At 39.7% G+C, this 72,089-nt stretch overlaps 3 protein-coding genes across 5 annotated transcripts; 1 reads left to right on the top strand and 2 right to left on the bottom strand.

Moving 5' to 3' along the window:
- Positions 1-37,661: 37,661 nt before the first annotated feature.
- On the bottom strand, positions 37,662-40,071 carry LOC145057836 (plant UBX domain-containing protein 10-like). The gene is made up of 4 exons (XM_079005747.1): positions 39,056-40,071; positions 38,593-38,763; positions 38,309-38,512; positions 37,662-38,053 (listed from the first exon to the last, which is right to left on the bottom strand). Exons 1-4 carry the CDS (start codon positions 39,845-39,847, stop codon positions 37,823-37,825), a joined length of 1,398 nt encoding a protein of 465 aa, XP_078861873.1. The 5' UTR covers positions 39,848-40,071; the 3' UTR covers positions 37,662-37,822.
- Positions 40,072-41,677: 1,606 nt separating this feature from the next.
- LOC145058521 (HIT-type Zinc finger family protein) lies at positions 41,678-44,376 on the bottom strand. 3 transcript variants are annotated; one of them, XM_079006413.1, is made up of 6 exons: positions 44,117-44,376; positions 43,338-43,428; positions 43,171-43,243; positions 42,839-42,992; positions 42,702-42,752; positions 41,678-42,631 (listed from the first exon to the last, which is right to left on the bottom strand). In XM_079006413.1, the coding sequence occupies exons 2-6, from the start codon at positions 43,415-43,417 to the stop codon at positions 41,799-41,801; spliced, it is 1,191 nt and encodes a 396-aa protein (XP_078862539.1). In that variant the 5' UTR covers positions 43,418-43,428; positions 44,117-44,376; the 3' UTR covers positions 41,678-41,798. The 3 variants fall into 3 exon arrangements, with proteins under 3 accessions (XP_078862539.1, XP_078862540.1, XP_078862538.1); XM_079006414.1 differs by lacking the exon at positions 44,117-44,376 and having other exon boundaries at positions 42,839-42,984; positions 43,338-43,743; XM_079006412.1 differs by lacking the exon at positions 44,117-44,376 and having other exon boundaries at positions 43,338-43,742.
- Positions 44,377-67,326: 22,950 nt separating this feature from the next.
- LOC145058033 (uncharacterized) lies at positions 67,327-69,758 on the top strand. Its single transcript, XM_079005952.1, has 3 exons — positions 67,327-67,729; positions 68,506-68,654; positions 69,316-69,758. The coding sequence occupies exons 1-3, from the start codon at positions 67,544-67,546 to the stop codon at positions 69,452-69,454; spliced, it is 474 nt and encodes a 157-aa protein (XP_078862078.1). The 5' UTR covers positions 67,327-67,543; the 3' UTR covers positions 69,455-69,758.
- The last annotated feature ends 2,331 nt before the right edge of the window (positions 69,759-72,089 follow it).

Below are 72,089 nucleotides of genomic sequence, written 5' to 3'. Positions count from 1 at the left end.
GGAGCCCCTGCATGGCTTGGAAAGCCTTTGTATGGTTTCAGATCTAGGAGTACTCGGCGAGTTACTTGAAGATAGGCTGGAACTCGACGAGTTGTAAGAACAACTCGGCGAGTTGGATGAAGATAGGCAGGTACTCGACGAGTTGGAGGAACAACTCGGCGAGTCTGTTGAAGATAGCCTTGGACTCGACGAGTTTGGTCGTGAGGTTCTAACCTTTCTTCTGGTTGAGCCATGAATCAGTGAGTCAAGGGATGACTCGGTGAGTTGAATGTGAAAGGACTCAGAGTTGTGGGACTCGGCAAGTCTCGGGGTGACTCGGCGAGTTGAGTCGCGAATTGGGAAAGTTCTGTGCATGGGGACTCCGCGAGTCATCGGGTTGACTCGGCGAGTAGAGTCAGTCATGGGATGACTTTGACTTTGACTTTGACCAAGGGTTGACCAGTTAACTTCCAGGGGCATTTTGGTAACTGTTGGCATTTGTTTTGAATTCAGTGTTTGGTGTTGGCTAGTGGTGGAGATCGTATCAGCGGTCGGAGCAGCTTGGGTTATCTGTTCAGTCGGCAGTTGCGAGGTGAGTTATCCTCACTATATCGACAAGGTCTACGGCACCAAGGCCGGCCCTTTATCGGAATGTGATCCAGGTATCGTTGTTATGTTATTGTTTTGATATGTTTGCATCTGGTAGTTTGGATGATGTTATGTTAGAGACATGGTTAAGGTCGGTATCCTGGTATATAGGATGATGCTATGTTTGAGACCTGGTTAAGGTTGGTATCCTGGTATATAGGATGATGCTATGCTAGTGACCGGTTAGGTCGGTATCCTGGTTAGGATGAATTATGCTATGAGTTGCATGTTTTGTTTGCGCTACATATGTGATATGTATGCTATGTATGATATGGGCTGGAAGGCATTATGACGTGGGCCGGAAGGCATTGCATGTTTTGTTTGCGTTATGTATGTGATATGTATGCTATGTATGATATGGGCCGGAAGGCATTATAACGTGGGCCGGAAGGCATTATGACGTGGACCGGAAGGTCAGGGAGTCATGGACCGGAAGGTCGATACGAGTAGGACCGGAAGGTCTACTCGGATTGGGACGGAAGTCCCCTGATATACATGGACCGGAAGGTCGTGCAGAGTATGGCCTAGAAAGGCGTATATGTGGTTGGTATTTTAGGGATATCTTACTAAGCTTTCGGGCTTACAGTTGTGGTTTAATGTTTTTCAAGTTCTTCTGGAGACCGTGGCAAGGCAAAGGCGTGATCGTACCGCTCTTCATGATTATGTTTTATGATGTGGTTCTGGGAAGACTCTGATAATAATTGTATTGAAAACCTTTTTGTAATAACTTAATGAAATGGGGTTGTTTTTGAAAAGTTTAAATTGTTTGAAATTTTTAGAGCGTTACAAGTTGGTATCAGAGCCTTGGTTTGAGTGAATTGGAGGAACATTCGTGCGAATTCAGTCTCAAATCAGGGAGAGTTTTCAAAAGAGAATTTAAAATGGTTTTCAAAATGAGTAAAGGAGGATGCGGGGGTACGATCAGCCGGAGCCAGTAAGTAACCCCAAAATACCATACATGATATTTGTGTTGAGCTATGATAGAACAGCATGCTAGTACTAGGCTAGGGATCTTCAGGATTTCATGATAATGTTGCCTGATTTATGATGTCTGTTAGCCTAGGGTTTCCTATGTGAGAAGCTTCCAGTGTTCCTCTAGGAGTGAGGGTTGAGTGCTTGTTATGTATGTTCTTCACTAGGGTGTTGTAGTATATTTGATACAAACATGGGTAGGTGTGGAAGGTAGTATGGGCCCGTACTACTGAAAGCACAGGACCCATACGCGTATCAAAGAAACCATAACCTCTAGGGATGGGTTGGGGGTTGGTTCCCGGGTTAGTGGGAAGTATCTGAGATCTTACGGTGTTTTCAGTATGGTGGTTACGAGGCATGCTGGGAGTGGATCCGGATCGAGATCGGGAGCAGGAGAGGGCGGTCAGGGTGGGTCAGTATCGCCCGAGGTTATTGGTCAGATGAGCACAGGCAAGTTGGATGCTAGGATTCGTGAGATCCTGCATGATGAGGTTGCTGCGTTGTTCCGGACCGAGTTGCCGGAACTGTTTGGGTCGATTAAGACCGCCATGGTTGAGTATTTTGATGAGCGCTATGCGGCTACAGCAGCTATAGCAGCGGCAGGGGGAGGAGTCGGTCGAGGTTTTCAGTATCGGGACTTCAATAATACGAAGCCCCCTACCTTCGATGGAGTTCAGGACCCGATTGTTACTATGAGATGGTTGTCGAACGTGGAGGGGTGTTTTTTCACGTGTTCATGCCCTGCTGATCAGAGGGTGAGGTGTGCTCTGAACCTGTTAAGGCTCGGGGCAAGGGATTGGTGGAGGTTGACCACGGGGTCGTATTCGTATGCGCAGAGGGCTGCAGTTTCATGGGATCAGTTCCGAGAAATGTTTAGCACTCGTTATGTGTCGCGGGTTGAGAGAGATAGGTTGGCTCAGGAGCTCCTGGAACTGAAGCAGGATTCGGAGTCGGTGACAGAGATCACCAGGATGTTCACTGAGAGGGCGATGTTTTGCCCCGAGTTTGCTTCGGAGCAGGCTCAGATGTCCCAATATCTGAGTATGCTTAAGAGGGATATCAGGCAGTTTGTGTCTATGCAGAGATGCGAGACCTTGTTAGAGTTGCAGGAGGCCGCCAGGCAACGCGAGTTGGAGATTGAGTTGCAGTTGAGAGAGCAGAGGCAGGCCCCGGTACAATCGCAGCAGGCGCCGAAACGGTCCAAGACCGTTGATTCTAGATTGGGAGATCAGAGCAGTCGCACTTATGGGAAGTGTGGGAGGGGTCACACCAGAGTCGGTAGGTCTGGTGGTGCATGCCGTGAGTGCGGAAAGGAGGGGCACTATGCGAGGGATTGTCGACAGACAACCCTGGTTTGAAATTTGAGGATTTGTTATCATTGTCATCAGGTTGGACACTTGAGGGTCAACTGTCCACAGCTTGCTGCAGGACCGGTGCAAGCTCCAGCACCGGCCACTTTGAGGATTGCAAGTGGAGGTCAGGGTGGAGCGGAGCCCCCAAGGGCTCAGGATCGTGCTTTTCAGCTTACATCAGAGGAGGTCAGGGCAGTGCCGGATGCAGCTGCGGGTATGTCTCTTCTTGATGTCTTGTTATCTTGTGGTTATTGTGGAGTATCGTTTATCTGCTAGTCTCGTTGTGTGATTTTTGGCATTGTATTCGTTTCTCCTTGAGGATTATGGTATGTTTATGGGTTTGGTGTTGGGAACTTCGTTATTTATCATTCGTGAGGTTTATTAGTGAAAACCTGGCTTTTGGTTTGAATGTCGGGTAGCATCTACAGTCTGAGGAGTGGCTGCTGAAGGTCGGGTTTCTTTCGAGCCAAGATGATCAGTGTTGTTATGTAATTTTGTGAGGGTTGCTCGTTCTAGTGGGAATCAGTTTGCGTGTAAGGGTTTGTGTTGTGTAGCGTTGTCGAGGAAGGTTGGTGATGGCGACCGGTGGTTGATAGTCAGTGCTCTAAGTGGGGGAGAATTGGAGAATTCTCCGGAAGATCGATAAGCATGAGAGGTTGTTTAGCTGTTGGGATTCAACGGTGGTTCTGTCAGCCGAGCGTAGGCTGGTATGAGTAAGTGGCAGGCATGCGGGGCGGGATACAGACCAAGGGTGATTGATTATGGAAGGCCTGGGATCGGGCCGGGATTGAGTATGTAGGGTGGAGATAGAGTTTGGAGCCCCTAGAGGGCTAGAACAATATACATGGGAGAGTTTCCCATGGAGGATAGTTCATGATGATGTATGATAGTTTGAGCGGTCCGAATAGACTGAAGGCCGGAAGGCGTATCAGTTAGGCTGAAGGCCCTGGAGGGCAGTTCAGCCATATTGAGAGTTCTGAGAATGTTTCAGGGTGGCTGCCGCCCTGGAAAGGCGTTTCAGTCATGCTGAAAATTCTGAATATGTTGTTTGATCTATATGAGGAGATGGATTGAGTATGTCGCGATGTGTTGGCATCAGAAGGTCTGGCCCCGGGTATTGATAGTGGTAAGTAAAAGGTAGAGCATGGACTTGAGAGTCCTTGTGAGCGGATCCAGAGCATGTGCGGTACAAGGGATAGCGGTTTTGCTATAAGGGAATGGTGTAGTTTTGGGTGAGCACCGTGGCACTTGTTGTAGTGACAAGGCGGCCAAGTGGATTTCCTTGGTTAGGAAAGGGAAAGGAATGTAGCACCGAGAGGGAGTGTAAGTTCACAGAAGTGAAAGCAGTAGCGAGAATGAGGGATTGTGAGTATGTCTATATGGTATTCGGGCATTGTGATTGTGCCAGTGGTATGGTAGTACATCTGAGATGGATGTCTACTGAGGCCAGAAGGCAAGTCATGGTAAGGCCGGAAGGTTTACCAGAGCTAAGGGACCGGAGGGTCCAGCTGAGACACAATTATCGGAAGGATTTCTGGTAATGTAGCCAGGGGAGTTCGGAAGGGACGTAAGGATAGAATCTTGGATTCTCAGGGTCGTTGTGAGTAGGAGCTTATGTACGAAGTGGTAATTAATCCCAGGGGATGTCTGAGGGTGTCTTTAGTATGTTGGGTGTAACGTCCCAAAATTCAAGACTAAAAATTTCATTTAATAAAACATTACGTTAAGCAAATTCATCATTTTCAAACATAAACTAAGTATTAGTTTCCAAAATACATATTCATTATCAGAGTAAACATTCCCAGGCTGTCTAAGCTATGGTGTGTGTCATGCGATCATCCCGAGCTCCATCATCCGCTACTGGAAGTACCTGAAACCAAAACTGAAAACCGTAAGCACGAAGCTTAGTGAGTTCCCCACCTTACCACATACCATGCATAACCACATACTGTGCCACGCCCGCTATCCTGGGCCTCACCCCCTACCTCGGGCCTCGCCCGCTACAACAGCCCCGCCGCTCCAGGCCCCGCCTGGCTTCGAGCCCCGCTCGGATACAGATATGTTTCACGTAGGCCTCACCTGTCATAGGGCCTCGCCCACTAACATATAATAGCACATAAACATCTCACATAAGCTAAACACATACTAACGGATCTTGTCCTAAGGTCTCGCCTATCTCTGGGCCCCGCCCCTGACCTGCTACTGATGAGTCACGGAACCCCGTCCATGCTCCTACTGGTAGTGAGATACGGGCCCAGCCCACGCTCACTTCCTTCCTGACTGGGGCCTCGCCCCTGCTCTGCTGGTGAGATACGGGACCTCGCCCACACTTTGCTATTGGTGAGATACGGGACCTCGCCCACACTCACCTCCCTACCAGGCACATACAAGTATCACACAAACAAAAAGTATAAACTATCATTTAAACCATTCCTTGGGCACCCGCCCTCTATCATTGGACCACGTCTCGAGTATCATACTAGCATACTGTGCCTAGGGCTAACCCCCGGGTCTTCTACTCATAACTACATGGTCCGACATTGTGGCCGTAGACCCATTCATACAAAGGGAAACTCACCTGATACTGTTGAACTGTTGCTGCTAATTCCTTTGACCGCTACCTGACCACTAACTCCAGACTGCTGCTCCTTTAGCTCCCCGGGCTACCAATATCAACATAACCCTTAGTCTAACTGACCTTCAAAGGTCACTAAGTCAACTCTTGTCAAAGTCAAAGTCCTGGTCAAAGTCAACTTTCCAGGTCAACCCTACTCGCCGATTCCACTTACTGACTCGCCGAGTTCTTATGCTCAAAGCCCTTCCAATCGCGACTTGACTCGCCGAGTCAGCCCCTGACTCGCCGAGTCTATAGATTCCCGAATCCTGTCCTGACCAACTCACTGAGTCCTTGCTCGACTCGCCGACTTGAATCTTAACTCGAAGGGTTTGGGACTACGCGACCTGACTCGCCGAGTCTAAGAACAGACTCGTCGAGCACACGGCAATCTTCATCCAACTCGCCGAGTCCATGCCCATCTTCATCCGACTCGACTAGCTGTTCATCCCACTCGTCGAGTTCCTCCTCATCTTCAAGCTACTCGCCGAGTCCACTCGAAGGACTCGCCGAGTCCATTCAGATCTACATACATGCAAAGGACTTTTGAGTCATGCATGGACTCCAAACTGTAGATCTACCCTTCCCAAGCCTATCCCCCACGTAAAGTTGCAAACTTTACGTGTAGAGAGGGAGATCTAGGCAAAAAGCACCATAAACTAGGGTTTAAGGCCAAGGGGCTTCAAAATCGACTCAAGGCTGATACTTTATGCTTCTCCAGTCCATAACACACTTGGATCTGAAGTAGCAACTCCAGATCCGGCTCCTAACTCAAAATAATATCATTATGGCTTAAGAGCCCCAACAAACACACATAAATCTAGATGCAAAAGGGTCCAGGAACTAGTTTATACCTCCAATAGCTCAGAAATGTCTTCCCAATCCCAGATCTACAGCCCCCTTCTTGCACTCTCAAGATTCTTCTTCTTTCTCCAAGCTTAATGCACTCTTGAAGAAATAGAGGATATGGCGGCTAGGGTTTGATATCTATGGCTTAAGAGGCAGTAAGGAACCCTAGGAAGAAGATTAAGACGTCTATATAGGCTCCAAGTCCCAAATTTAGGGTTTTCCACGCACAGACCAGACTCGCCGAGTCACCTTGGCCGACTCGCCGAGTCGGTCACTTACTCATCGACCCGGATCCCGCTCGGACTCGCCGAGTTCCTCCTTGGACTCGCCAAGTCGCCCCTTAACATTAAGGTTTTCTTTCCTTTCTTGGCCTTCAAAACTTTGGGTGTTACAACTCTCCCCCACTTAAACTAAACTTCATCCTCGAAGTTTGCTATGGCCCACCGCCTGCGATCTGCCTGCAATACCCAACCAATTATTCCAACACTAGCTGCCTTCCTTTACTGGCCTACCGCCCGATCATTCTGACTAGCATCAAACCTTGCGGATATTCATCTCGGGTCAACCTTGACCCTGAACATTCTGGAAACACGACTTACTCAACCGATAATCCGCCTGGTACTCACCGAGTACTGCACTGAACCTATAGGGGTTCACCCCCCTTCTTTCCTTGCACAATTCCTTGCCTCCCCAAGGCAAAACCCCATAACCAAATATTCCTTCTATCACTGTGAAGGACCTATCCTTCACCAACTACATCATCCCCGCTTACCAGTACGGGTCATTATCGCCAGTATCCACTGGGTATTTCTTTCTACTATGGTTTGGTGCAGAGCACCCCACGATCAACTAACTGAATTCCAACATGCGCTGCATGCTCGCACTGCCACTGCCTGACAAATATGTTGTTCCTTTTCTGACTTCCGGATGAACTGAGACCACCCTGGTCCCTACCAACCTATCAATGACTGGATTACCGGCTCCCACCGGTAGCTAGTCCCAACACCACCACTAGTCGCTCCCAGCGACTTCCAAAGAACTTCGATCACCTATAACTGCTCAATCTACTCTGCCATTCAGGAACTACCAACCTGGGATTCTCGATCCCCTAACCTGACACTAAGGTCCCTACCAGGTCCCACCTGTGCTGCTAAAATTCATGGACCTCGCCCACGGGTCCCACCCGCATCTATCCTTCTATTCCCACTAGCCTAAACACTCTCGCTCGGGCCTCGCCCACGGGTCTCACCCAACCATACTACTGAGCAACCCTGCTCCCAGGTCTCATCTACACTACTAATCTCATACGGGCCTCGCCCACGGGTCTCACCCAACTATATCCCGGAGCGGCCTCTCCCAAGGTCTCACCTCTCTAGGGCTATACAGGCAAACTCCATATCATTCTCGTTCACTACCCATTCCTGATCCCTATCTGATCACTAGGAGATAAGGGCCTCGCCCCAACTCTGCTAACAAAACTACTAAGGAATGCTACGGCTTACCCGTAGTCTTACATCACCATCCATTGTTGACTGCTAGGACGAAGGCACCCACGTGCCATTAGCTCTCAAGATCCTCATTCCGACTCCCCCGAGTCCTACGGGCGATCCACAACCTGAATTCTCAACCATAACTAACCATTACCGACACACGCACTAGCTGATGGGGAGTTTCTCAAACTCCCAACCCTGAAATCCTCAATCCATGAAACGCTGAACTACTTCTCTTCCTTCTCGGAGGTCACGTACTCATCATGGGTCTGCGTGCTCCTCTCTGGGCACAGCCGGAGGATTCTCCCCCACTTCAATCATGCTTACCCCTTGCTGCTCAATACTCAAAAGAGATCCCGATCTTTGCTACCATTCCATAACCCATCTACTGAGGAACCCATGCCCGCCTTAGCTAGGGATTTAGCCAATCCATCACAATCGTTGTACCACTCCGAACTTAGCGAGACGTACCTAATCTCTCCCAAGCATGCTACAGTTACTGCATCCTTCGAAACTTTCTTCAATAGAGCACATCCCCTAACTACCATACAATATCCAAGGTATGCAGATGGCATATAACTCGATCACAATCAACCACTCAAAATAAAATACTTTTACCGATAATGATGCAGAACCATAACAATAAAATCATGCACAAATAAAAGAACTGAAAATGGGAAATTGCATACCTGCAACGTCCGACTTTGCTCGCGTCTCCAAGGTCGTCATCTGAAAAGCCCTGCTGCTCCCTGCCGCAGGTGCCACTACCCGGCCCTGACGGCCATCTGTGATCCTCAAAGTTGCAGGGGCGGGTGCCATCACCCGTCCTGCTGAAAACAAACTGGGACACTGGGCCTTCTTGTGGCCCCGCTGGTTGCAGTGAAAACATATCAAGTCTGATCCCTGTGCGGCGGTAACAGTACAATCCTTGCTGAAATGACCAGTCCGACCGCACTTGAAACAGCCAGACTCACCACCGCCACCACTCCTGCACGCGCCCCCATGCGCCCTGCCACACTTTCCGCACCGACTGCGGTCCTGATGATCCCTCGATCTTGAATCCGATCCCTTGGGCCTTTTGCCCGAACCCGCAGCTACCTGAACCTCATCCGGCTTCCTCTTCCGGATTTGCTCCAAATCAATTTCCCTTTCTCTAGCCCGAGAAATCATATCTTCCAGCGTCTTACAACTGGATCTGCTCACGAACTCCCTGATGTCATCCCTCAACATCTCATGGTATCGAGCCTTCTTCATCTCCTCATCCGCGACATATTGTGGTACAAGAAGAGCCCTCTCCCTGAACTTGGCGGTGATCTCCGCCACAGTCTCAGTGGTCTGCGTCAAATCCTGAAACTCCCGTGCCAACTGTTGCACCTCAATAATTGGCGAAACTCCGCCCTGAACCTGGCCGAGAAATCACTCCAAGTCATCGCGTCCAACGCGGCATCATCCCCCAGAGCATGACCAATCTCATCCCACCAGTCCCTCGCTCTGTCCTTCAGAAGACAGGAGGCGAGTCTAACCTTGTCCCCCTCGGGACACTTGCTCGTACGAAAAGCGTTGACAACATCAGCCAACCATCTGCTGCTAGCAATGGGGTCCCTAGCCCCATGATAATCTGGCGCCCCGCAGGCCCTGAACTCTCGAAATGTCAAGGTACGCGCTCCCAGCAAAGCCATCATCTCGGTACGGAAGGCTCCCAGCCTCTCATCCAAAATCTCCAGTATGCCCTCCTTGACCGTGCCAAAGATCACAGGAGTCTAATCTAGCATACTGCGCAACCTCGACAGATATCAACTCTCTCATTCACTCCTCGAGCTGCTCGGCCCCTGAACCCGAGCCTGATCCCTCTCCAGCGCCTGATCCGCCTGTTGGTCTCTCTCGCAACGTCACCATGCTGAAACATATAACACAACCACTATCAGAAAACTCATCACTGCTGCGAGACCAAACACACCCCCTACTAGGTTCCCGGTCTTGTCTTAGCCCTTCCCGAATCAAGTACGGATCCTCTGCTTTCAGTAGTACGGGCCCATACTACCTTCCACATCTATCCGTACTTTCCTCAGGAATTGCTTTGGCTCCACTAGGTCCCTTATCCACTACTACTGCTCCCAGCACTATCTCATCCTAGGCTTACCCTAGAGAAACCTCTGACTCAACTCAACCAATCCTCAGCTGCTGAAGGTCTCTTTGTGATGCCAATTAGCCATCACCTGGATACCATCACATGTGACGAGGCTTAGATAATCCTTCAAGTAAAAGACTTGTCCCTACAATGGTTGGACTCAAACAAGAGCTACGCAATAGGGCCAAATCCAGCACTCTGAGATTATTCAACCCTGATCACATGTGACATGACGTATCCACCTAATGGCTAACTCCCATCACTCAAAATCCCACAATGCACAAAGCAAGCAACATTCAGACGAGGGGAAAATCTAACCACAACATACTCAAGCAATCATATCCAAACAACAAGAATCTGAACTAGCATGCAACACAAACTCATAAACTCAGGCATAACCTAAACAGGCTATCCTACTACTGTCTAATCAGCACTATCATGCAGCTCAAACACATATAATAGGCACATAAGGCATCATTCCTAGATCCTTAGTCCTAATATAGCATACTGTTCTATCAACTATTAATCGTAACATAAACTTGTATGGGTATCTTGGGGTACTTACTTGAGCTTGGTTGATTGCATGCACCACACCTCTTTTCTCTTTTCAAAGTTCTTTTTCTTTCTGAATTCTTTTGTTTTTCTAAAACTGTTTTTAGTTCTCAAAAATCTTTTTACGAAACAGTCTTTTCATTTTTTTGAAAACTTTTCATCCGACCCCTCGGTTTGAGTTCAGGTACACCCGAGAGCATGCCCGAATCCCTCAAACCAAGGCTCTGATACCAACTTGTAACGTCCCAAAATTCAAGACTAAAAATTTCATTTAATAAAACATTACGTTAAGCAAATTCATCGTTTTCAAACATAAACAAAGTATTAGTTTCCAAAATACATATTCATTATCAGAGTAAACATTCCCAGACTGTCTAAGCTATGGTGTGTGCCATGCGATCATCCCGAGCTCCATCATCCGCTACCGGAAGTACCTGAAACCAAAACTGAAAACCGTAAGCATGAAGCTTAGTGAGTTCCCCACCCTACCACATACCATGCATAACCACATACTGCACATACTAGGCCGCGCCCGCTATCCTGGGCCTCGCCCGCTACAACGGCCACGCCACTCCAGGCCCCGCCTGGCTTCGAGCCCCGCTCGGATACAGATCTGTTTCACGTAGGCCTCGCCTGTCACAGGGCCTCGCCCACTAACATATAATAGCACATAAACATCTCACATAAGCTAAACACATACTAACGGATCTTGTCCTAAGGCCTCGCCTATCTCTGGGCCCCGCCCCTGACCTGCTACTGATGAGTCACGGAACCCCGTCCATGCTCATACTGGTAGTGAGATACAGGCCCAGCCCACGCTCACTCCCTTCCTGATTGGGGCCTCGCCCCTGCTCTGCTGCTACTGAGATGTGGAACACCATCCACACTCTGCTATTGGTGAGATACGGGACCTCGCCCACACTCACCTCCCTACCAGGCACACACAAGTATCACACAGACAACAAGTATAAACTATCATTTAAACCATTCCTTGGGCACCCGCCCTCTATCATTGGACCTCGTCCCGAGTATCATACTAGCATACTGTTCCTAGGGATAACCCCCGGGTCTTCTACTCATAACTACATGGGCCGGCATTATGGCCGTAGACCCATTCATACAAAGGGAAACTCACCTGATACTGCTGAACTGCTGCTGCTAATTCCTTTGACCGCTACCTGACCACTAACTCCGAACTGCAGCTCCTCTAGCTCCCCGAGCTACCAATATCAGCATAACCCTTAGTCTAACTGACCTTCAAAGGTCACTAAGTCTACTCTTGTCAAAGTCAAAGTCCTGGTCAAAGTCAACCTTCCAGGTCAACCCTACTCGCCGAGTCCACTTACTGACTCGCCGAGTTCTTATGCTCAAAGCCCTTCCAATCGCGACTTGACTTGCCGAGTCAGCCCCTGACTCGCCGAGTCTACAGATTCCCGAATCCTGTCCTGACCAACTCACTGAGTCCTTGCTCAATTCGCTAACTCAAGTCTTAACTCGAAGGGTTTGGGACTACGCGACCTGACTCGCCGAGTCTAAGAACAGACTCGCCGAGCACACGGCAATCTTCATCCAACTCGCCGAGTTGTTCATCCAACTCGCCGAGTCCATGACCATCTTCATCCGACTCGACGAGCTGTTCATCCCACTCGTAGAGTTCCTCCTCATCTTCAAGCTACTCGCCGAGTCCACTCGAAGGACTCGCCGAGTCCATTCAGATCTACATACATGCAGAGTACTTTTGAGTCATGCATGGACTCCAAACTGTAGATCTACCCTTCCCAAGCCTATCCCCCACGTAAAGTTGCAAACTTTACGTGTAGAGAGGGAGATCTAGGCAAAAAGCACCATAAACTAGGGTTTAAGGCCAAGGGGCTTCAAAATCGACTCAAGGCTGATACTTTATGCTTCTCCAGTCCATAACACACTTGGATCTGAAGTAGCAACTCCAGATCCGGCTCCTAACTCAAAATAATATCATTATGGCTTAAGAGCCCCAACAAACACACATAAATCTAGATGCAAAAGGGTCCAGGAACTAGTTTATACCTCTAATAGCTCAGAAATGTCTTCCCAATCTCGGATCTATAGCCCCCTTCTTGCACTCTCAAGATTCTTCTTCTTTCTCCAAGCTTAATGCACTCTTGAAGGCAATAAATGGCTCAAATAGAGGATATGGCGGCTAGGGTTTGATATCCAGGGCTTAAGAGGCAGTAAGGAACCCTAGGAAGAAGATTAAGACGTCTATATAGGCTCCAAGTCCCGAATTTAGGGTTTTCCACACACAGACCAGACTCGCCGAGTCACCTTGGCCGACTCGCCGAGTCGGTCACTTACTCCTCGACCCGGATCCCGCTCGGACTCGCCGAGTTCCTCCTTGGACTCGCCAAGTCGCCCCTTAACATTAAGGTTTTCTTTCCTTTCTTGGCCTTCAAAACTTTGGGTGTTACAACTCTCCCCCACTTAAACTAAACTTCGTCCTCGAAGTTTGCTATGGCCCACCGTCTGCGATCTGCCTGCAATACCCAACCAATTATTCCAACACTAGCTGCCTTCCTTCACTGGCCTACCGCCCGATCATTCTGACTAGCATCAAACCTTGCGGATATTCATCTCGGGTCAACCTTGACCCTGAACATTCTGGAAACACGACTTACTCAACCGATAATCCGCCTGGTACTCACCGAGTACTGCACTGAACCTATAGGGGTTCACCCCCCTTCTTTCCTTGCACAATTCCTTGCCTCCCCAAGGCAAAACCCCATAACTAACTATTCCTTCTATCACTGTGAAGGCCCTATCCTTCACCAACTCCATCACCCCCGCTTACCAGTACGGGTCATTATCGCCAGTATCCACTGGGTATTTCTTTCTACTATGGTTTGGTGCAGAGCACCCCACGATCAACTAAATGAATTCCAACATGCGTTGCATGCTCGCACTGCCACTGCCTGATAATTCTGTTGTTCCTTTTCTGACTTCCGGATGAACTGAGACCACCCTGGTCCCTACCAACCTATCAATGACTGGATTACCGGCTCCCACCGGTAGCTAGTCCCAACACCACCACTAGTCGCTCCCAGCGACTTCCAAAGAACTTCGATCACCTATAACTGCTCAATCTACTCTGCCATTCAGGCACTACAAACCTGGGATTCTCGATCCCCTAACTTGACACTAAGGTGCCTACCAGGTCCCACCTGTGCTGCTAAAATTCACGGGCCTCGCCCACGGGTCCTACCCGCATCTATCCTTCTATTCCCACTAGCCTAAACACTCTCGCTCGGGCCTCGCCCACGGGTCTCACCCAACCATACTACTGAGCAACCCTGCTCCCAGGTCTCATCTACACTACTAATCTCATACGGGCCTCGCCCACGGGTCTCACCCAACTATATCCTGGAGCGGCCTCTCCCAAGGTCTCACCTCTCTAGGGCTATACAGGCAAACTCCATATCATTCTCGTTCACTACCCATTCCTGATCCCTATCTGATCACTAGGAGATAAGGGCCTCGCCCCAACTCTGCTAACAAAACTACTAAGGAATGCTACGGCTTACCCGTAGTCTTACATCACCATCCATTGCTGACTGCTAGGACGAAGGCACCCACGTGCCATTAGCTCTCAAGATCCTCATTCCGACTCCCCCGAGTCCTACGGGCGATCCACAACCTGAATTCTCAACCATAACTAACCATTACCGACACACGCACTAGCTGATGGGGAGTTTCTCAAACTCCCAACCCTGAAATCCTCAATCCATGAAACGCTGAACTACTTCTCTTCCTTCTCGGAGGTCACGTACTCATCATGGGTCTGCGTGCTCCTCTCTGGGCACAGCCGGAGGATTCTCCCCCACTTCAATCATGCTTACCCCTTGCTGCTCAATACTCAAAAGAGATCCCGATCTTTGCTACCATTCCATAATCCATCTACTGAGGAACCCATGCCCGCCTTAGCTAGGGATTTAGCCAATCCATCACAATCGTTGTACCACTCCGAACTTAGCGAGACGTACCTAATCTCTCCCAAGCATGCTACAGTTACTGCATCCTTCGAAACCTTCTTCAATAGAGCACATCCCCTAACTACCATACAATATCCAAGGTATGCAGATGACATATAACTCGATCACAATCAACCACTCAAAATAAAATACTTTTACCGATAATGATGCAGAACCATAACAATAAAATCATGCACAAATAAAAGAACTGAAAATGGGAAACTGCATACCTGCAACGTCCGGCGTTGCTCGCGTCTCCAAGGTTGTCATCTGAAAACCCTGCTCCCTGCCGCAGGTGCCTCTACCCGGCCCTGACGGCCATCCGTGATCCTCAAAGTTGCAGGGGCGGGTGCCATCACCAGTCCTGCTGAAAACAAACTGGGACACTGGGCCTTCTTGTGAGTTTGAATTTGCTTGGTGCTTGTGAGTTTGACCAGATTGCTCAAATGGTCCTAACCAAATTCAATTTCTTCAATTTAATTTCAACTATTTTTCCACCAACTATCTAAATTTATATAAAAAAAAGTTTATATATATATATATATATATATATATATATATATATAATATTCAACTACTATAAATCAAACCACACTCTCAACAATTTACACACACAAAGTATCATTATCTCTTTCACAAACTTTCATAGTTTACCAAAGAAAAATATCTTCATCTCAAACAAAGAAAACCCCAAGAACCAACAAAAATAAAGCTTCAAACCTTCCATCACTAAATCTTCTGTCTCCAAACACTCAATCATCAAACCTTCAATCATCACCATGTTATCGACCATCATTTGATCAACCTATTCATTCTCCTGCTAGCTACTACTTTCCTATAATGACTCCGCAAATGTTTCCATTCAATCTGTTCTCTTCTCAAACAATGGCATTTTACCACAACCAATATCAACCAACACATCGTCCTAATGTCGATCTTGATCCATTTGAAACGGTTCAAGAAACCGAATTCTTTTCTTAACCTCAACTGCAAAGTAATTTTCAATCCCAACCACGCTACCTACTCGACGAGTCAACCGATTCTTCCGATGAAGGCCCCGTTGAAGATCTCGTTCAAGAGTCATTTCAAGAGCCCGATGTCGAACCATAAGTACAAAAAAGGAAAATGAGGGCTCATGTAGAGGGTGGACGTATGATGAAGAGAGGGCACTAGCGTAATCATGGCTAGATGTGTCGGAGGACCCGATCCACGACAACGACCAAGACTCAACAACCTTCAAAGCAAAAGTTTGGATTCATTTTTGTCAATGCATGAAAAGGAAGTACCATAATCCCAATTCACTTTACTCGAAATGGAGGACCACCAACCGAGCCATATTGAAGTTCAACAAAATCTACCTGAACGCGGTCTGCAACCCCCAAAGTGGTACAACAGAGGTGGATGTCAAGGATAAAGTTCGTCAGATTTACAAGGCAAAAGTCAGAAGAGATTTTGTCAATGAGTCGTTTTGGGGAGTTGTGAAGGGCAATCGAAAATGGCTAGATCTAAAAAGTATTGATGATAACGCAGGGATGTCCAAACGAAGCAAAACTTTGGAGTCAAACCACATTCAATATTCTGATAAACGTATCGAAGGGATTGACCTCAATAATGATAAGCCATATGAATTTCCAACTCGTCCTATCTCCTATGGGACAAGACAAAGCAAAAAAGAAAGCTCAAAGGTCCTCAAATATCATCGACTGAAGTTGAGGAGATTAGGGACGATATCCGAAGGTTGGAAAATAAGCTTGATGCTTTCTTGGAATTGCGAAAGGAAAAAAGAATGAAATCGTGCATTGAAGCTTTGGTTAAAACCGGGGAAAAACTTGTCCATGGATGATCGTCGGGTGTTCAATAATGTAAGAAAGGACATTGCAAAATAATATAACTCTGAGTAAATCATGTTTTATGTCTTATGTAAGTTTTAGGTGGTTTAGGTAGTATTAAATTGTCATTTTAAATTATGTTTTAGGTAGTACTAAATCGTGGTTAAAGTCTTAAGTAGTATTGAATCGTGCTTTATGTGCAGTGTTCTAAAAGGCGTGCCATGGCGTAAGGCGCGGCGTCGCCATTACGAAAAGCTTCATAACGTTGCTGTTAGGCGTGGCGTGTGGCAAGGCGTGATATGGTGTGCCATGACGCGTTATGACGTGTTATGACGCGTGTTTTTTCGTTTGAGACACGTTTTTTTGCTCTTTTTTATACCTTTTCTAATCGGACATACAAGTATTGTGTTTTCTATTAACTTTCTATTTATTAGTTGTTGATATAACACTTCTAAAAACTAGGTATATTTGACATAAATTTATATTTATGCGGTAATATAATTATAAATTAATACAAAATCGCCGCCTTACATCACGCCTTGAAAAACGCCATAACTCGTTAAGCTTGAGGCTTGGCCTTGCTGCCACGCCACGCCTCACGCCTTTTAGAACCTTGTTTATGTGACATCCCCAAATTCACGGCTAAAAAGACCGATTTGTTTATGCTTTAATTTTAAATCAGAGTATCATTTTGATGAAATATGTTGCAGAATTTATTCCCAAAAATATGATAAGTAATTATCAAAGCATTTATGAAGAAATGGGTTTTCATTATATTAAAAACGTTGGGATGTCATTATCAATACAGTACATAAGCATAAATAGAAATAATACTAGCCTTACAACATCTATTATTCTAATGGTCTACAATCCATGATCTCTCATCAGATCAACACTCCCATGCTCTTTTGCCACTACATGTAATACAAGAAACTGAGTGGGTCAGGCTTGGGAGATTGGTGAACACATAGGGTTTTAACCCACAATAATTAAGTTTTATTAACTTCATCAAATTATTCAACCCGATTACTTGTTCCCGTTATCCTTATTTTTTGTCCCTAAAAGCATCTAATTCAAGGGACCTAGCCTAAGGTTCATCATCAGGAAGACACTATTGTTTAGGGGATTCCTCATCAATATATGTCAGTAAGGTAACCATGAGGGGGATAGAGTACACCGGTGAACACATCGTTTCACAAACACCTACAGGTTGCGAGCCTGCTAGTGTTCCACTAAACTGTCTAGAATAGTTTGTGGTCGTCATCTATACTCCGCTAGATGACTAAATCAGCTTAAACATCAAGGCATCTCATCATTTATTTCATCATCTATATCATCCACCCATCATAATTATAGGTATAAAATACATATACAATTTAAATCAAATAAAACATGTATATTTTGTTCATCTAGCATAGATATCAAGAACACATATAATATGCACACATAACATGTAATTTATATTAAATATTTCATATCTATGTCTAAGATGAAAGTAACTATGCACTCACCTATTAAAGTGACAACTCGCAATTCGGGCAACACTTCGCTTCTAACAATTTTATTTTCCTTCAACGAAACCTAGTATCATTATTACTAGATTTTAGTCTAATATTTATTGCGATTAATTATTAGTGTAGATTCATCATTAACTCAAGGTCTACGTCATGATCTATCGAGTAAGGAACAATTAGGTAGGATCATATAGGAGGTAGGGTCCGTTTGGTATACGCAAGGTTCTAAATGGCGTGAGGCATGGCGTGGCGTGGCAGCAAGGTCAAACCTCAAGCTTAACAAGCCATGGCGAGCCATGACGTTTTTCAAGGCGTGATGTAAGGTGGCGATTTTGTATTAATTTAAAATTATATTACCATATAAATATAAATTTATATTAAATATAACTACTTTTTAGAAGTGTTAGATCAATAACTAGTAACAAAAATTTAACGAAAACCACAATACATGTATCTCCGATTAGAAAAGACATAACAAAGAGCAAAAAATCGTGTCTCAAACGAAAAAACACGCGTCATAACACGCCATAACGCGCCACAACGTTATGAGACTTTTCGTAACGGCGGAGCCACGCCTCATGCCATGGTACGCCTTTTAGAACACTGGGTATACATGGTATACTGTTTGGAAATCCCACTTTAAACACCTCACTAAATCACAGTGATAAGTTAAGAAAAACTAACTTGAAGATCGATTAGATCTTAAACAGGTAAAATAAAGAGCAAACAGCAAGAACACGAAAACAGTAAACAACTCAAGAATGGATCGAACAATGTCGAATGATTATAAACAATCCTCAGAAGAGCTCGATGAAGAACTACAATTGTAGAGGATTAAAGGTTTACAAGAACGATAAAGAAATCTGCAAAGCTATCGTAATTCTGTAAATCGTATTATAGATCGTTTTTAATATGCATGCAAGCACATTATTATATAGTAAACCCTACAAGCTCACGGTTGGACAGGCCCAAACCGGAGTGCAAAACATTGGACTATAAACCGAGCCCAATGACGCAATACAAAATAATTCCTACGCTACCCAACAATCTTCCCCTTTGCGTCAATTGGAGCGAGATCATTACTTCTTGCTTGGGCCAGCAGCAGCAGGAACCTTCTTCTTTACAGTCTGAAACAGACGAGAGATAAGAGCAAGTATCGTCTGTCTGAATCGGATGTACCATTGAATCATATCGTTAAAGTATTTGATATCATCCGCTGTATTCTCTTTACATCGATGGATTATCTCCAACACATGCTCTAGATAAGCAGTGGTATAAAGATGTTTATCCGCTAAGGCAAAGAGACATTTCTGTCCTTCAACCCTAGTGAACATGACCGAATTTCGCCTTGGGTCAATCTTTCCCATCTTCATCTGGTTCAGATCACTGGCCGAGCCAACAGGAGAGATCTTCGGTTTCTTCTTGAAGACAGTAGCAATCTCCTGATCCATCAGTGCTACCTCCATGATATAGCACACCAACATCCTTTTGAGATGGTCTATGATCGGACCATATTCAGCTTCATTCATCAAGCGGATGTTGTGCAGAACGATCCAGTCATGGGGGTTGAGGTTCGGTAGATCTGCTAAAGATATGAGATGTTCGGTTCTTGCAGACCCTCGGATCACCCTGAACCGAACGTTGATGAATCTACCTTCGGTATATGGCTTCAAAACCCGAACGTTAACGATCTTCTGAGCGCTCCATGTTTGATACTGTGGTTGAGCGGCCTTCAGATAGAACTCGATCAATTCCCGATCAACCTCCGGATGAGGATGAGGGACTTCAAAAACGTTGGATAAGGCGTGGAAGATAAACGCCTTTCGGGTTAAGGGCATGTCGAACTGCGAGTCGACAGAATTGTAGCAGTCGAAGGAGATCACCGGTTCGAGCCATAGGATGCTCGGAGTATCGATAGCCTCCTTAATCATTCTCTCTCGAGTCCAAGCAGGGAAAAGAGTCTTCCTGCTCTCGAGGAGATCGTGGACTTCTTTCTTCTTGCGTTCAGCTTCTTCAACTTCTCGCGCCACACGAATGTTGTCATTATCAACATTATAACTATTTTTGCGTTTCAGCAAGTCAGCAATGGTTTCTTGATCATCTTCATCTTCTTCCTCAGCTATCTTCTTTCCTTTATCCTTCACACCCGAACTCGAAGTTTGACCAGTAGGAGGAGGTTCGGTTGTGTGAGCAGCTTTTGAGGAAGGAGGTGGCTTCAATCCGGACTTCACTTCTCCCCCTTGTTTCGGAGTGGACACGAAACTAGGTAACCCTTCTATTTTGCTGAGGAGATCCAGGGCAGGAGCAAGTTTTTCAGCAAGGGTTCGCCTCACCGAATGATTGAGAATCGGATCGTGTGCTTCCAAGATGTTGGATAGGGCAGAGTGTACATCCGAAACACATGTCTTGATAACCTCCCGTTCGGATCGAAGAGCTTCAATTTGTTGCTGAGAGTTGGTAAGCTGAGCGCTCTTGATCTTAAGGGCGGTGGTTTTGCTTGCAAGAACGTCCATCAACGAGTTTTCTGCAGCGAGATCCTCTTGGAGTTTAGAGAGGCGCTCGTCAATGGAGGCACAAAGGGCCGAGTTGTCGTCACTGATTGATTGGCGAAGGGTAGCAAACGACTTCAACTCCGTGGAGACGAACGTGGCCAATTGTTGAACGATTGGTTCCAACTTTGACTTTGTGGCATCAGCGCTCTCCTGTAAGGACTTTAACAGGGAAGAGGTGTCAGAGAATAGTTTATCGACTTTTTCGGTCGCAGCCTCACATGCTTTCGTCGAGGCGTCAATGACGGCAGTGGCTGAAGCGACGGAATCATGCTGAGCCCGGGAAAAGGCATCAACGATCTTCTGAAGAGCAGCTTCAGAGAGAGAGGATTGAGAATTGGAGGATGAAGCAATAAGCAGGTCAACCTTCTCATGCAGCTCCTTAAGATGTTTCTTCGTTACTGGAGCTTCCTCATCATCGTCGCTTTGGACCTGAAACGGACTGTAGTAGACCGAGTCAAAGGTCATATTTTCCCCTCCAAGGAAAGGGTTATCTCCGTCAGAGGCATGACCAGGAGATGGGGGTGGTGGTGAAGCTGGTGGTGTTGTGGTATGGGTGGGTTCAGGTTGAGTTCGAGTGTGGGTAGGTTCGGGTGGTTGTTGAGTTTCGGTTGTGTTTCTGGTTTCGGTTACTGGTGGTGGTTCGGTTGCATCGGTATGAACCCCCGTATCAGATACGTTGGTTGTTACCTTTGCAGTGGCTGTTGTTGTTGTATAAGTGAAAATGGGTGGTGGTATAGGGAAAGAGGTTGGAGGAATGGTGGTAGTGGGGGTTATGGTGGGAATGGAAGTGGGAATTGTTTGAGTAGGAGAGGGAATTGGTGAGTTATGGATTTCCATGTCAGGGGTAGGTGATCTGGGTGGGGTATTGCCTCTTGGAGGGGTTTCGCCTCTTTGAGAGCCGTCCGAATCCAAACTCTCACCCTCCGATTCACTGGAAGAGGAGGCGATTATCAGTTTTCGCTTCGGTTGAGTTTTACGCCTCTTCTGCTGAGGGGACTGAGCAGGTTTAGTAGCATTCCTCTTTTTGGGAGAAGGGCCTTTAGCCCCTTTCGCCACGTGCTTTCCTTTTTCTGTCTTTTTGCCTCTTGAAACAGGCTTATCGGCATCATGTATAGATTTGAGCATCTCCTGTGTAAGTTCCCTCGATCCAGATTGCTTGAACTCCTTGATAGTCCGGATGATCCTGCTGTCAGATGGAACATCGCCGTACATGGTCTCCGGGATGGAACCAATGAAAGAGAACCTCGATGCATCTGAGACGATATTCTTCGTGGTATGGAATGTACCAATCGAAGACATCGATGCACCGGCAGCAGTTGGAACATCGTGCTTATCCATCGCCGATTTAGTAACGATGGTCCAGAACCTGGCAAACGACACCTCAGAATGTCGTGAAGAGGAGGATAAACTCTGGATGAGTTGTTGCCAGAGAACCAACCCATAATCAAGATTGACTCCGTTGTAAACTCCGTACATGATGGAGAGGAAGAGTCGACTGGAGCCGTTTGAACCTGAGCTCCATTCTGAAAGACCCTTGAAGAGGACAGTGAACATACCGTTCCACTGTGGCGGCAAACATGACTTTTTAAACTTCGCGACGGAGGTGAGCACCTCCGTGTACCCCATATTGTAGAACATATTGTAGAGGTGCCCAATCGGAATCGTCTTCGGATTAACCCTAGAAGGGTCAACAGCAAACCCAAGCAATGAGCCAAATCGTTGCCTGGAAATCGAGGCTTTGTGATCAGCAACCTCGAAGAAGATTCTATCGACTGCTTTGTCATAATGTGCAGTCGCATAGATCTGCGATAATATCTCCATGGGCACTGTTTCCACCCGTGAAAGTGCAGGAGCGATAGGGGAATACTTCAGGCACTCGATAATCGGGAACATGTAGGAATCGTACGCCTGAGGGGTTAAATCGATCACCAAACACTGTTGAGGGCGAATGGGAAGGATGTGGGAAGTAGCGTGAACTGACGATGATTCTGCCATTGTTGAAGTGGAGAAGAAGATGATGAACAGTTAGGTTTTCAGGGAATTTTTGCTCTCTTGGAAATTTGGATGCGGTAAAGAGGTAAAAAGGAGATGAGGTCGCCTTTTATAGTGGTTTGCAGGAGAGAGAAAAATCTGTTCAAATCTTCTATCGAAATACAAAAGGTTTTCTCTGGAATGTGACTGATGCGTGACAGTTAAGGAATGCGTTGATCACACATGAGAGAGAATGTCAGATTCCTTGTAACACGCTGCCCAACAAGCGCCGTTTCTGAAGAAACCGTTTCAAATCCACACGCGCCTTTATGTGCCATAGTGGAATCGCTTCAAATTCGCACACGCGTCCACAGTGTCAGTTAAAGAATGGATATTTCAATTTCGCATGCGTCCCCGATTTACCGTCGTTTGAAATTCAATCCATTAGACTCCCGCCTGAGTCAGCAATCCTTCATCGTAATGGCATCTTTTGAATGATACACCCACGTGGATTAATTTTGACCATGTCTTTATAATTAAGCACCGATCCAAAGAAAAAGCCTGTAATTATTAGTACCAGAATTTTGGAAAATCAAAGATTTTCGTGCTAAGGGTGTAAAAAGAAAAGAAATAAAGCAAATCTTTTTAGGAATAAATGTGATGTCAATAATGACACGAAACAAATGATCCCGGGCACGAATCTCTTCCTTCAAATCCAAGAGAGACCTTAAAGTGTTAGTGTGGTTTCCCGTTGAATAACGATCAAACACTTATTAAGAAATGTTGAAAGGATTCTTTTAATTCGGCTCCTTAAGGTGGCTTTAGCTTTGATTCAACAGTTCTAATCTTGAAATAAGATACAAAGTGAACAAAGTACTTGTGAGACCGGTGTAGTCTATTGAACAAGTAGGCATCAAATAATGTTAAAGTAACTGGTAAGTATAAAATCTCAACAAAAAAGTAAAACTGGATCCCAAGGGAAGAAATGTTATGGTGTGTAACAATTTCATAGGAATCACTCAAAAGAAAAGCTTGAGATTTCAGGAGGATACGTCCGTTAATTCATTAGTGAAAACTTGATCAAATTGATTGTTCACCGTCAATTCAGATTTGGTATTGAATTTTGGGTTTCACTCAGCTCGTAGTGGCATGAAACTAAGATCATAAACATAGATTTTGAGTAACCATAAACCTCAGTGGTAATTTCTGAGAGTCTCAAGGGTTACATTGATGAAACGAATGTCATGGAGAAAGTAATGGAGATGGTGTGAGAAATCAAATTACCTCTGCCATAAACGAAGGACCAAGCAGAAAACTCTTATCTCATGTGAGAAGAGAGTTAGGTAGCTCTGGATTAGAATAAATGTGATAGCCTAATTGGGAAGACAAGGTTTGTGTATACCAAGTCATTAAGGCTATTATTCAGAATCTGATGAGGCTTTGGGCACATACAGCAGCATGCTTCTAGGGACACTTAACTAATCCATTAAAAATTTCCCCATAATCGAACGAACACTCATATAAAATGAAAGACTAAAAAGTAAATAAGGAACAAAATATTTTTGGAATTTTGGATATATAAAAAAAATTAAAAATAGGAAAGTAAAAAAAATAAGACTCAGAAAGAAATTAAAAAGAGTAAAAAAAACTTTGGAAAAGTTTGGAACCGAACCCGAGCGCTCGGTTGGTTTCGGTTGAGAAAAATTTTGAAAAACCGAACCCGAACCTTCGGTTGGTTTCGGTTTTGAAAAATTTTGGAAAACTGAACCCGATCCTTCGGTCGGTTTCGGTTTTGAAAATTTTTGGAAAAACCGAACCCGAACCTTCGGTTGAATTTTGGAAAACCGAACCCGAACCTTCGGTTGGTTTCGGTTTTGAAAAATTTTGGAAAACCGAACCCGAGCGTTCGGTCGGTTTCGGTTTTGAAAATTTTTGGAAACCAAGGAATTTTGACATTCAAATAGGAAATACTTTAGACGAATAGATAAACAACTTTGTACAAGAAATTGACAACCAAGAAAACTACTTTTGAAATGATGAGCGAGTGCAGATGATGCAACCGAATCCGAACGTTCGGTCAATTTCGCTTCTTACGTTTGAGATCGAGAGGTAGTTTGTGGTACTGAGTCTGATTCCATCATACCTAGCCCTTGTAGAATTTTGTTGAATGAGGCTTCAGGAAGAGCTTTGGTAAAGACATCAACCAGATGATCAGTGGTTCTAACAAAGTGTACTTTAACGTTTCCATCTTCCACATGATCTTTGATGAAGTGATACCTCAGTGCTATGTGTTTGGTTTTGGAATGTTGCACTGGGTTATGACAGATCCTAATTGCACTTTCAGAGTCACAATATAGTGGGATCTTTTTCATATTGAGTCCATAGTCTCTGAGTTGACTCTGGATCCAAATCACTTGAGAGGTGCAGGATGCTGCTGCAATATATTCTGCTTCAGTTGTAGACAAAGACACACACGTTTGTTTCTTCGATTGCCAGCTAACCAACTTCCCGTCAAGGAATTGGCAGCCTCCAGTGGTGCTTTTCCTGTCTAATCCACATCCTCCAAGGTCTGCATCTGAGTAGGCTTGAACAAAGAAGCCTGAATTGGATGGATACCATAGACCTAGAGAGGTGGTTCGCTTGAGATAGCGTAGAATGTTCTTCACTGCAAGCATGTGAGGTTCGCGTGGGTTTTCCTGAAATCTAGCACAATAACAAACTGAAAACATTATGTCAGGCCTGCTAGCAGTGAGATACATCAGTGAGCCTATCATCTGTCGATAAAGCGTAATATCAACAGTCGGTTTGTCCAGGGATGGGGTGAGCTTGGTGCCGAACGCCATTGGAACTTTGACTTTGGAATCTCCCATCATGTCAAACCTTGTTAGGAGAGTCTTCGTGTAAGCTTCCTGATTGATAAAGATGCCTTCGGGTCCCTGTCTAATATTTAAACCAAGGAAAAAGTTAATAGGACCCATTGAGCTCATTTCAAATTTAGTCTCCATCAGCTTTCTGAATTCAGCTGTTAGGCTAGGATTCGTTGAGCCAAAGATGATATCATCGACATAAATTTGAACGATCATAAGGTGGTTACCTTCCTTCTTGCGAAAGAAGGTTGGGTCAACCGAACCTTGTTTGAATTTGGACATCTTTAAGAATTTAGTCAGCGTTTCATACCAGGCTCTCGGAGCTTGTTTCAGTCCATACACGGCTTTATCCAAAATATAACAATGATTAGGATACCTTTCATTTACAAAGCCAGGAGGTTGCTCCACATACACAGTTTCTTCGAGTTCACCATTGAGGAATGCACACTTGACGTCCATTTGGTCAACCTCAAAGTTTTTGTGAGCAACACAGGCTAGAAATATTCTTACAAATTCCAGCCTAGCTACGGGAGCGAACGTTTCTTCATAATCAATCCCTTCCTCCTGACAGTAGCCTTTCACGACCAGACGAGCTTTGTTACGAATTACGTTTCCTTCCTTGTCCATTTTGTTCCTAAAGACCCATTTAAGACCAACAACCGAGGCATTTGGAGGAGTTGGAATAAGACGCCAGACTTTGTTCCTCTCGAATTCGTTCAGTTCATCTTGCATGGATTGAACCCAATCGGAGTGATCAAGAGCAGTATTGACTGTCTTTGGTTCAACTTTTGATATGAATGAGTTAAACATGCAGAATTCGACTTTTGAAAATAAAGAAGTCTGTTTTGCCTTGAGTTGCGATCGAGTCAGAACCTTTTCAGATACATCACCAACAACTTGAGAGACAGGATGATCTCTTGTCCATTTGGTGAGAGGTGGGTAGTTTGGATCAAAGGTTGGATCTAATTCTGCATTTATCATTTCTTCTGGTTCGGACTGGCTTTCATAGTCATAAGACATATCAGCATGCTCCCCCTCGATAGATGAGTTTTCAGGAATGTTTTGAGCTTCAGAGGTTTCTTGAGGTGTGGAGCTTTCGGGCGTTGATGCACCTTCGGATGGAGTGGCACTTTCGGTTGGTGAAGTGCTTTCGATTGGCAAAGTTCTTGGCTCCCTCTCAACTTGTGAGGTCGGCTGAGTTGACAATGGTTGATGCTCCCCCTCAACTGAAGTATTATGTGGTGGAGTTTCATCAGAAGTTGATCCTCCTTCATTCATTCTTCTTGCAGCGTCTTTAACAACTTGCTTCATATGATCTACCTTGTTGTCTGCTGCGCCTGCTTCTGATAGAGTGGCTTTCTCTGGTTCATCAAAGAGCTCCATGAACTTCTCGAATAGATTAGCGATCGAGACCGTGACTTGGCTAATTTGAGGAAAGATTTCCCCAGCTGTGTCTTCATTGGCCTTTAGCTTTTTGACATAGCTATCATCAAAAGTCACGTAGTAAGTCTCTTCGATTTTCCTCGAACGCTTGTTTAATACCCTGTACGCCTTAGAAGTGAGAGAATAGCCCAGAAATATCCCTTCGTCGGCTTTGACATCAAACTTGTTTCGGTGTTCTTTGGAATTGAAAATGAAACACCTTGAACCGAACACATGGAAAAAATTCACATTGGGCTTCCTGTTGTTGAGAATCTCATAAGGAGTGAGCGAGAATCGCTTGTTGAGATATGACCTGTTCTGTGTAAAACAAGCAGCAGAAATAGCATCAGCCCAAAAATAAAGAGGTAAGGAAGCGAAACTTAGCATGGTTCGGGCGGCTTCACACAAAGATCGGTTTCGTCTTTCGACAATCCCGTTTTGTTGAGGTGTGTAGGGAGCTGAGAAGTTGTGACTAATTCCCTTTTCAACAAGGAATTCTTCGAATTCTCTATTTTTGAATTCCAGACCATTGTCGCTCCTGATGTTGCGAACGACCTTTTTCAGCTGTACCTCAATCTGCTTGATGAATACCTTTAACTTATGAGTCGCTTCAGATTTAAGCTTCAGAAAGAATACCCATGTAAAACGCGAAAAGTCATCAACAATAACAAGAATATACTTGCTACCACCGATGCTTTCGATAGATGATGGACCACACAAATCAATATGAAGTAATTCTAGTGGTTCAACAACTTTAGTGTTTATTATAGATGGATGACTTTGACGACTTTGCTTCCCCATTTCACATGCAGCACACAGATGGTCTCTATCGAACTTGAGCAGTGGAAGACCTCGAACATGACCTCCAGTGACAAGTTTATAGATGTCCTTAAAGTTGAGATGAGAGAGCCTTCGGTGCCATAACCAGCTTTCGTCAGATTGCGCTTTTGATAACAAGCAGATAGCTGGGTTTCCTTTGATGGGTTTGAGGTTTAGAGGAAACATTTCACCTTTACGTTCGGATTTGAGAATAACTCTTTTCGTCTTCTTCTCAATTATTTCAAAACCCTCATCGTCGAATGAGACTTTGAGACCGGTACCTCCAACAAGCTGAGATACATTGATGAGGTTATGTTGTAGCCCTTCCACGTATGCAACCTTCCTTATCGTGAAATCACCGTTAGTAATCATTCCATAGCCTTTTATGGTGCCAAAGGAGTTGTTTCTAAACTTGACGTTTCCACCATTTGAAAGAGACCTGTATTCCCTTAGCTCTTCTTTCCTCCCTGTCATGTGACGTGAGCAGCCACTATCAATGTACCATTCTTCGTCAAACTGCTCGTCACTTATAACCTGCAAAAATTAAGCAGATTTAGGAACCCAAAGTTTCTTGGGTCCTCGTGAGCCTTTCACAGGAACAGGAATAGTAAGAGAGATGTCAACAAGATATGTTCGTTTAATTAGAGTTGTTTCATCTTTCTTTTTGATGGTAAAAACTTTAATTTTATTAGGATTTGGTGCTTTCGTTTTTTACTCTGGTTCAGACGCTGAAACCTTCTGTTTTCCCTTCTGTTCTGCTGATGATTGAGATTTTTGAGAAGGAGCAGAATGGAATTTAGAACGAGGTGAAGAAGAGTTGGAAGAATTAGCAGAATTAGATGACTTCTTGGCTGGAGACTCTAGGTGGTCCTTTTGCTTTTGATCATTGGTGGGACTGACCTTAGAGCTTTGATCTCTTTTGATTTCCGAACCGAACCTTTGCTTTCGGTTGGTGTAGTTCTCTGAACCGAACTTCTGCTTTCGGTTGAAATCATTTTTTGAACCGAACCTTTGCTTTCGGTTGATGTTTTTCTCCGAACCGAACCTCTGCTTTCGGTTGTAGTTGCTCTCTTGTGATTCAACTGGATTTTTCTCAGACTTTAGGTTCTTGTCTTGATGTGAGAAATAAGCATTCTGGGATTGCCAAAACTGTTTTCTTTCAGAGAGATTCTTCCTGTATCTCTGATTCCTTTGACGTTTCTGATTTCTCATCTGCTTCGGTTGATGATGGATATTAGCTTTCGGTTTCGGTTTTTCTAAGGCTGGTTCACTCTGAACTGAGGAAGTATCACTTGAAGTTGTGACTTCTTTTGCTGGAATTTCTTTTTCTTGAGGAATGTCTTTCGTACCGCTTGTGCTTGGCATATCGAAGTTATCATGTTTATTCAAGGGTTCTGGTACGTATCTCCTTTTGCTTTTCCATGAGGTCCTTTCAGACAAACCTACTGTTTCATCAGCATTATCGATTGGAGCTGACCAGAAGAACTCATCGCAGCCATCAGCATTGTCTTCATTTACAATAGCTGCGAGTTCAGCAGTCTGATGTTCGGTTACGCCTGTGACCTTGTATACCTGATTTGGAGTGGTTCTAACCTTTTGATATACTACGGCCTTTTCTGCAAGAATCGGGGACTTTTATTGGGACAAACGAGCGAACTCTACTGAATTTTCTGAAATTAGATTCTTGTGGTTTTCGGGTTCGCTTTTTACAAATTCTGAGCAGTCAACCGTGTCCTCTACAGAAATTTCACTCATATTATCGTACTCATTAAGCTCAGATGCATTTTCAACATCAATTTTATTTTCTGAGCTCAAGTTGGCGTTTAAAGAATCAAATTTTTGTATGGTTTCGGTTCTCAGTTTCAGTTTATCATTTTCATCCAAAAGGTTTTTAAGCATGTCCTTATGGTCCTTGGATTTAATGAAAGATTCTATTTTGTCCAGTCCATACATGTACGTCGGATTAACGTCCTCAGATGAAATAACACTCTCACAATTATACGCTTCAGCATCAATTTCATCCTCCTTAAATTCAAGGAAGGGTAAAATCATGCGATGAATCTTTTGTCCTATTTCACAATCCAAATGAAGCTGAGTAATATTAGTGTAAAGACGTTTGGCAATTAAACAAAAAACATTTCGCTGTTTCAACAACTTTAAATTGTCTCTCTGTAAATAAATGTTTTCATCTTTTGTTTTGATTAATTCCGACTCCTTTAGTTCGATCCACATGCGTCGTTCCTCACTCTTCGAAGACACCCTGCTTAATTGGTCAGTTAGCTTAGAATTGGTGACTCGAATTTGAGTTAAACTACTATCTAGATGAGAGATTCTTGAATTAACACTTTTTAGTTCTTTTTCATATGAGCTTTGTGGGACTTTAAATGAGACAAAGATGGATTGTACCTTCTTGATCAGTTCGCCGAGCTCGTTGAACTGCACGCTGAGCGGCTTAGCTGTAAAGCACATATCCTGTTGCTCCTTTGGTTCATTACTCCCACCATCAGTGTTGTATCCCCTCATCTGAGATACGTCGGACACCATCAAACACCTTCCTCCACTGCTTTCTTCTTTAGCCACACAGGCCTTTCCATGAGAAGGCTTCCTCACTTCATCGTCTTCAGAGTCGGTTGACCAAACTTCCACCCCACCGAACTCATCATCAGCAACCGAACCCTGCACAATTAGAGCGTTCATAGAAGGGTTAGCGGTAGATTTCTTCTTCCTTATCTCATCAAGCTTTTTATGCAGCAAAGCTTCCTCATCCTTTTCAACCATCTTTTTAAGGACACAATCCTTTGCATAGTGGTTCTTTCCACCACAATAGTAATAGCTTACTCCAGAATCACCTTCTGCCTTCGGTTCCTTTTTAGACTCTTCAACCTTCGGTTCATTATTAACTTTTTCAGAACTATAAATCCCCTGCCAGTTTCGGTTTTTGTTGGAGTGAAATCTCTTTTTGATGAACCTCTTGGGGTTGGACACCATCATAGCATAATCCTCAGACATGAGGTCATAATCTTCCAAGTTGAGGTCTTCGTCCTCCATCACAGCTTTACTTTTGGACAGGAGGGCTAACGAACCTAGGCTTGAAACTACATTCTTCTCCTGCAACACAATCTTCTCCTGAGATTTGAGAATGCCCACCAGTTTCGCCAAGGAATATGATTTAAATTGCTCGTGGGCTTTAACTGTGGACACGACTGCTCTCCACTCTGATCTTAGACCATTTAAGAACGTAACCTTCTGCTCAATAAGCTTCCTTTCGATGTCATGTTTGATCATCTTGCTAAGAAGATGATTGAAGCGATCAAACGTTTGGGTCACAGTTTCTTCGTTTCCTTGCCTGAATTCACCAAACTCAGACAGGAGTAATGTTTGGATGGAATGTTCTAGATCTTCGTCTGTAGAGTACAGTTCATGTAATCTGTCCCATATTTCTTTTTCCGTCGTGCATGAACTTACCAGCCTGAAAGTGTCGGACTGAAGGGCGAATCTGATCAATCTTAACGCCTTGATATTGCACTGAAATTTATCTTTTTCATCTTGCACAATATCTTTAACATCTTTCAGAAGATCATTATACTCCTTTTGAGTTTTAATAATCCTTGACGTTGCAGAATGAGAAAACGGTCCATTAATGATTGCTTCCCAGATGAGGTATCCATTATCCTCAGATCCTATAACATAGTCTTCAAAGTGATGCGCCCAGACTTCATAATCATGGGTGTACAGGATGGGAATCTTTGTTGTTGATCCAATGTTGTTCGAAATATTGATGGGATTCGATTGCGACTCGTCCATAATGATCGAATAACCTGTTCAAAGATCAGACTTGTAATAAATCAAATTAGAGCAAAACAATAAATATCGAGATACGTCAATAATGAGATGACGGCTCAATAAATATCAGTAATTGCGGAATAACCCTAATCGAAACCTTTTTCACAGAAGAGAAGTGTATCAATTACTCAGCCTCCTACTCTGATACCAATTGATAAGTTAAGAAAAACTAACTTGAAGATCGATTAGATCTTAAACAGGTAAAATAAAGAGCAAACAGCAAGAACACGAAAACAGTAAACAACTCAAGAATGGATCGAACAATGTCGAATGATTATAAACAATCCTCAGAAGAGCTCGATGAAGAACTACAACTGTAGAGGATTAAAGGTTTACAAGAACGATAAAGAAATCTGCAAAGCTATCGTAATTCTGTAAATCGTATTCTAGATCGTTTTTTTAATATGCATGCAAGCACATTATTATATAGTAAACCCTACAAGCTCACGGTTGGACAGGCCCAAACCGGAGTGCAAAACATTGGACTATAAACCGAGCCCAATGACGCAATACAAAATAATTCCTACGCTACCCAACACACAGCCTAGACATCATCCCCGTAAGTAGATCATTCGGTATAACGACTTTGAATCACTAATAAATATTTTTTATAGGTTCATAATAACGATAATGAACTTAAACATAAGTTATAGTTAAAGTATGTGTTAGGAGTGTCAAACCCAACAAATAATAGGGTACAATAGACTCCAAATACACTGCTTTAATGCACAAAAAGTAGTACAAGGCAAGCAGGGTCGAACCACAGAGACACGGGACAAAAGTCTATACCTTTTTTGTACAAGGTACTTTGGTCACAAATGGGAGTTTTGTTTGCAAAAGTCAAATAAAAAAAATAACAATCAACTTTGAAACATGCAGAAAATGAAATAGATTTGTAAACAAGTTGTAAAAGTGCTTCCAGTTCTAGTTCTCAATGTTGTCATTTAACCTGATTATGACTTGATGTAATTTGTGATTGCTATTCTAAGTTGGTACTGAAAGATATTAACACGCTCTAATACCTCTCGCTTGCCAAATTATCTAACCAAAACACGCTCTTTGACTAGACCTAGCTTTACTAATTCAACCTAAACACGCTCTTAGATTGTATTGGAAAACTGCATTAAGTTTTGTACAAGCTTCCCAACAATATTCGTTTCTTCTCATACGCTCGGAAGTGTGAAAACATGTGATATATGTTTTACAATAAGAAAACTTATTGCTTGTTACCTATTATTAACTTAATAGAACGATTAGGTGTCCTAAAAGTTAATTAATTGCACAAAAATTCAATTCATGAAAGTGGCCAATCAAACACAAATCAAATTTAAGGGTTCTAGTTTAAACAAAAACATAATCACTAAAATAGAATCACAAATCAAACATCAAATCATATGCTTCAAGTCAAGCAATCAACATGTTTTGAACAAGAACTAGAAACTAGGGTTTCTTAGCCACACATGGCTAAGAACAAATCAAACAAGAAAAATGATGGAATTGAAATGTTTAATGCTTACTAAAATGAAATAAAAATTGTTTGCAATGATTTGGTCTTCTTAAAAGCTCTAAGAATTCTCCTAGAATCGCCCAAACTGCTCCCAAATACTGTTCTGTCCTTCAAAATGACGTCTCTTCCTGTTTTAATTAATGTTCACGTGCATGCCATGAGGCCATGCTTTTTTGGCATGGCCATGCCTTTTGCCCATGTGTTTTTGGCATGGCCATTTGTATTAACCATGTGTTTTTGGCATGGCCCATGCTTTTTGCTAAAATTCCAAAAAGTCTTCACTTTTGGCTCCATCTTCAATCTAGCTTCACCACGAGTCATGTTGCTCAACACGACCCATGTCGGTGTGACAAGAATCGCGTTTCAAACATAGTCCTTTGCTATGATAATAATGCACAATGACTCGGGTTCCATCTTCATATTTTCTGCCATGGAATGACCGGTTCATCTTCTCCTCATGCTCCAAAGCTCCAAACATCCAAGCTCCATGTATCCATGCTCCATAATGTTTGCAAAATACATCAAAAATGGTGAAGTACCAGACATTCTTGATGAAATATACAATTGCCCTAATAATCAACTAAATGCAAGAATTATGAAGTAGAATGTTATAAAAGGACGGAAATAAACATGCAAAATAGGTGCATAAAATGCACCTATCAGTATGATAAGCATAAATCACTTACAAGGGGGTTTAGCCAGGAGTCAGGCTTTGTAGGGGCATAACTTTTGAGCCGAAATCTCTTCTTCTCAGAGCCTTCTGGCACTCCGGTACTCGCCTCTAACACTTAGGAAGTGCTAGGGAAAATTTTAGAAGGGTTAGGGTGTTTGGGAGAAAAGGTTTGAGAAAGTTGTGAGAAAATGAGGTGATTTACGCCTCTATTTACAGTATGTTGATATTTAGTATGTTGCTATGTTGTAGTGATCTGTTAGATTTGCATCCTGATATCTAGTATGTTACTGTGCCATAGTGGTCTGTTAGATCTGTATCCTGGTATATAGAATGTTGTTATGCGGTAGTGATCTGTAGAACTGTATGTCTATTTGTATTTGTTAGTTATCATCTAGTGGAGTGCCCTAAGGATTGTATGTAGTCATGTAGGATAGCATGAGAACTCTTGTTCTAGGCTTTATTGTCTGTTCCTTGTTTAGTTGTGGCTCTAGAGTAGGATCATCTATCTAGGTGGCTATCTCACCTCTAGGTACTTATGGTTACTCATTTCATGGAGGTTAGCTGGTAACAGGATTGTGTGTTGTGAGAGGACTAGTAGGCAGTAGTGAGTTGTATGATTGTTGTTTGTATGTATTATGTGCCTACTTGATCTATGTTTGTTTATATGTCGACATATAGTAGTAGTAAGTTGAGGCGGTCCTGCTGTCTGTTGTAGGCCAAGATACCCGGTGCGAGCCGACTTTAAGCCGTAGGAACGCGGGGATCTGGAAGAGCGGTTGGGTTAAGGTGGTAGGCCAACAAACCCTGGGTATTCCAGCCCGATGGCTGAGTGGACCCGCTTCATACTTGTATGTTTATTGTATGGGGTATTTTAGGGAAAACTCACTAATCTTTATGCTTACCTAGTTGTTTATTGTCTCAGATATCATCGGTGGCTATGGGAAGGCGAATGCGGGATTGTACACACTCATCGGCAACATTGAGAATTTCACGTTTTCTATGATACTCTGATATTTAATAAATGTAATTCGGAATAAACTGTTTTCTTAATAATGGATTTATAAATTAGGATTTCCGCACTTTATTTATGACTTATATTTTTTTACTCTAATATTGGTTTTGAATTGTCAACTTATACTTTGGTATTTACCTATCTTTGGAATGAAATTGGAATGGTTTCCTTTATATTAAAAATGAAAATTTTGATTTGAAATTTGGAACGTTTCAATATTAGTCAATTTTCAAGAGCAAAGGTTTGGACTTAACGGAGCGAATCATAAGGACCGTTTATGTAAGAAATTTCAAATTTAAAGACTATTTTTGCAAGAAATTCATCGTACGGACCAAATATGATATGTTTTGTCAGGCACATGAGCCATTTATATAATAGGTATAGAATTTACAAGCGATTATAATAATGAAAAAAAATTAAAGACTATGTTCTATATACATGAGCTTTTTGTTCAAATTATATCATGGAAATATGATTATACCAAAATAGATAGTTTTTGGTGTTGCATCACAAGATGAGAAACATGTTTTATCTTATGATTTGATATATATGGGTGAAGATGACGGTCAACCTTATTTTCTTTTTTTAATAAAATTAGATAAAAAAATTTCTTAATAGAATTCTAAAATAAATTAAAAAGATAACAAAACTACAGAAATGGTCCTTATGATAGGCAGAAAATACCACGTCAAGTCCTTTTGAGACTATTTTTGCAAGAAATTCATCATAAAGACTAAATAAAGACTAAATCGGATATATTTTATCAGACATATGAACCATTTATGTAATCCTATATTTATTCAATTTGAATACAAAGTTAAGGTTGGTGGGACTATTTTTGGTCCTTATGATGAATTTCTTGCAAAACAAATGAGAAATTTTTAATATGGTTGATCATTTTCAGATTTAAAACACATACGATGGATTCATATGGTTGACCAAAAAAAATCATCATGTGCGTTTAAAACCTAAAAAATGACCAATAATATTAAAAATTCATCAAAAAGACTTGTTGTGGCATTTTTATGTCAACCATAATGACCATTCGTATAATTTTATCTTTAAAAATATACAAAAGTGTATTTACATATATCAAAGACCAACAATGCAAAAAATTAAAAACACTTAACAATTTGCATAAAAATTAAAAAAATTAAAAAAAAAAGCCTAAAAATCCGATTTTTTTAACCTATAAGGTCCGATCGTTAGTTTTGTATGTAATTACATTGCGTGCTACCACCTGAGACTCCACATCACCTCCTTCATCTTTCTTTCCCGTGTTAATTTTGTCTTTAACTCCATCCCTTTTTCGTTCAATATTTTACTTCTCAAAGATGATACCAACCATAGAAAAATCGCAATAATATTTAACTTGATTTTATGACATCCCAAAAAATTTAGCCATTTTAAAAACAACACTAAACTTGAAAAACAATAAGCGTAGAAAAATCTCAAGTAAAAATACAATATAATCGAAAATCAAAAGCTAAAGTCATCAAATAATCTTTTGCACTCCAGAAGCCTCTATGCTTAACATCATATTGTTCACCACATGTGATACACGTCAAAATACAACATTGGACTTGAAAGTTTTATGAGCTAAATAGGTTAAAACTCTGCTTGAAAACATTACAAATCATCAAATATTACACCTGAGATAAAAACATCTATATCTATATCTATAATTCTATATTATATAAAAGTCCAATGCAAACGCAATGCATATCATCCAAACTTATCAATCACCTACCTTATCACCGAGCTGTACAAGGATGAAGGATGACTACCAAGGCCCTAAATCAACATTAATCTATTTAATAAAATAACTAACAGAAATCCCTCAATATTCCAATAAAGTCCCTCCGATTAAGATTAATCTATTTTATAAAAATAAAAATTATTAAATGAATTTTTTTAACATCTTAAGGCTACTACGTTCATCTATATCAATATCTATATTATATAAAAAGTCCAATACAAATGCAATGCAACACATTGTCCAAACTTATCAAATCACTTACCTCATCACCGAAGAAGGATGACTAACAATGCAAATGCAATGCATATCATCCAAACTTATCAAATCACTCACCTCATCACCGTGTAGTACAAGGATTAAAGATGACTAACAATGCAATGTATATCATCCAAACTTATCAAATCACCTACCTCATCACCGAATAATACAAGGATGACTAACAAGACCCAAAATCAACATTAATCCATTTAATAAATAACTTCCAGAAATCCCTCAATATTCCAATAAGATCCCTCCGATTAAGATTAATCTATTGTTTAAAAATTATTAAATGAGTTTCTTTGACGTCTTAAGGCTAATACGTTCTAACCCGTACTAAGGGGCATACATGTTAGCATGGTATTTAAAACCTCGAAAGCTTGTTCTTTAGTTGATTGTTTGGTTTATGTTGTCCATGAAGAAACCCAAATATGAGCTTATATAAACCCTACTTTACATACCCTAACAGTACAATACATGCATCGGTCCCTCAAACTTTTAGGCCTAGTGAAAAATTTTGAGAAATTTTCCAACATAGGTAAGTTTTTTCGGCTTGTGGTTAATTGATGGTTTTGTTGTTGTGATAATAGGAAATTTGCATAATTTGTTGGGGGAAATTGTAGATAGTGTTTGATTGTTCTATACAAGCTCTATTTTATTATATCAAAGATTAACTACAAAACATATTCATAAAAAAATACAAACGTAAACTTCAATTTTCAAAAGATCATACGCCCAAGTTTCTAATAATGAAGAATACAAACATGCAACAAAGTAAAAAACATATCTTATCAACTACATGTCCGTCCTTTCACAACCATAAAAAAGTTAAAACATGAGTAAAAAATTTAGAGCCAAAACTTATCAAAGTATCAAAAACAATTATACAATTCTAATATAACATGAGAATGATACATATCAATAAATACCACTTTCCCATTACGTTTTGAACAATTATTAATTTTGACATTAAACCATCAACATATATAATGCAAGAAGCAAAGGACAGAGTGATTCATACAAACAAATGAGTTGTTACAAAGTGCGTAATGAAAAGAAGTTTGGTTTTATTCGAAATGTGTGCATTGATTAGACAGATTTAAGACTTGATTAACAAGAAAAGGAAGAAGAAAAAATGATTCCTATTAGTATTATACCACATAAAGTTCTGGATGGTTATAGACGACTACTACCTGATTGATCATGATTCATGATTTCTGTTCCACAAAAAGACTGGCTTGAGGATGCAATCCAACTTCTTTAAGGGTGAAAGAGAGTTTGTCTGGACCATAAAGGACACGTGGGAAATTGGTGACTAGGCTGTAACTTCCAATTTCTAAGGACCCTGAAGAATCAATAAAGTCGTATAGAGATTGTATTGTTGCACTACAATGAAATCGCCTCCCCTTTCTTTCTCCATTTGGTAATCTCACTAATACCTGCATCATTTCATTTTCATATGTCATATTCATATCATGTTTGTCTTGTTTTTATATAATATTAATTAATATGGTTTATAAAATCAACAAGATAATACAATTGAGATTTTGGCTGTGTAGTACAGACTGTTTTTGTTCAGTGGTTATGTAAAAACTATTACCAGAAGTTATATATTATTCAGGCATAGATTCAAACCTTCTTTTATGAAAATTAAAATGCAAATTTTCTCTCAAAATATTTAAAAAATGAAATACCTGAGTAACATCTGGCCCCTTTTCAGGTTCAGGGCCCAACAACAAAGATTTTTCCTCACGCAGCTTAATCAATGCAGCTTCTCTTTCAGCAGCTTCACGTGCTGCTCTTTCATGGGCCTCCTCTTCTTCCTTTTGCTTCTTCTCAGCTTCAGCAGCTTCTCGTTCTACTCGTTCTTGCTCTTCCCTCCTCTGGCGTTCCCTAGCCTGATTTTGTAAAATAAAGTTAGTCAATCAGATGAAAATTTGAAAACTAATCTTAAAGAAAAGGGTAAATAAGAGCTTACTTGATCAGCTTCAAGTGCAGCTTGATATGCAGCATCTTGTTCCTCCCTTAATCGGATGTTGTTTCTTCTTTCCTCAGCTTCAAGTCTTGCTGTTACAAGAACAGGGGCACTTTCTTCAAGAACCCTTTGCAACATTGTTAGCAGCTCTTCTGGTGATTTAGGCCCTTCAACCTACATTATATATATATATATATATATATATATATATATATATATATATATATATATATATATATATCCACAAAGTTAATGGTGATACTTTACTACTGACACTAGTGATTGAACTTGTTACAAGGTACTTCTCATTTAGGGGCCCTTCACTAATGTGAATGCCTACAATTAATGTTTCTTGGGTTGATTAGGGACCAATAGATCCACAAATTTCAGGTTTAACAGTCTTCAAACTTCATAATGTGAAATAATTTATTTGTAGACACAAGAGTCCTGACATTAGGTAAGATACCTGTTGGAGCAAAGCAATTCTCTGATTAGTAGCTGCCATGACAACAGCACAGAAAGGAAACCTAGAAGCCTTCAAGCTGTTACTCATCTTGAACCCTTCGCTTGCCCTAATACTCCCACCCCAAGCAACAAAATTCTCATTTACGAACTCTGTCATAACCTCGGAACAGAGAGTGCCCTCACAGAAGGATGGTGTATCAGGATGATCTGGAGAGTGCAAGTACACAAACAAAAGTTTGAATTCATGCCGCGACCGCTGTAACGCATCCATAAAACCCTCAGAAACAAAATTCGGATGTCTGTTTCCATACTCACTCTCGAACTTCGACACGAAATCCATCGCCTCTGATGCCGCGGTTGAGAGTGAAACTAAAGGAGTCGAGGAAGATCCGCCGTTAGTCCCGGAATTAGTCAATCCAATCATGCTTAAAGAATAAGAAAGAACACCGCCCACCGCCCATAAGCCTAACCCTACAGCACCTGAAACTAACCCTAGGCTCCCAGAAACAATGGAAATCGGAAGTGTGATGAGCTTCCATGCTAAACCTGGTGGACCTGCACCCTCAGTTGCAATAAATCCTGATTGTTCAAATCTGTCGGTGGCGATGTTGTCGTTGTCGATGGCGGAAGTAGTGGGAAGATTGATGTGGTCTTCCTCTGATGTTGAAGTGATACTTGAGATAGCTAGTTCAAGGTCCCAGCCATGAGCAGAGAGGATCTCCGTGCATAAATCGGCGTCTTGGAGACCTGTAATTGCTTGAAAATGAGCCAATTTATCGGCAGAAGCACTCATCTCTGTGTATATACACGTATGTAATCAATCTGTATATGAGTTTTTTATGACAGATCAACGAAGAATGGGATGAGATTAGGGTTTGAACAAGAAAGTAAAGGATGGAAAACGATAAATCCCTGAGTGAGGGAGGTATGGCTTTTGGACTAGAGAATTACTGGACCCAAATGACGAAGGTGCCTTCTAGAATCTAGATTGGTTTGCAAAAGCCGTCCGGTCGAATAAATTTGGAAAACCGGTTTGCTATTTTTCTTTTTCTTTTCTCGAATTCTTCAAGAAAACGATTTTTTGTGGCATAAATAATGGAATAATATGATTTAAAAGTTGTTTTAGAGAATTTTAGAGATATGTAGAAACTTGTGATGGTAAAACAAACCTTCTTTAAGAAGTTTTTAGCAATTAATGATGACAATGAAAAAGCAATCACAATGGAAAGATACAAGGATGCCAAACCTGAAGGGAAGAAAATAATGGCCAAAGCAAAAAGGAAAAAAAAATCTATCGTGTGTGAAGAGAGATATAAAAATGACACAAAAGAATGTTTACTTTATATTAACTAATAAATACTTAGGTAGGTAGTTACTTCTATTCTTTATTTAATATAGCAACTTAGTTGTTTAGGGATAGGGATGTAGAGGGGTATTGTAGGGCAACTCCGGATGACCAATAAGTGCTCCCACATTAATATTGTAATATTGAGAGTGAAGAAGTGAAAATTACATTAAGGGGTGTTTGGGATTGTTTTTCAAAAATAATTTATTGATTTATTGGCTTTTTGAAAAGCTAATAAGTCAAAAAAAAAATGTTTGGCAAACTAAAAAATACTTTTCATAATAGCTTTTTCATTAGTTTTAAAAAATAATTATTAAAAAAGCATGTAAAATTTGGCTTTTTAAAATTGTTTTTTGCCTTTTAACCAAAATAACTTTAAAAAACATTTTTTAAACCAAACACTTTTTAATTTATTGACTTATAACCTTAAAAAACTCATTTTACCATCATTATAAATCAATAAACACTTTATCTAAAAGTACTTTTAGAGTTTAAAAAGCAGTCCAAACACCCTTAAGAAAGATGTGGAAAGATACTATGGTTAGTGGAGGAAGGAGGTAGTGGTTGACGAACCTTTTCTAACAATATTTTAAAAAGTAGACAAACATGCCAAAGGAGGAGTGAAATCTAGTACTATGATACATATTAAAAAAAAAAAAAAAAAAAAAAGATGTAACAAATTGCGACAATTATAGAGGTATTAAACTACTTAGTCATTCTATATGAGACTAGCTAGAGGAAAGGTTTCTAGAAAGTTAAGTCAAAACTATATGTAATTAGATTTTTTCAGACAAATTATAGTTCTTACATTTTTGCTTTGCTTATAGACGAGATTTCTCATAAGACTCGAGAGGGGTACCACAGTGTATGTTTTTTTTCCGAAAACATTGTTCTGGTGGAAAAGTCTATGACAGAACGCTAGGGTGGATACCTAAAACTCTTGAAGGCATCATTGCAAGAGAATATGGTATATATCAGCACAATTAAGACAATATATATGGTACAATTTCAATAAGGAGCGTAATGAATGAATATTAGTATGCACAAGTGAGCAATTTTATACCAAAACAAGAGCTTCAAGTACCTGAAATCTATTCATAATAATAAAATAAAATAAAAAGGTGCAAATGATGCCATTACACAATGTATAACGACTCAAGATACAAATATTGCTTAAAATTTATGACATTTATGTTTGATTTGCATGTATCTAAGCATATTTATTTTATGTGTTGGTGGATAGTTTTAAAGTCATTATACTAATCCAAATGCATGGTGTGTGTAAATATGTTGTGTATATATTGCTTACAAAACCAACTACCAAAATTTCTTGAATCCACTATGATTATCTACAAAACCAACTACCAAAATTATACTCGAAAATACATGAACAGCATTACTAGACCTCTTCAATCACAACCTTCCCCTTCCTCTCTTCCTTTCTCCAATCACCCTTCTTCCCATTACCCACATACTCCATAGCCACATTCTTCTCAGCCATCACCAACCCTACCAAACTAGACCAAACCTCTCCCCCTTGTTCATGCACCCAACACATCAAAAAATAAACTTTCCTCTCACCACCCTTCAACTTCCTCTTCATTTCCATATCACACCCCTTCATTTCTTTCATTCCATTTCTAATCATTCGATGCAAATCACAAAGCGCGCATACCAAACCATCACTTCCAAGGTCCAAAACACTCGCCACATCATCAAGAACCGCAAGTCCGAACTGGGCCCCACCCATGTGTCCGAAAGCGGGCCCACAAGCTTGTTCCAAACAGTGAGCCACAGCTTCAGAAACCGTCTCTGGTTGACCGCCTTGACCTAACACATTCGATACACTCATAACCGTTACAGTGGACCCCACCGCATCCGATTCCCACTCCCCGTTGTAGACACGAAGAGTGAAACAGTAGCTGTATAAGATGTCCACAAGGTGAACGGGTAGAAGCGGGGACGGTTGAGTTGACCCGATAAGGGTGTTGACCGGCGGCAGTGCGGTGGTGGGACCTGGCGGCACTGAGGGAACCGCCGGGTCTGGTTCGTTTGGTGTTACGGGTTGAACCAGTTGGGTTCCTTGAGGGCTTAGAGATATGGTTTTAGCAGATGGTTTTAGCCACCATGGGTCCCACGGTTCGATCATTTTGCTGAGCTGTCCTGAAGCCACCGCTCGTTGAAAATGTTTCTTTTCTTCGGTGGACAAGTCATCGAAAGTGATTTCAACTCCTGTAGGGGTAAAAAGGTCAAAAGAAAATATAGGGATGATAGTGGAAGTGAAATTGACTTTCAAACATACCAGACATGATCTTTTCGATTGTCTCCTCTGATAAAGATGCATCAGTCAACCCTTCAAAAAAAATTAAGTTTTGAATAATTTAAATACAGAAGTAACATGTTAACAGTAATAGTTTGAATATAGAATTAACATATAACCATCATCTTCCATGCTATCATCTTCTTCCTCTGAATGAAAACGTCTTAATATGTCCAGCATTTTCTGTTTAGTCTCATCAGCAGGTTCCATTTGCTTCATCTCCTCCATTACATTGTCTCTCATGAATGACTCTGTGCATCGGATACTGTGTGACTGAAAAAAGATTATTAAAAAAAAAACTTTACAAACGTAATTTTAATGCTAAATAAATTCAGAAAACCATATATAGTAGGAGTCCAATACCATAACCAAAAAAAATGAACTTAATGAAACATAATTCTCAAAGTGGATAGCAATTTGTGTAAGATGTGAAGAACAAAGACAGGATTACCTTGTAACATGGAAGGGAACAATAACGAGTATTACATCGAGGGCATGTATATTGGGAAAACTGTTTTTGGCATCTGCAATTGATCACAAAAAAATCAATCGCCTAAAATTCATGAAATTGGATATACTGTGTAAAAATTGAATTAGAGAAGGGTTTGAAGAACATACACACGACAGATAATACGGGATGGAGGATTCAGTTGGGATGAACTGGTTGGTGTCTCTGAAGTAATGATTGAATCCGCCATTAATGCACTTGCTGACATACAAGAATTTAATAGAGAATTTAACCACAAAAGTTATGCGTCCAAGTTTGAAAAATTCATTCACAAACCCACATAAAAACTTGTCAGTGAGATAAATTAGGTTACCACCAAAATATAAAATCAGTTTAAGATAACACAGAGCAAACACAAAATACAAAACACAGATTAATAATTGAATCGATTAGAGGGTGTTTGGATAAGCTTAGTTAAAATGATAGCATTTTTAACTTGTAGCTTATAGCGATGCCAAATCGGAGTTTTTTTAAAAAAATGTTTGGATTAGGTTATCCGGTGTCAAAACTATAAGCTGATAAGCATTTTATAGTGTTTGGGAAAAAAAAAAAAAAAAAAAAAAAAAGCTAATATGTGAAATGACCAAAAAAGGCTTACACATCCCACTCAGGCATTTGATCAAACAGCTTGCCTGCAAGGCTACCCATCCCAACTCAGATCAAAAAAAATCATACATATGAGTCTCAAGAACACAAATTTAAGCATCTAATTCAAGACACAGAGCACTGTACACATCAGATATCATATATGATAATATGAACAGCAAACACATTCCCTTTTTTACAGATATCATATATGAACAACAAACAAGTAGCAAATCAGTAAGCAAACAAGTAGCTGTGGCTATCGAACTATCGAAGTCAGAAAAAAAGAAAAAAAAAATGGAACCTGAGGTGGGTGCGACGATGTAGCTGTGGCTATCAAAGGTCTCCTGCCGGTAGCCAACAGGGGTGGCGACGGCGTAGGGCGGCAAGAAGGGGAGGAAGTCGACGTGATAGTAGACGCGAGAGAGGCGATGCAGTAATGGAGGCGGCGATGGAGCTTGCGATTACCTTTAGCGGAGAGAAAATTAGAGACGGGAAATTGGGGGGAATGGTGAACTCTCGAAAGATTTTTGTGATGCCGCCTGGGGCAGAAATTCTTACGAGGGCACATATGTAATTTACAAGGAGGATGGCAAAAATCTTATAACTCATATGCAACCACACTTTAAACTTTTTTTTTTTTTTTTTTGCGTAATACCAAATGGTACACGGCTAAAGTGATATTCGAAGTTGTATGAAAAAAAATGAGGTAATCACTTAGAAGGGTAATAACGTTTTCTATTTCTCCATTTTAGGTCTCTAACGTATTTTTTGTGCGTATTACACTATTAAGGTTATTATAACCATTTACAAATAGTCCTTTTAACAGGAAGAAGTCGGTAAAAGGATTATTTATAAACAGTTATAACAACCTTAATGGTGTAATATACACAAAAAATACGTTGGAGACCTAATATGGACAAACGGGAAACGTTATTACCCTCCTAAGTCATTATCCCATGAAACTATAAACCCCTATAGTAAATTTTTACTTTTTAAATAAGAAACTTGTATGTCTTAGGGTTGATAGTTTGGATGTTTTTAATCTCGGTTTTCTTTATAAATGGAAGTGGCGGTTTCTTAATGACAAGGGAGCTCTTCGGGTTAAAATTGTCAAATTTTGTCACGGGGAAGGTGGGGGTTTTTCGAAAGATTCGAGAATAGGAATTGGAGGGGGTGTTTGGCAAAAGATTGTAGGATCCATTAATCACATCCATGAGAATGGTTGTATTCCTTCTAATTACATGTATAGAGTGGTGGGGATGAGACTCAAACGAGGTTCTAGAAGGATGTTTGGTGCTTGGATATTCCTCTTAGGGAGCGGTTCGGGAGGCTCTTTGCTTTGACCTTTAATCAAGATGCTCGAGTAAGTGAATAATGGGATCCGGGGGGATGTAATTTTCATTGGCGTCGGGGGATTAGAGGAGGGGCCAAAGAAAATTACATCCCTCTGGATCCCATTATTCACTTACTCGAGCATCTTGATTAAAGGCTAAAGCAAAGAGCCTCCCGAATCGCTCCCTAAGAGGAATATTCAAGCACCAAACATCCTTCTACAAGATAATCAAATTGGGTCGATTCAGCCCTTCCTCTAATCCCCCCACGCCAATGAAAATTACATCCCCCGGGATCCTATTATTCACTTACTCGAGCATCTTGATTAAAGGCCAAAGCAAAGAGCCTCCCGAATCGCTCCCTAAGAGGAATATCCAAGCACCAAACATCCTTCTAGAACCTCGTTTGAGTCTCATCCCCCACCACTCTATACATGTAATTAGAAGGAATACAATCATTCTCATGGAGGTGATTAATGGATCCTACAATCTTTTGCCAAACACCCCCTCCAATTCCTATTATCGAATCGTCCGAAAAACCACCACATTCCCCATGACAAAATTTGACAATTTTAACCCGAAGAGCTCCATTGTCATTAAGAAACCGTCACTTCCATTTATAAAGAAGACCGAGGTTAAAAACATCCAAACTACCAACCCCGAGACCTACAAGTTTCTTATTTAAAAAGTAAAAATTTACTATAGGGGTTTATAGTTTCATGGGATAATGACTTAGGAGGGTAATAACGTTTCTCGTTTGTCCATATTAGGTCCCCCAACGTATTTTTTGTGTATATTACACCATTAAGGTTGTTATAACCGTTTATAAATAATCCTTTTACCGACTTCTTCCTGTTAAAAGGACTATTTGTAAACGGTTATAATAACCTTAATGGTGTAATACGCAACAAAAATACCTTAGGGACCTAAAATGGACAAACAAAAAACGTTATTACCCTCCTAAGTCATTATCCCGAAAAAAGACACATGACACACATGTGTTTTTTCATTTACTGTCGATCTTATTGATGATATGATAAACGAAATAAAAGTCGATCTTATCGATAAAATGATGAACGAAATAAAAGTTTTTGTGAAGACACTTTTGAAGGAACGAAGATGTTGTCTTTTTTTATTTTTAAGTAAATTTTATTTCCAACATAAGAAGTTCTTACTGGTATCAAAGTATATTTTGGAATATTTATTATTTCTTTAACTATTTACTTAGAGGTTGTTTGTTTTTTTGTAGAAAACCTATTATCACTACTTATTGTTGCGCGGCGCAGCACACATGTAACACCTCGTTTTGAAGAGTACTTTTGCAGCAGTCTCGGAGGCCCAAGGTATAAGCGATTCGGTCTTTTATGGGTCTCGGGATTTATTCGGAATGTTTAAGGCTTGGGTGTGTAGCTAGGAGCGTAAGGCTTCTCGCCACCTTTTCATGGATATAAAGTTCGTCGGAAAGGGACTTAGAACGAAGAAGTTATAGCACTTTGAAGTTATTGGCATAAATGGCCCCTAACGGAAATGTTTGGCAAGCAAGTCCCATGCATGCAAGGGAAGCATGCACGTGTCCGACTGGGTACGCCCAACGTAAGTTAGGAGTACTCCCAACGTAGTAGAGTAAAATGATCGGGGGTGTGGGAGGAATACGCCCAGCGTATGAGGAGTACGACCAGCGTACTCTCAGAGACCTTAAACCCTAATTTTTGGGGCTAACCACTATATAAGGAACATTATGGCTCAAACCCTAGCCCCTTATCAGCCTCCCCAACCTCAGATAAACCCATAGAACGCCTAATCCCTTCATTCTTGTGTAATTTTGATCTTGAAAAGCCCATCTTGGTGGTTTTAAGCTTGGAAGAGGAAATAAGAAGTTGGCAAGGAAGGACTTAGGAAGTTTGGGCTCATATATTTGGGATAACATCATGAGTTGGGACTATTTGGAGGTATAAAGTTCATAACTTTACATAAGAGTGCACAGATCTAGTGTAGTTTGGTTTTGAAGTCATCTTGGTCCAAATGATGAAGCTTTTGATGGGTTTCAACTAAAACAAATAAACTAGAAAACAATTCCTAAGTTCACATGCAACCTACTTTGGATCTATGTTTTATCTATTGAACATACAACTTTGAATTGCAAAACAAGAACCCTAGAGGAGAGAGGATATAATCGAAATTTACAAACTAGGGTTTAGTAATTACATACCTTTCAATTGTTATAGTAAACAATTGATAATTCCCTTGATCTTGATCTTGATCTTCTTGGAAGCTTAGCACCACAAGTGTAATGCCTCTAATGGAATCACACCCAAACTAGCAAGAAGGAAAGTAGAGGAGAGAGGGGAGAGGGAGTATGCAAAATTTCGGCCCTTAGGGTTTCTTCAAAAGAAAAAAGTGACCAAAACATGAACCAGGAGGCTCCTTATATAGCTGAGGGATCTAGGGTTTAGGGGAAACCCTAGTTATCCTTTGCTTAAGGCCTAAGCAAACCCAAGGGCCTTATCCAATCCCCTATGGACGAAATTATTAGGGTTTCCCCTAAAGATTTTGTCCACCCTCATCCAAGGGGGTTCTAGAGCCTTCCACTCAACTATTAGATAATTGCAAACTAGTCCCTGCACCTTATAATCAATTCTTTTAACCCCAAAATTAATTCTAATTAATTTATGGCTAACAATTAATTAAACAAAATGATTTCCTATTAATATATTAATCTTTTAACATATTAATAAATTCATTTATATTAATTTATTAATCTTATAATCAATTAATATCTCTCATTTCATAATTTCCTTGTCTGGTTGCTAGGTTTGAGGGCAACCCAAAAGGACTGTGCTGCTATCAATTCAAGTACATACCAATTATAGTTATGGGCTTAGACACCTAATCCAATAGTCTCCCACTTGGATAAGTCTGTAACTATAATTGCTAGTATGCCTTCTAAATTTGACCAGCAAATTGTAGCTTCCAAATAGCTGCTGCCGAACTCTGACCCAGTCAGTTACGTGTCCTAAGATAAGGGATCATATAATCCTTCGTTCTGCTAGATATCCCTAGAAAAAAGACATGGAATGCAATCAACCTCTTTGTCCAGAATCTATGTTTCCCGATTCCTGATTTGTGATGATGTAGGACTTCTAATTGAACACATCAATTTAGTCCTGGCTGGACCCAGCACACAAGTCAACACCAAATCATCGAGGGGCCCACAAATATCGCTTTTCCCGTTAGGGCAAAAGGAAAGAATAAACATTGACTCATATACTTGTATCTTTTACTCATCAAACCATACATGATAATACGTTTTATAACACCAAGTTACTGATGTGTTTTCGTATCACCAATGCATAGCCGACTTGCAAATCACAACTCATATATCTCTGTTTCAAGATTATAAGATATTATCGTCTCAGTATTACTCGTGATGAATTCCATGAAGTAATACTCTGAGCGAGGGTTTATCCAATACTCAAATTTCAATTTCTGAGTACTCATGAACGTTGCAGCAAATACATTGCCATGTCTATCCTTAGACAATCTACAATCCAGTTCATGACAGTCTTGATTCACTACTTACTTCCAAAAGTACGAGCGACTGTGGAGTTCGAATAATCTTATTATCCGGGAAGTAAAACATGCAAAAATGAAACACAATAATAAACAATTGACAAAAGGTAGAACCCAAACTTATAAATAATACTTTATTATTTAATCACCAAAAGTCAATTACATTTACTTTGTTACAAGTTTCAGAAAACTAATCTAACTACTAAAACTAATATCATCTTTCAGTCCTATGCTCCGAGCATGCTGAATATGCTTAGCCCTACTCAGACCCTTTGTGAGGGGATCTGCTGGGTTATCTTCAGATGACACCCTCTTCACTATAAGATGGCCTTCTTCTACTCTATGTCCGATGAAATGGTACTTTCTGTCGATATGTATGGTTTTACCATGATCTCTCGGTTCCTTTGTCAAGGCAACCGCTCCTTCATTATCGCAGAACAGTTCCATAGGCTCCTGGATGGTTGGAATAACTCCGAGATCCCCGATGAAGTTCCTCAACCAAGCTGCTTCTTTCGACGCTTCACTTGCTGATATGTACTCTGATTCACAAGTAGAATCAGCCACCGTATCTTGCTTGGAACTCTTCCAAGTAACTGCTCCTCCATTTAATAAGAATACCCAGCCTGACTGAGAACGGAAGTTGTCTCTATCCGTCTGAAAGTTGGCATCACTGTAACCATCTACTCTCAAAGTATCATTGCCACCAAGTACAAGGACCTAGTCCTTCGTTCTTCGCAAATACTTGAGTATATTCTTCACGGCTATCCAATGAGCTCTACCTGGGTTTCCCTGATAGCGACTGACCATGCTCAAAGCAAATGCCACATCAAGGCGAGTACATGTCATAGCGTACATGATCGATCCGACAGCGGAAGCGTAAGGTACACGACTCATGTCATCTATTTCCTCATCTGTACCTGGGCATTGAGTCTTACTCAATTTGGTATTGCTCTGGATAGGTAGCTCTCCCTTCTTGGAATTTACCATACTAAACCTCTTTAGTACCTTATCCAAGTATGTGCTCTGACTAAGTCCAATTAGTCTCTTCTTTCTATCTCTCAATATTCTAATCCCAAGAATATAGGCGGCTTCTCCTAGGTCTTTCATGGCAAAACACTTTCCAAGCCAAGACTTAACTTCATTCAAGGTTGGAACGTCGTTACCAATGAGTAATATGTCATCGACATATAACACCAGAAAAGTTACTATACTCCCACTAGCCTTGATATACACACAAAACTCATCTTCACTTCTAGAGAAACCAAATTCTTTGACTTTCTCATGGAAGCAAAGATTCCAGCTGCGAGATGCTTGTTTCAATCCATAAATGGATTTCTCAAGCTTGCATACTCTATTGGGAAACTTTGCATCAACAAAACCCTCTGGCTGACTCATGTAAACATCCTCAGCCAACTTCCCGTTAAGGAAGGCAGTCTTGACATCCATCTGCCAGATTTCATAGTCATGAAAGGCAGCTATGGCGAGCAATATCCTAATAGATTTAATCTTAGCCACTGGCGAAAAAGTCTCATCATAGTCAACCCCTAGGGTTTGAGTGAAACCTTTTGCAACCAGTTGAGCCTTGAACGTATGCACATTCCCATCCATGTCTGTCTTCTTCTTGAAGATCCATTTGCACCCAACTGTCTTCCGACCTGGTGCACTATCAACCAAATTCCAAACTTGGTTGTCATACATGGACTTAATCTCACTGTCCATTGCCTCTTTCCACTTGGAAGCCTCTGGGCCTGCCATTGCTTCCTTATAAGTGACTGGTTCATCTAAGTTTACCAGTGTTCCGTCACTTATGAATGTGTCACCATCTGAAGTAATATGAAAACCATACAACTCAGGTGGCACACTCACCCTAGTGGATCTTCGAAGAGGTAATGATTTATCAACCGGTTCAACAGAAACTGTTTCCTCTGGTTGAGTGCCAGTGTTATATAAGGTTCTTTCATTGGTTGACTCTTGAATCTCTTCAAGGTCAATGGTACTCCCACTGTCCTCTTTGAATATGAGCTCTCTTTCCAGAAAGACTCCTCTTCGAGCTACAAACACCACGTTTTCACTAGGTATGTAGAACAAATATCCAAATGACTGCTTTGGGTAACCAATGAAAACACATTTCTCACTTCTAGCTGCTAGCTTGTCGTGAGTCTCTCGTCTTACGAAAGCTTCACAACCCCAGACTTTAATATGTGCTAACGAGGGAACTTTCCCTGTCCACATTTCGTGAGGTGTTTTGGCAACCTTCTTTTGTAGGGACAAGATTGAGGATGTGGGCGGCTGTCTCTAAGGCATACCCCCATAAGTGAATAGGAAGCAAGGCACGACTCATCATAGAACGAACCATGTCTAACAAGGTTCGATTACGCCTCTCAGCTACACCATTTAACGGTGGTGTCCTAGGAGGAGTCAATTGTGAGACTATCCCACATTCTTTCAGATAGTCGTTGAACTCGGTACTAAGATACTCCCCGCCTCTATCGGATCTAAGTATCTTGATCTTTCTGCCCAATTGATTTTCGACTTCATGCTTAAACTCTTTGAACTTTTCAAAGTTTTCTGACTTATGTTTGATCAAGTAGATGTAACCATATCTGCTATAATCGTCAGTGAAAGTCACATAGAATCGATTAGCATCCCTTGTGGTTGATCTGAAGGGCCCACACACATCTGTGTGTATGAGATCCAACATACCTTCACCTCTTTCACAAGACCCTGTGAATGGTGATTTTGTCATCTTTCCCAAAAGACAAGATTCACACATATCATCTGATTTTAGGTCAAATGATTCCAACACTCCATCCTTTTGGAGTTGGGCTATGCGTTTCTTGTTAATGTGTCCAAGACGACAATGCCATAAGCATGCCTTGTCTACACTATTAGACAAGTCAATATTAAGTACACTATTTCCTAAGCTATCAACACAAGTCACTGTTTCATACACACCATCACAAGGTAAAGCTTCAAACACAAAAACACCATTCTTATAAACAAAAATTGAACCATTCAAAACATTAAAAGAATATTTAAAACCTTGTCTGAACAATGCATGAAATGAAATAATGTTTCTCGTCATCTCAGACGAATAGCAACAATTTATTAAATCTAATCTAACATCATTACTGAGCAAAAGTTGATAAACTCCGATCTTGGTAACTGGTGAAGACTTTCTGTTCCCCATGATCAAGTTTATTCTCCCATGCTCTATCTCCTCACTTTCCCTTAGCCCCTGCAAATCAGAATAGATATGAAATCCACATCCTGTATCAAGGACCCATGAACGAGAAGATAATGAGTTATTAGCAGAAATAGTGTAAATACCTGTCGAGGATGGCTTCACTTTGCCATCCTTGATATCTTGCAGATATTGTGGGCAAGATCTCTTCCAATGCCCCTTTTGATTGCAGTAAAAGCAAATGGCCTCTTTTGGATCAGAAACATGGGGAGTGGAACCATTGGGCTTAGCCTTCGGGCTATTACTAGATGACATAGCTTGAGCCTTGCTCTTCCAGTTTTGCTTAGGAGGACCTTTCCTCTTCTTCCCCTTTCCCTATCCAATGGCCAAGACAGGGGCACTTGCAGGTGTGGAGGGTATACTTTTACCCTTCATCCCTGCCTCAGCTGTCTGCAACAAGTTGTGCAATTGGGCCAAAGTCTGCTCAGTGTTGTTCAAATGGTAAGTTAAGATAAACTGACCATAACAATCAGGCAACGAGTTCAAGACCATGTCAATGGCCAATTCCTCATCGAAGTGAATGTTGAGCTTGACCAAACGCTCTATGTAGCGTTACATTCTTTGCACATGAGATACAACCGATTCCCCCTCTTTCATCTTGCAAGCCATGAGTGACTTGACTACCTCAAACTTTTCTTGACGAGCTCGCTTATGGTACTTTTCCATAAGGTCCTTGTTCATCTCAAAAGGCCAGTAGTCCTCATAGTACCTCTGCAATTCTGGGGACATGGTTGCAACCATGATGCATGCCACTTTGGTAGCATCATCATAGTGTTTCTTGTAGGTAGCATACTCTTCGGGAGTGGCTTTTGACTCATCAGGCTCTTTGAGCTCCTTTTCAAGGACATACTCTTTGTCCTCGAATCTAAGCGCCATATTGATGTTACGCATCCAATCGTTATAGTTGGAGCCATCCATAACGAATTTGGAGCAGATGTTTAGTAGAGAGAAGTTGTGGCTGGAGGATGATGAAGCGGAAGTGTTTCCAGGAGTAGACATCTGAAAAGAAAGATAGTTTTAGTTAGATTCCAAGACACCTCAATATAATAACCCAAATATATCATATCAAGGTTAGGACCCAACTATGACGATTTACAACTTAGAAATGGGACGCCGAGATCCAAGTTCAAATCTCATAAAGGTAGGTGAATGACGATTCACCAATTACACCATTAGACAAAATAAACGAAGTGAAATTCCTAATTCTTTTGAGATACATTAAAACTATTTAATGACATGCTTTAATCTCGGATTATGCTCTACTATTTGTGACTGGGATACCGATGATCACAAACTAGATGTGAATAACCATGCAAATGTGCTTGGTAACCTTATTGTCTTTATCATTAACTATTGATGTGCCGGTAAACCACACACGCTCCATCAAAATGATAATTATAAGATACCCATTACTACTCTTTATTAGTGCCTTTTAGTGTGCCGGTTAACCACACACGCTCCACTAACGACCAATAAAGCATAATGTGCAATTTCATGGATTAGCATACTTTTCACATTTTTCCTAAAGTAACTAGAGTTGGGATTTTTGAAAAATAGTGTTCTAGTACTTTCTTTAATAGCGTTATACTTTTAATGGGAAGTAGTTGTCCTATCAAATCCGTTCTGCTAACGACCCTCCACTAATCAAGGAAGCGGTGGGTGAGAGTGGACACCCATTCAACTACCATTTTATAGGCAGTTTCCTTATACCCCCCTTATAGACTAACTTCGTGAATGAGGCATACTAGCGATTTGACTGACCATATTCTTATACATATATAATATTTAACTTTTAATTATAATATATATATATATATATATATATATATATAAGGTGTGTTTTAAAAACATTTTAAAACTCCAAGGGTTTATATAAATTTTTTCGAAATTTAAACTATTAAATTTTAAATTTAAATAAACCAATTAATTAGATTTAATATTTATCTATTAATTAACTTTTAATTAATTTATTAAATCTTGTAAGGATTATCTAATTAAATTAAACAATTAATTTAATCCTAATCCATATCCCTTCTAGATTTCGAAAATATGGGGATAGGATAATTTCCTTATTTTTCTCAATTATCCAATAAGGCAACTATTATCCAAAACAAAGAAACCCTAATCTTTATAGCATATTTCGAAATTTTCAAGGGAGGAGGCTAGGGTTTTCAAAGCCTTAACCCTAATTTCGATTAGGTTCTTTGGAGGCTAGGGTTTTCAAAAACCCTTTGATCCACAACCCTAAAAATCGAAAAAAAGGCCTTTAGGGTTTAATAGCTATAAACCCTAATTTGCAATTCAACAATTATAACAATTCAATTTAAAACAAACAATGGCTCTGATACCACTGATGGGTTTCAACTAAAACAAATAAACTAGAAAACAATTCCTAAGTTCACATGCAACCTACTTTGGATCTATGTTTTATCTATTGAACATACAACTTTGAATTGCAAAACAAGAACCCTAGAGGAGAGAGGCTATAATCGAAATTTACAAACTAGGGTTTAGTAATTACATACCTTTCAATTGTTATAGTAAACAATTGATAATTCCCTTGATCTCGATCTTGATCTTCTTGGAAGCTTAGCACCACAAGTGTAATGCCTCTAATGGAATCACACCCAAACTAGCAAGAAGGAAAGTAGAGGAGAGAGGGGAGAGGGAGTATGCAAAATTTCGGCCCTTAGGGTTTCTTCAAAAGAAAAAAGTGACCAAAACATGAACCAGGAGGCTCTTTATATAGCTAAGGGATCTAGGGTTTAAGGGAAACCCTAGTTATCCTTTGCTTAGGGCCTAAGCAAACCCAAGGGCCTTATCCAATCCCCTATGGACGAAATTATTAGGGTTTCCCCTAAAGATTTCGTCCACCCTCATCCAAGGGGGTTCTAGAGCCTTCCACTCAACTATTAGATAATTGCAAACTAGTCCCTGCACCTTATAATCAATTCTTTTAACCCCAAAATTAATTCTAATTAATTTATGGCTAACAATTAATTAAACAAAATGATTTCCTATTAATATATTAATCTTTTAACATATTAATAAATTCATTTATATTAATTTATTAATCTTATAATAAATTAATATCTCTCCTTTCATAATTTCCTTGTCTGGTTGCTAGGTTTGAGGGCAACCCAAAAGGACCGTGCTGCTATCAATTCAAGTACATACAAATTATAGTTACGGGCTTAGACACCTAATCCAAAAGCTTTATAGTCCAAATTCGATTTATAGGCTAAGGGTTGCCACCCTTGGTGCCAAATGACTCCCTAGGTCAGAAAGTTGTCATCTTCGTGGTCTTAATGGGTCCATACAAGAGTTGAGACCACTTTCATGGAAGTAGAATATAATTTTGGAGTTTGGACTTGTTTGGGGCATGCAAAGTCACCAAGTCAGTGACTTTATGGATTAAGATGTTGAAAAGGACTTGGATCTGTGATTGTAGCTTCTGGATCTGAGTATTAAGCACTTAATGGGAAAATGGCTTATCAGGGGAGTACGTTGAGCGTACATACAGGTACACCCAGCGTACACATCATTTGGCTAGTACGCTTAGCGTACATAGGAGTACGCCCAACGTACTTATCATATTTGGGTCTTGCGAGTTTTGGGACTCGTTTTGGGCCATGCAAGGGATTTTGGTTCTTTGGGCCTTAATGGGCCATCATAAGTCAGATAATGTGGGCCAAGAAGATGTTTAGACTCAGGGTAAGTCCCATTAGAGGGATTGAGCCCAATTTAGCAAATTGGGCCATTAGTGGGCCACTAGTGGGTTTGGGAAGCCTATTTAGTGTTGGGCCCTTTTATATTATGATTTTGAGCCTTAGATGTGGACCAAGTTGGACTAGGGGTAAAATGGTCATTTTACCCTAAGGAGGATTATTGATTTGGACTAAATGATATTTTGGTATTGATAGCTCGGGGAGTCGAGAGATCAGCAGTTCGGGGATGTGCCAGCTAGCAGCGAGGGGTTATTCGCAGGAATATAGAGTCAACTTTGTGAGGTGAGTTTTCTCCAGTAGGAATGGGTCTAAGGCATCAACGTCAGCTCGTTTATATATGTTAGTGTATATCGGATTTAGATCCGATGTCGGGGTAAGCCTGATGCAGTTTGTATGTTTTGGATTTCGGTCCGATGTCGGGTGGTACCCGAGGCAGTAGTGTATGATTAGTCATACTTGTTGTCTATGTGATACTTGTATATGCCTGGTAAGGAGGTGGGTGTGGGAGGGGGCCCGTATCTCATCAATAGCTGAGTGTAGATGGGGTTCCATATCTCGTTAGTAGCAGAGTAGGGGCGGGGCCCAAGATAGGCGGGGCCTTGAGACTAGCAGTTATAGTATAACGATTGGTTGTTATGTATTAGCATGCTTATATGTTATTGTTGTATGTGTGTAGCGGGCGGGCCCCGGAGACAGGCAGGGCCTAGTAGAAACAGATCTGTATACCGAGTGGGGCTCGATGTCAGGCGGGGCCTAATGTTGGATTTGTCCGATGCCGGGCGAGGCCCGATGTAGCGGGCTAGGCCCAATGTTTGCAGTATGTGATTATGTATGGTATGTGGTAGATTAGGGAACTCACTAAGCTCCGTGCTTACAGTTTTCAATTTTGGTTTCAGGTATTTCCGGTAGCGGAGGGAAGAGCTCAGGATGATTGCATAGCACACACCAAGAAGTTTTAGCCTGGGATGTTTACTCTAATAAAAAGAACATGTTTTGAGATGATACTCTGGTTTGATATAATGATTTTGGTTTATGAATGAAATGATTGATAATTATGGTTTTTATTAATGATTTAAAACGAAATTTTCGAACCGTAATTTTGGGATGTTTCAACACACGCAACACTTTTCATCCCATGGCAGTTTGTTTTTTAAAAGTCTTCAGGACTAAAAACCTCTATGTGTGTTCTGTTTCGGGAAGCATTTGCATTATCTCTTCAAGCCTCTTCACGCCTAAACCTAAAAAAAATCGATAGTTCGTCTCTAAAGGAAAAAAGTGTCATACCTTTCTTCCCTTCGACGACTGCATCTTCAATCGCAGCTTCATTCCCCGACGCAACCTCCTCCCCGTCATCGTCGTTGTTGCCATCGCCTCATTCAGCCTTCATCAGGTAACTTTTTTTTTCGTTTATTGTTGCTAAAGCAACGATTCTTTCATGCTTCATCTTATTTTTCGTTTTTTTTATGAATCCTTGTTGATATATTTGTTGTTGCTGAATCTTGATTGATGATGTTGTCAAATCTTTGCTGATATTGTTTTTTATCTTGAATAATGATAAGTTCTTGCTGAAATGTCATAAATTTATGTTGAAATGTCATATATTATGTTGAAATGTCATAAATTTTGGCTGAAATGTCATGAATTGTTGCATAAATGTCATAATTTTTTGTTGAAATGTCATAGATTGTTGTTGAAATGTGATAAATATTATTGGAATTCATCAATTGAGGTTCTTGTTATGCTAAAAAGTGAATAATCTTTGCTTAAATTTGTTAGTTTAATCAATAAAAGTTCTTGTTATGTTGAAAGTTGTTGTTATAAGTTTATGTTTGTTGAGGTATGAATTCCATATGTTATTTTTTGTTATTAGTAATAGGATATCAACATACATGGACCAATGAACAAATAAAATTCTTATTGCAAACTTGTACTGAAGAAGCAAACACTATGGGTAGAAAAGGTATGAGCTTGCACAAATATTCATGGAACAAGTTAGGAACAATTATCAAGGAAACTATGGTGTGGATTTGACTCAAAGACCATTGAAAAACGTTTATGACAATCTTAAAGCCAAATACACTGGATAGTTATACTTGAAAACAAAATTGGCAACCTTTACAATCCTCAAACAAACACTTTTAACTTAACGGGCGATGAGTGGGAGGGCTTAAAAAGGTGTGTGTGTCTGTATATATATATATATATATATATATATATATATATATATATATATATATTGTTAATATTTATGTATATAGTTGGCAAATATTCTTATACTACTTTTGTTACATTGATTTGGTTTAAGCACATCTGAAGGCCGCTTCCTTGAAAATTGTATCATTGTTGTTTCTAGAGCTTTGTGCAAATCTCTTTGATGGAGACAGTGCCTCTGGTAATCTCAGCTATGACATATCCCAAACACCATCGGGACATGGATCATCTTCTTGTCATGTCCCATCACTACAGCTTATGGATACCCTTTCTGTTAACATAGATGATGATGATTACTTTTTCCATCATACTAGCGAGCCTTTTACTCAGCCACCACCTTCTTTTGTTTCACCTTATGTTGCTTCACCTTCTGGTAACCCCAACAAAAGGGATAAACCTTAACTCCTAAAGCTCGAGCGCCTAGTGCCTCACCTGAACCACCTTCTACACCTAAAGCTCCTATTACTGTTGACTATTTAGCACTAGATATGCAAAAAACTCTACGACATTTGACTAAAGGGCCTACAATTCCTCAATATTTAGAGAAGTTAGAGTTGTTTGAGTTAGGCCCAATAGACCCTATACGCTCTGTTGTGTATCACGATTTTGGAGGGCAATGAATATAATAGAGATGTGGGTAAATTTACCCAATGATCCACAAATATTAAGAGGAAGGATCAAGTTGATTGCTATAAGTTTAGGAGTTTTAAATGATGGATAGATTGTCGTTAGGTTTACATATTTGTGTTGGAACTATGTGGTTATGTTTTTGCTATTGTAATTTGGTTATGAATTTTATTTTGTACTTGAATTATATTTATGTTAGGTACTTGAATTTTATGTTATTTGGTATTTGAATTTTATGTTATTTGCTACTTGAATTTTAGTTAATGTTAAATTTAATTTTATACTTGTGTTGATTAATAGGTTCCTAATGGATCACAACAAAAAGATACTTCTCATAATTCTAATGTACTTGTATGTCCGCTATTTTCGGTAGAGGGATGTGAAACGAGTGCTGGACAATGATTCAGAAATGACGGGACATGTGTAACATCCCGAGTTCAAGAGTGCAAGTTCAGGGTTCAAAGTGTAAATGTAAAAGGGCAACTCGGCGGCGAGTAGGGTCGCGACTCTGGTCGCGTGTTAAGTGGCCAACTCGGTGAGTCGGCGGCTGGACTCGGCGAGTTGGTGCTGAGTGGAGAAAACCCTAATTTCGGAGGATGAGCCCTATTTAAAGGACATTATACCCTCTCCCCAACCTCTTTACTCTTCCTTGAAGTCCAGAAACCCTAATATTCGATTGTGAGTGAATTAGTGAGCTTTGGGGGCCTTGAAAGAGTGTTGTGGAAGAGATTTTTGAAGGCTAAGAGGTTTGGAGCAAGGGGCTTTGCAAGGATTCAGATTTCCCTTCTGTTGGAGCTTTCTTTTGAGGTATTACTTCGTTTCTTGGGCTGTTATTCTTCTAGATTCATCATTTTTGGAGCATTTGGAAATAATAGCTTGTGGTTTTGTGAGTTGGAGGTTAGATCTGAGGTTGCTACCTCAGATTTGGAATGGAGGAGGTCTAGAGAGCATTAAATTCCCTGTTCTTGAATGGTTGATGAACCCCTTTTGTCCCAAACCCAAACCCTAGAGTGTTATGTGCTTAGATCTCTATGGATTCACGTAAAGTTTGCCACTTTACGTGATGGATGGGTTGTAGAAGGGTAGATCTATGGTTTGGATCATCTGCAGGGTTTGGAAAGCTTTTGTATGGATTAAGATCTAGGGGTACTCGGCGAGTCACAAGGGTGTACTCGGTGAGTTGCTTGAAGGTGGGAAGAAACTTGACGAGTTGGTTGAAGATAGCCTTGGACTCGGCGAGTCTGGTCGTGAGGTCCTAACCTTCTTTTGGTTGAGCCGTGAATCGGTGAGTCAAGGGATGACTCAGTGAGTTGAGTGAGAAAGTACTCAGAGTTGTGGGACTCAGCGAGTCTCGGGGTGACTCGGTGAGTTGAGTCGCGGATTGGGGAAGTTCTGAGTATGGGGACTCGGCGAGTCATCGGGTTGACTCGGCGAGTAGAGTCAGTCAGGAGGATGACTTTGACTTTGACCAAGGGTTGACCAGTTGTCTTCCAGGGATATTTTGGTAATTGTTGGCATTTGTTTTGAGTTCAGTGTTTTGGTGTTGGCTAGGGGTGGAGATCGTGTCAGTGGTTGGGGCAGCTTGGGCTTATCTTTTTAGTCGACAGTTGCGAGGTGAGTTATCCTCACTATATCGACAGGGTCTACGACACCAAGGCCGGCCCTTTATCGGATTGTGATCCGGGTATCGTTGTTATGTTATTGCTTTGCTATGTTTGCATCCTGGTTAGGATGGTATATGTTAGAGACCTGGTTAAGGTCGGTATCCTGGTATATAGGATGATGCTATGCTAGTGACCGGTTAGGTCGGTATCCTGGTTAGGATGATGTTATGCTATGTGATATGTTAGATCGGTATGATTGGATGTGATTTGTTATATGATTGAATGTTTATGTGCACATGGTTGTTGGACTGGAGTTGGGTTGAGGCGGGTCCTGCTTTGTGCTGTAGGGCAACATACCCAGGGCGGACCGGTTATCCCAAAGGCCCAGCGAGTGGTCCGGATAGGCTGTAGGCCCCAAGAGGGCGGACCATACGTGCCGATGCTCGAAGAGTGGACCAGGCCGACTGAAGGCCCAGTGCGGGCGGACCAGTCATACTGTAGACTCAGAGATTGGACCAGGTGGATTGAAGGCCCGGTGCGGGCGGACCAATCACACTGTAGACTCGATGTATGTGGATAGACTCGGAGGGTGGATCAGGTGGACTGAAGGCCCAGTGCGGGCGGACCAGTCACACAGTAGACCCGAAGTGCATGGCTGTTCTGTGTTCTATTATGATATGGCATGTTGTGCGTGTATGGTATATGTGGTTGGTATTTTGGGGGTATCTCACTAAGCTTTCGGGCTTACAGTTGTGGTTTAATGTTTTTCTTTTTCAGGTTCTTCAGGAGACCGTGGCAAGGTAAATGCGTGATCGTACCGCTCCTCATGATTATGTTTTGTGATGTGGTTCTGGGAAAACTCTGAAACAATTGTATTGAAAACCTTTTTGTAATAACTTAATGAAACTGGGTTGTTTTTGAAAAGTTTAAATTGGTCGAAATTTTTATGGTCGTTACAACATGAATACACATTAGAGTTATTGGAACGTAATCCTATACAATGTGTTGAAGTACTACTCATGTCCCATGAATCTTTTGACTGGCTATGTGCTCATTTTATAGTAAATTACTCGTTAAAGCATAGCAAACATGTATTCGTTGAGGAAAAGATGGCTATGTTTTTTATGATGATCGGCCATAACCAACATTACGTGATTATCAATTGAAGATTTCAACACTCAAAACAAATAATTCATAAAAAAATTCATGAAGTGTTGGAGAAAATTGTGACAACCCGAAACTTTTTCCGTTATCTTTACCCGATTTCCGTTTATAAAATTTGGGTTTTATGAAACTCCGTCAAATTTATTGGTTTGGGAAAGACTTTATGTTTTTAAATAAATAGTATGTACTTTATAGAAGTCTGAGTAAACCGGAAATCACGCGAAAACACGAAACCTCACTCGAAAACACCGAGTTCACGGCCAGGACGGGTTTACAGCCGTAAACTCGTGTACGGCCGTAAACCCTATTTACGGTCGGTGCCAGGTGGACCCCCACCACCGACCATACCCCCTGGCCTATAAATACCATACCCCCACACTCATTTGAACCTTCTTGACCGGAAACACCCACTTTCTCTCTCTAACTCTCTTGATCGTAAACACCAAAAAGCCCTCATTTTCACCCGAAAACACTAGAAATCGTCATTTGGGGTCGTTTGGGAGCCTCTGGAACACTTTTTCGTCGAAAACAAGCACCTTTGTTCTTGAGTTTACGGCCGTAATCCTTCAGATCTTCAAAAGCCGCAAACCCAGTTTTCGACCACAAACCTTGTTCACGGCCGTAAACCCCATATACGACCGTAAACAGCTCTTTCGTGGGGAAAAGCCTGTTTCCTCAATTCAACCAAGTCCCGGTAACATTCCTTAACCGAAACCAAGTGTTTGCTTGACGCTTTATTTAACGAAAATCTCTAATTTAGATACATATATGTATTTATTTGATCTTAGGATTCCGTTCAGTGTCACGTGCGTCGACTTAAGGATCTCCCAGTTCAATCCTTTGCAACCAACAAACTGTGAGTTCATACCCCTACACTTTTCTTAATGTTTTTACACGTTTTCAGGGGGGGTGGGGATACAAGCCAAACACAAGAACTTTTGAGAACTAAAAATATAAATGTTTTCAACAAGTAAAACTTATGCAATTTACACAAGTTAATGGATTTTTATAAACCAATTAGATACTTTATCCCTTTTGTAACATGCAAAGCATGAGAGTCGCTTTCTAATCAAAATTGCATAGTTTTCGGAGCATATCAGGAACATAACTTTTCAGTCAAACTATAATAGGTATAGTTTGGGAACTTCATTACTGGTTCTACGAATACAAACAACTTACATGGATCTAAAAATAAACTATGACAGTTTTAGTTTATGACACATCACAAGAGTAAAATAGTTAATAATTATTTAAATATAATTATTTTTACTCTACAAAGCAAACCTCGAATTCAAGTACCAAAGAACATTACATTTTTTATATTATTACTCGTAAATTCGTTGACATATATGGGAGACACGTCCTTGGGCGCTTACAACATTAACTAAGTGGATGACTACCCTTATGAACCAGAATTTCCTGGAGGGAAAGTGTGGCTTTTGTGTATAGATCCATACGGGACTGACTATCCCACACCTGGCTGCTAGCTACAGTCGGACCGACATGTCTACGGGTGACAAATGTAATAAAGGATATCGGCATCCGAATTCACGTCGTATCAAGTTGAAGTATGGTCATAAAACTCGCCAATAGCTACGAAACTTTTACGTAATAATACAATGTTCACAAACAATAGCTTTAATCACATAAATATGGATTATATTTATGCCTTACCGTTACAGAAACATTAAAGCAACCACTCACACAACAAGGAAAATAAAGGATTTTCTCGGTCAAACCACAGTACCTATCATACTAACAGAAATCAGGGTTTTCAAACGGAACATACTTTACTTACTAGTAGTAGCCAGGGTTTTCAAACGGAACTCATCTTACATACTGGTGGTAACCAGAGTTTCGATACAAACGATGTTTTACATATAATGAAAATAAATCATTTGTACAAATTCAGTGACTAGTTTTCAATACAAAAATATTGCTTATGAACTCACCAGCTTTATGCTGATACATTTTCAAAACCGCTTGTATTCTCAGGACAACAATAGACATGTACCCTTTCTAGCTTTTGGAGAAAACGGAGCACCTTGGAGTCACGTCTTTTACTTTTGTCATATACTGTTGTATACAAACTATGTTTCCAAACAGATGTAAATATTCATATTATAATGTAATGGTTGTGTTTACTTTGATTACTATGATGCAATTGTTGTGATACTACGCATGACGTCATCCGCCCCCGGACGTTTCCGCCATTTGTTATCACGGTTCGGGGTGTGACCAAAATGTTGCTTTCCGCACATGAAATTATAGTGCCAACTTCTTTTAATCCAACTCCAAACATTTTGGGACAGAATAAGAGGCTACAACGAGTTTTCAAAGGAGCAGTTGGTGCACTTGACGACACTGTAATACATGCTGTTGTCCCTTATAACAAACAAGAGTTATAGTGCCAAATTCTTTTAATCCAACTCCAAACATTTTGGGACAAAATAAGAGGCTACGACGAGTTTTCAAATGAGCAGTTGGTGCAATTGACGACACTTTAATACATGTTGTTGTCCCTGGTAACAAACAAGAGTTATGTATTTTTTAAGTTTATTTTTTTATATAAATGTTTATGCGTTTTTATATATTTTAAATGTATAAACATAATTTTTTTTACATATTTATATGTATTTTTAAAGTATTTTACATATTTTTATGTGTTTTTTTTATGTATTACGTATTTATATGTATTACGTATTTATATGTATTGTTACATATTTATGTATTTTTTAAAGGTTTTTATATAGATATTTATGTATTTTTTATGCATTTTAAATGTGTAACCGTATTATTTTTACGTATTTATTGTATTTTTTACTTCAAGTCGTATTCACCATTTCATCCAATTTTCACAGCTTCTTCGAGTATGTTTAGATGATTTTCCTATATACCCACATAATTTAATATTTTTCCGTTCACCTATCTTGAAATTATCGAATTAAAAAACAAAATAATAATTTATAAGTTTTCGAATTAAAAATCGAAAAACTTTTTCGCTTATAAGTTTTCATGTGTGCATATATTATTATTTTGTTTTTTAATTCAATGTTTAATTTCAAGATAAGTGAATGAGAACAACTTAAAATATGTGGTTATGTTAGAAAATCATATAGACATACTCGCAGAAGCTGAGAATTGAATGAAATAGTGAATACGAATTGAAGTAAAGAAACAAATAAATACATAAAAGTAATATGGTTATACATTTAAAATACATAAAATATATAAACATCTATATAAAAAACTTTAAAAAATACATAAATACGTAAAGATACATATAAATACGTAATACATAGAAAAAACACATAAAATATGTAAGATACATAAAAATACATAAACATCTATATAAAAACTTTAAAAATACATAAATACATAAAAAATAACACATAAAAGATGTAAAATACTTTAAAATTTTCATATAAATACGTAAAAAATACGGTTATACATTTAAAATATATAAAAATCTGTAAACATATACATATAAAAGCTTAAAAAAATACATAAATACGTAAAAATATATATAAATACATAAAAAATATGTTTATACATTATATACAAATTTTGACGAAATGTGCAGAAAAGTCCTATTATTTTGCAAAAATTAAAGATGTGGTCCCATGACCTGTTCAAAAGGTCAAAATGTCTAAAGTGAATAAATTAATCGGTTTTTTGAAATCTTCTATTCAAAAGGTTAAATATTTAGAACTTTTATGTTAAAAAAACATTAAGACTTTATTAAAAAAAATTCCCAGCATTGAGATTTTTCTGGAGATTTCTCCTACTTTTTAGTGTAATATAATAGTGTTTTTGGAGCTTATTGTACCATTTTTATTTGTTGAGTTTGATACTCTAACAACATATTTGATCCAAATGAGTTGATTCTTTTTTTCATTCATCTTGTTTTCATGTTAACTTAATGTTGGAACATTCGTCTTGTTGATATAGCATTAAAAACGTTAAGATAAATTGACTTTATATTGAATTTATTGGTGATGGTAAGTTCAAGTTGCCTTCATAAGAAGTGTTGGTTTGCTAGAAATCCCCTTTGATAATATTTCTCAATCTTTTTATATTAAATAATTGTTACTTACTATGAAACTTCTAGAGGTATAGTGGTTAGTGACAAGAGATTTTATTTGAATTTAATACATATTCTTTTTCATTTAGAATCCCACAACCTAAATGAACAATGAACATATCATCTTCGCCATTGTTGTATCTAACTAACAATCTCCAATGTTCATTTTTTTGCCACGCATGTCTATAACCATTAATTAATGCATAGTTTTGTAAGCATTATTTCAATTGACTCGAAGATTCAAATCTCATTCCTAAAAATGGTTTCATTAACTTCCAATGTTGGTTAGTATCATGGAAAGGAAAAACATGTTTTTTAGAATTTCCATGACCAATAACTACATTAGATTCAACTAAGTACATCTTCCTTGGCTTCACCACCAGGACGAAGTTTACTTAAAAATTTACCATTCATTGTGTTGCTAAAAGATTGGATTTACCTTATCTTGAAGAACATGCTCGCAGGAAATATCTTTTGCTGAAATTGAATACTCTGCCTCGTCGACTTCTTCAGACAATATAGCCATCTCATTAGCCTTTATGGTACTACTTCATCACTAATCCGTTCAAATAGAAGCTCATTAAACCAATCCACATAAATTGACTTCGTATTTCCAATTGTATAATTGTAGTCAACAAATTGAATATAATAGCATCATCTTCCAACTAGCCATGGCCCAAGGGCCAAACTTGGTTAGTGAACCACATAGATTTCTATTATAGACTCACAACTGTTTGATACTATTTCCCATGAATGATTATGATTTCATTAATCATAATATATACAAATACAATGGGCTACAATGGGCTAAGCATACATGCTAAATACATAATGCACTATATACACTAATACACACCCATAGTTTGAGCGGGAAGTCTACATCAAACGCTCAAACTGGATCTAAAATCAGAGATTAAAGAAGTTGGTAGCCCTTTCGTGAAGATATCTGTGTACCGAAGAGAAGAGGGAAAGTGGAGAAGTCTTATATGACCGATTGCAACCTTGTCACATATGAAGTGAATGTCAATCTCAATATGCTTTGTACGTTGATGTTGCACCGTATTGATGGCTAAGTATACCACACTTACATTGTCACAATGCACAATAGTTGCTTTGCTGAGAGGAGAATGAAGTTCATGTAAGAGCTGCGAAGCCAACATGTATCTGCAACAACATTTGCAACACCACAATATTCAGCTTCAGTACTTGATCTAGATACGGTAGATTGACGCTTTGACGACCATGACAACAAATTGTCATCTAGAAAGAAAAACACAATAACCACTCATAAACTGTCGTGTGGCTTGTCATCCACCTCGGTCGGTGTCTAAATAAGCAATGATGCTCGATGTGGTGGAACAATGTAACTAAAGACCATGATCCAAAGTTACCTTGACGTATCGAAGGATCCGTTTAAGGGTATGTAAGTGAGGTTCTTTGGAATCACGCTCTGATACAATGTTTGATGTTATTTTCCCATGAATGATTATGATTTTATTAATTAGAATATATACAAATACATTGGGTTACAACGGGCTAAACATACACGCTAAATACATAATACAATATTTATAATAGCCGGTGCACGACAAACAACCTAGAAACGTACTCCAATCGGTAGATGGTGACATATTTGGGACTTTATGTTTTAAGTTACCCCAATTTGATATTCAATGATCAACAAAATGGACACTTTGATAACTAATTTTATCAATAACCGTATAAATTATCAAAGTTGATACAAAGTAATAAATATTATTTTATCATAGTGTTTATATTTATTATAATATTTTATAGTAGTTTAGCTTTTTTAAAAAAAAAAAATATATTATTTCGTATTAACGAAATGATTAAAATTTTCTTTTCTTAACAAAACATGGAATAATATGTATATATATTACAGGATAATATCGAATTTATATATGGTTGGTTATGCGTTTAAATAATGTCTAACTTTGCGTGCTAATAATTACCACCACCATCGCCGTTACCAATTACCATCACCAAGCAACAATCATCTCTTCCAGTCCACACACCGACCATCTACAACCACCACGCACCACCTTCTGACCTACATACAACTACTTTACAATCAATCACACACACACACACACCCAAACTTTACAGGGATACACCACACAATTCTCCTACAGGAAGTCCCAAAAATGGCCAACTTGTATGTCCAAGCGGTGCCGCCGACGGATCTCAACAGAAATACCGAGTGGTTCATGTACCCCGGCGTTTGGACCACCTACATACTCATCCTATTCTTTGCTTGGCTCGTCGTTCTCTCCGTCTCCGGCTGTTCTCCTGGCATGGCCTGGACCACTGTTAATCTCTGTCACGCTCTGGTATACTTCTTATTTCATTTGTTCTGATTTCATTTCATATGTTTCCGATTTTCATTTTAGTTCAACATGCCGACATGCTTGATCACCTTGTTATGATCGCGGTAGAGTCAATTTGCTTTAATTTTGTTTGTATTGATGGAATTATGATGTTACTCTATCTGATTTTAGGGTTTTGAAGTATGAACATTCTGTGCAGTTTGCTTGATCTGTGTTGATGATTGTTTTATTAGTTATAACTAAAGTTCATGCTATGACGAATTTAGATCTATACTTGTAATCGCAAAAAGTGGAGATAGAAGAAGATAACTAGAGTTGATTCGTGCTTTCTACGTGTTGCAAGTAAATCCTTTGGTATTGAAAGATCTGCAACATCTACTTAGGGTTTGAGTTCTATGATAAGCTGTTCAGAGCTGATACAGATGAAACTGGTTTGAGCTTGAACTATTGTTATGAGTTGTCACTCTTACTTGTATGAGAATCACCATAAGTTATCTTTTGGGAGGAATTGGGTGCTACTGTGGGAGGTATACTGGAGCTTATTGATGAGACCCTGCACTCATGCTTATATGCCATTATATATATGATATATCAAAGGCATATGTATTTGTTGTTCCTTTGTTCTCAATAGGTGTATTTGTCACCAAAAAAGCTACATTTTCTTAAGACCAACCAACCTAGTCATCATGCTCCAATCTCCATCATATGTTGCTTGCATATGCATGGAATTTTGTTTGTATCTAGATAAACTTAAGTGCTAATCTTTGTTTTTCTATTAGGTTACATATCACTTCTTTCACTGGAAGAAAGGAACACCTTTTGCTGATGACCAAGGTATCTACAACAGGTTGACATGGTGGGAGCAAATTGACAGTGGCAAGCAGCTCACTCGCAACAGGAAGTTTCTTACTGTTGTGCCTGTAGTGCTGTAAGTTCTCTCAGTTTCTTTTAAGCCTGTAATCAGGGCCTTAAAGCTCATAAGTCATATCACCATGATTATGTTTTGGTATTATTGAATGTTGAATTTTGTTAGAGTGCAGACTCTGCTCTATTGAATTTTTCCACATTAGGTGTTTTATGTATTAAGTGCTGAATGGACAAACACTGTTTCTTGTTTAAGACAGAATGAATCTTCATTGAGCGTAGATGACCATTTCACCCTTCTGTTTAGGATCAAATCAAAAGAAGTGAGGGTGAAGGGTAAATAGGTAAAAAGGAGTTCTGAATGGATGTGACTCAACCTATTAAGACCTTCCGTATGTATTAAGTAAAAAAGAAACACCTCTGTATATCTGTCCCATTAAGTCCATCAAGTCAAAAAGAAAACTGTCCAGTGTGTTGTGTCATGTGTGCATATGATCTGTTTCTTTTCTAGACTGAATAACCCTTCTAAATAAGACCATTTTACATAAAACAAATTTCACAATATCCATCAGGAATTAAGTAAATAAGAAACAACCATGTATAGCTGTCCAAATTGAGAACTTAACCCATTAAGCCTATAAATTCAACAAGAAAAACAATCACTTGAATTATTTTAAGATCATTTGTTGTGTGAATAAATGTGATCATTTTTTTTTATTGTGCAGATACTTGATAGCATCACACACAACCGATTATCAGAACCCAATGCTGTTCTTGAACACAATAGCAGTTTTTGTGTTGGTGATTGCCAAATTCCCACATATGCATAAAGTCAGGATTTTTGGAATCAATGCTGAAGAGTGAATCATGTTATCTTTTTAAAAAAAGGATACTAGTTCAGTTCTATCCGTGGATATATATGTGCATCTTTAATTTTGACATATCATGACAATTAAAAAGGTTTGGAACTGGATAAAAAAAAGGTATATTAACTTTTTTGTTATATTTTTTTTTCTCTTTGTGTCTTGTGGATGATCCAAAAACTAGAAAAAAAAGGACTTTTCTTGTGTCTTTTGGTGGTTGATGTGTAATGCTGAGTGTAACATCTCTTGTAGGGTTGTTTGGAAATATTGTTTACTCAATTTTAAGAACAAATATTTTCTCAAAATGTTGTGGAAAGTGCCATATTTCTCAAATTACAACATTAATGCAAAATGCTAAATAAAAAGTCTGATAAAAATCAATCAGTATTATAGACAACTAATAGAGTAGTGTCTACTATTCACATGAATGATTTAATTACTCTCCTAGTGACTTTCCTTGTGTTATCTTCTCTATTTACCACGGATGTGAGTTTCGTATGTCCAAAATAGTACCATAGTTTGTATTAGCGAGTCACAAAAAAGAAAAAAAGAAAAAAGGATCAAGGAACGAAGTATTTGGACCATAGTATCCCCAAAATGGTACTAGTGAGTCACAAACGAGTTATTTATATGGATCAAGGAACAAATGAGCCTATTAAAATGGTTGGATAAAAAAAATAACCATTAGATTTGAGTTGCAAAAGTCTAAAAAACAATAGTGTGCAGTTGGTTATTACAAAATACGGAAGTTTGAGGGACATTTAAGTAAAAGCAGAATTCTCGTTTCCGTTTACAATGTTAACGGTTGTAACGGAGAAGATTTCAAAAACAATCCTTCTTGCCCCAAAATTACATTTTACGAACACACAGTGAATCAATGAATTCACTGCCATTTTTCTCGAAAGAAGACAGTCCATGCACCGACGATGACTCGATTCACCTGAGTCAATCGTCATCATCGCTGGAAATTCATCAAAATCATGAATCCCGAAGGTAAGTCATTGAATGTAACTTTTCACCATCTTTCGTCTCATTTAATGATATTCCGACATTTTTTTTTCTCACAGATTTAAATAAATTAATAACGATTGAACACAGATTTCTATCCATAAATGTATTAATCGTTGATGAAACTTGACTATTTTATGAATTTCGACAAAATTTCTGTAAACCTTAATTTCATGTGAATCTGTATTATTCAAATTGAAGGAATAATTCATATGTTAATATGAATCTAAATCATATTGCAAGAATAAAATTAGTCGTGGATCATCAAATAACAACAAATATGGAAGGAATAATTTCAATAAAATTAATCTAAAAAAATTCAAATCGTTTTCTATAAACAATAGCTTGTTGTGAATCTACTTCTATTATAATAAATAAATAAATAAATAAATAAAGATACTTTTGCCATATGTCACATTCTCATTCATTTTGGCACATGTAATTTTGTTATAATTTTAAATTAATTTTTATTTCACATGTCATTTTATTGTTTTTTCATTTTATTAAATTCCACATAATATTAAATGTAATAATAAATGTATATCAATTTCATTTATAAACTTTCCTTCTAATTTCAAAATTATGAAATTAAAGTTTTATTAATTTATTTTAATTATTTATCTAGATTATTTCTATAAATTAAAAAAAAAACACTTGAATTTTTATAATTCAATATTTTTTTTTTCATTTTTCTTATAGATTCAAACTTCTTAAATGTTTAGAATTTTATATTTAGTTTTTATTTTAAATAAACTCATGTAATACATCGGTCTCACACCTAGTTAATATGGTACGAATGTTACATGTATAATTTCTATAAACGAATACTAATTGGTTTTCGAGATCGAAAATGTTCATTCTAAACATTAGTTTTTATTTATTTATTTATTTATTAGGGTAAATTATACCGTTCGTCCCTCGTAAACATGCCAAAAAGCGTGTTTAGTTAATATGGTACGAATGTTACATGTATAATTTCTATAAATGAATACTAATTGGTTTTCGAGATCGAAAATGTTCATTCTAAACATTAGTTTTTATTTATTTATTTATTTATTAGGGTAAATTATACCGTTCGTCCCTCGTAAACATGCCAAAAAGCGTGTTTAGTTAATATGGTACGAATGTTACATGTATAATTTCTATAAACGAATACTAATTGGTTTTCGAGATCGAAAATGTTCATTCTAAACATTAGTTTTTATTTATTTATTTATTTATTAAGGTAAATTATACCGTTCGTCCCTCGTAAACATGCCAAAAAGCGTGTTTAGTCCCTATATTCAAAAATTAACTCGGACCGTCCCTCTATTTATGTTTCTTTACACGCTTAGTCCCTATTGACATGAATTGACTTTTTTACCCTTAATAATTTAATTTTTCATTTAATTTTGTTTATTTATCAGTTTTAAATTAAAAATAAATATATATATATATATATATATATATATATATATATATATATATATATATATATATATATATATATATATATATATATATATATATATATATATATCCCTACCCATCTATTTTCATTTCCCCATCTCAAGATTTTCCATAAACCACCACATATAACCGCCAACACCTCCGTAATCACCACCTAACGCCAGCACCTCCAACACCAC

The sequence above is a fragment of the Lactuca serriola genome, chromosome 6, assembly GCF_051521515.1.
Source record: "Lactuca serriola cultivar US96UC23 chromosome 6, Lser_US96UC23_V15, whole genome shotgun sequence".
Lineage (NCBI taxonomy): Eukaryota > Viridiplantae > Streptophyta > Magnoliopsida > Asterales > Asteraceae > Lactuca > Lactuca serriola.
Note: the sequence above shows the minus strand (reverse complement) of the source record. Positions and strands in the feature narration are given on the sequence as shown.

Excerpts from the sequence above, each read along its gene's own strand:
- LOC145057836 (XM_079005747.1), bottom strand. The coding sequence starts at position 39,847 with ATGAGTGCTTCTGCCGATAAATTGGCTCATTTTCAAGCAATTACAGGT. Across the intron at positions 38,764-39,055 it reads GAATTGCTTTGCTCCAACAG|GTTGAAGGGCCTAAATCACC; the intron begins GTATCTTACCTA and ends TATATAATGTAG. Across the intron at positions 38,054-38,308 it reads AGGGGCCAGATGTTACTCAG|GTATTAGTGAGATTACCAAA; the intron begins GTATTTCATTTT and ends GAAATGATGCAG.
- LOC145058521 (XM_079006412.1), bottom strand. The coding sequence starts at position 43,435 with ATGTCAGCAAGTGCATTAATGGCGGATTCAATCATTACTTCAGAGACA. Across the intron at positions 42,993-43,170 it reads GTTCCCTTCCATGTTACAAG|TCACACAGTATCCGATGCAC; the intron begins GTAATCCTGTCT and ends ATCTTTTTTCAG. Across the intron at positions 42,632-42,701 it reads AATCGAAAAGATCATGTCTG|GAGTTGAAATCACTTTCGAT; the intron begins GTATGTTTGAAA and ends TTACCCCTACAG.
- LOC145058033 (XM_079005952.1), top strand. The coding sequence starts at position 67,544 with ATGGCCAACTTGTATGTCCAAGCGGTGCCGCCGACGGATCTCAACAGA. Across the intron at positions 67,730-68,505 it reads TTAATCTCTGTCACGCTCTG|GTTACATATCACTTCTTTCA; the intron begins GTATACTTCTTA and ends TTTTTCTATTAG. Across the intron at positions 68,655-69,315 it reads ACTGTTGTGCCTGTAGTGCT|ATACTTGATAGCATCACACA; the intron begins GTAAGTTCTCTC and ends TTTATTGTGCAG.